This window comes from Elaeis guineensis, chromosome 4 (genome assembly GCF_000442705.2).
Source record: "Elaeis guineensis isolate ETL-2024a chromosome 4, EG11, whole genome shotgun sequence".
Lineage (NCBI taxonomy): Eukaryota > Viridiplantae > Streptophyta > Magnoliopsida > Arecales > Arecaceae > Elaeis > Elaeis guineensis.
The window spans coordinates 9719941-9791604 of NC_025996.2; the positions used below are offsets into that span (position 1 = coordinate 9719941).

The 71664-nt window shown below is 38.8% G+C and overlaps 5 protein-coding genes across 10 annotated transcripts; 2 read left to right on the forward strand and 3 right to left on the reverse strand.

The window, feature by feature from the left end:
* Positions 1-521: 521 nt before the first annotated feature.
* LOC105043998 (homeobox-leucine zipper protein HAT2) lies at positions 522-2867 on the forward strand. Its single transcript, XM_010921761.3, has 4 exons — positions 522-862; positions 977-1230; positions 2249-2328; positions 2445-2867. Exons 1-4 carry the CDS (start codon positions 697-699, stop codon positions 2653-2655), a joined length of 711 nt encoding a protein of 236 aa, XP_010920063.1. The 5' UTR covers positions 522-696; the 3' UTR covers positions 2656-2867.
* Positions 2868-11563: 8696 nt separating this feature from the next.
* Positions 11564-14198, forward strand: LOC105044103 (protein trichome birefringence-like 4). The gene is made up of 5 exons (XM_010921899.4): positions 11564-12132; positions 12589-12781; positions 12909-13102; positions 13576-13734; positions 13810-14198. The coding sequence occupies exons 1-5, from the start codon at positions 11564-11566 to the stop codon at positions 14120-14122; spliced, it is 1428 nt and encodes a 475-aa protein (XP_010920201.2). The 3' UTR covers positions 14123-14198.
* A 4097-nt stretch (positions 14199-18295) lies between these two features.
* On the reverse strand, positions 18296-25516 carry LOC105037237 (phosphoacetylglucosamine mutase). Of its 3 annotated transcripts, XM_073255478.1 has the most exons (10): positions 25359-25516; positions 25021-25283; positions 22663-22782; positions 22427-22569; positions 22072-22323; positions 21559-21974; positions 21297-21472; positions 19285-19381; positions 18846-19056; positions 18296-18680 (listed from the first exon to the last, which is right to left on the reverse strand). In XM_073255478.1, exons 1-9 carry the CDS (start codon positions 25435-25437, stop codon positions 18890-18892), a joined length of 1713 nt encoding a protein of 570 aa, XP_073111579.1. In that variant the 5' UTR covers positions 25438-25516; the 3' UTR covers positions 18296-18680; positions 18846-18889. The 3 variants fall into 3 exon arrangements, with proteins under 3 accessions (XP_073111579.1, XP_073111580.1, XP_073111578.1); XM_073255479.1 differs by lacking the exon at positions 18296-18680 and having other exon boundaries at positions 18719-19056; positions 21559-21911; XM_073255477.1 differs by lacking the exon at positions 18296-18680 and having other exon boundaries at positions 18719-19056.
* Positions 25517-27511: 1995 nt separating this feature from the next.
* On the reverse strand, positions 27512-30670 carry LOC105036795 (uncharacterized). Its single transcript, XM_010912528.4, has 4 exons — positions 30484-30670; positions 29697-30378; positions 27995-29619; positions 27512-27888 (listed from the first exon to the last, which is right to left on the reverse strand). Exons 1-4 carry the CDS (start codon positions 30595-30597, stop codon positions 27835-27837), a joined length of 2475 nt encoding a protein of 824 aa, XP_010910830.1. The 5' UTR covers positions 30598-30670; the 3' UTR covers positions 27512-27834.
* A 19961-nt stretch (positions 30671-50631) lies between these two features.
* Positions 50632-65699, reverse strand: LOC105043997 (protein TOPLESS-RELATED PROTEIN 2). Of its 4 annotated transcripts, XM_029264211.2 has the most exons (26): positions 65406-65698; positions 64693-65288; positions 64416-64595; positions 64212-64325; positions 63967-64125; positions 63326-63503; positions 63112-63238; positions 62907-63016; positions 62657-62795; positions 62450-62559; positions 62243-62312; positions 62040-62113; positions 61874-61969; positions 61691-61786; positions 61370-61497; positions 59847-60081; positions 59591-59758; positions 58770-58877; positions 58539-58688; positions 54281-54391; positions 54009-54191; positions 53741-53869; positions 52807-52902; positions 52376-52561; positions 51385-51557; positions 50632-51090 (listed from the first exon to the last, which is right to left on the reverse strand). In XM_029264211.2, the coding sequence occupies exons 2-26, from the start codon at positions 64770-64772 to the stop codon at positions 50877-50879; spliced, it is 3414 nt and encodes a 1137-aa protein (XP_029120044.2). In that variant the 5' UTR covers positions 64773-65288; positions 65406-65698; the 3' UTR covers positions 50632-50876. The 4 variants fall into 4 exon arrangements, with proteins under 4 accessions (XP_029120044.2, XP_019705657.2, XP_010920062.2 ...); XM_019850098.3 differs by having other exon boundaries at positions 62907-63013; positions 64693-65698; XM_010921760.4 differs by having other exon boundaries at positions 64693-65698.
* Between the last annotated feature and the right edge of the window lie 5965 nt (positions 65700-71664).

A 71664-nucleotide genomic window follows, 5' to 3' on the forward strand; every position in this document is an offset into this window, starting at 1 on the left:
ACACGTCATAAACGCATGCATATGATTTCAGTATTCTAATGCTATCTCATGAAGTAGCTAGATCCATGGTCTACGACCTACTGCATGGCCCTCAAATAAAGGTGCAAGTACAATCACGGACATATATGCTTGGTCTCCGAAATTGGCACTCACATGGTCAATAATTGCCTCCTCACACAATTTACATGAGTTGGAACACAAGAAGTTGCTGAATATAAAATTCCTACTGCTTCAAGTTTCTTATACATGTGGCATACTTCTGTGCGCAGTGAGGCTTAGCTTAGATATGGTAGGACCAACAAGCCAGCACGGGCAAACATGACTTACGCCTGAAGCTTGAAAGTGTTAACCCAATTTAGAAAAAGAAAAAAAAAAAAAAAAGAAAATTGAAAAGTGAGATCCTAAGAGCCTTAAGGGGCAGCTGGTGCCCAGGCAAATTATTGGAAGAGTGGTAGTATGAAAGCAATCAATGCCATCTCTTTCCTTTGCTTGTAGCAATGTAAAGGACCCTTTGTGATGAAGACAAGGTGGGAATTTTCTCATCACTTTCCTAGTCGTGCCCCTCCTTGAACTTGCAGTCTTGCACTCATGCCTATCGCCATCTGAGTCCCATCCCTCACCACCAGATACTCCCCACTTCTATATAAAATTCCGTTCCTACTCATTTCCTTGTGTCTTCATATGAGATTTTGAGTTATGGAGGTAGCTTCGTCGGCCTGTAATGGTGACTGTAGCAGTAGTAAACAAAGCAGGGCCAGCAGGCAAGAGCCTAACTTGATGGACAAAGATGGAGGGGCACTGATGATCCACCCCTCCCTCCAACTCGAATTGAAGATCTCATGGCTTGCCGAGACCGACTTAGGTAGGTATCTACTTTCATATATTAAGCTTGTAATATCGAAGAAAAGATCGAGTATACTGCTTTCTGATACTTGCTGAGAGATGATTCTTTGTTTGTTTTTGGATATAAATGAAGAAGGGAATATTGATGAAGCCAAATCTCGACGAGGCCTCAATGTGAAGGAGGCCACTAGAGATGCAGATGATACTTGTGATGATATGAAGCCCTCATCTTCAACTTCTCACAGCATGACTGCAGAGAGAGGTTTCGAGCAATGTCGTAATGGTGGTAAAGGTGAGGGAGGCAAAGGTGGAAAGAAGCTAAGGCTATCCAAAGAACAGTCTTCTTATCTGGAAGAGAGGTTTAAGGAGCACACCACCCTCAATCCGGTTGGTTTCATTGAGATATGCATTAGAAAATACTATATATTCTGCAACTTCATTTGGCTCTTCTTCTTCTTCTTCTTCTTCCTCCTCCTCCTCCCCCCCTTATTTTTCCCCTGTTTTGTTGGTTTAGTTTGGAGATTGGATTGGAAGTTTGAAAACATTTCTGATCTCTTTTTCCTTGATTTTCCTTTTATTGAGAATAAATGGGCTAACCCATGGGATTCGTTTCATGAGCAGAGAAATGAGTTTCTTGGATGTCCTTCCGAAATATATAACAAAAATCTTCTTTCTGGTATTCACTAGTTGGTGCTTCTTTCCTCTCCCTGGATCAGGCATGTTCACATCTCTCTTTCACCCCCAATCTCCACCTCCCCCAATCTTCAGATATCTGGAGAGAACTATGATAATTAATAAAATGCAGAAGGTATCGCATATGAGTTGGTTATGTCAGTTGAAAGATCATGCTATTGTTGCCATATTATGATAACATGGTACTTACATAACATGATATCCTCACAAATATCTATCCTTAGATTGCTTTTATCAAAGATTGGATTTGGCTGTGTCTTTAATTCAAGTCCTATAGATAGCAGATTTTGCTATATTAATCTCACCCTCTACCATTTTGTTCACCCCATACTTTGGAAGGTCAAGCAAGGTTGTTCCCCAGTTCCATGACTTCAAATAACTAACAGATATTGACAAGTTTTCTTGTCTCACTCAACAGGAAGGCTACTCTTAAGGCAATCATTTTACAGAGCAATACCTGAAGGGCCAGCCAGGATCCATGTTACATTTTAACTTCTGACCCGTTAGAAAAGTAGAGTCATACGCTTAATCATTATGCTTAATAAGCAAGGCTAATTGTGGTAGTAGCGGTTGTCATTCATCCAAATCATCCCTTCAGACTTTCTGACTAAAATCCAGAATGTTACATATGATACACCAGCATGATCATGTAAGTGCACTTTCAAATTGTCACCTAGTTATCTTGAAAGCTGACAGGATTTCATGATTGCAGAAACAAAAGCTTGCAATAGCTAGGAGGCTAAATCTCCGGCCTCGGCAAGTAGAAGTGTGGTTTCAAAACCGAAGAGCCCGGTATCGTATTGCGCTCTGCTGCTGTGTTGATCATAATCTAATCGTTGTCTTAAAATTTTAACTTCTTAATCATCTAGTCACTCAGTTTCTCTATTGTCATGCTGCCTCCGATTCAGAACAAAGCTCAAGCAGACTGAGGTGGACTATGAATACTTGAAACAATGGCGTGAGTATCTAACCGAAGAGAACCGAAGGCTCCATAAGGAGATTCAGGAGCTCAAATCTTTCGAATCTCCAATCCAAAATGTTTATCACTTCATGCAACCGACGATGCTAACTATCTGCCCTTCATGTCAGCATGCTATCGGTCTTCAGAAAAATTGGTAGCTTCGATGACAGACAAGTACCATAGACTGGCCTGTTAGGGTTTATAATTGGTTTGCAACAAGTTAGAATCACGGAATTTAGGAGTTTTAGATTTAGGGAAGTGTTAAGTGGCTTGGAGAAGGCTTGTTATAGCAGTTCCTCTGTTGTAATTATTATTATGAAGAGCAACTTTTGATTAGAGTACAGGAGGCTGAGCAAGGCCCCATGGCTGTTGTCATTGGCTTTAGGTGCAATTTGACGAGCCCTGCTTGGAATGATCAGGCTCGGTGGTGGTGGGCCGAGTCATTCCTCTAGCCAAGCTTGGACCGACCAGCTTTTAACATGGATAAATTTTAATACAATTTATATTATATTTGTAGCAATGTATAAAGATATTTCACAAATGCATATATGTGTATATGTGAGTAAAGTATTACATAAAATGTCAAGTGAGAGCAAAAAGTGCTTACACGACTAGTGCATGGATTCACAACCTAGTTTGATTTCCATGAAATTGGAAAATACCAGGTGTTGGGGTAAACCCATCGACCCTGACTTTGGTCTCCACGATCTCAACTCGACAATAGCCGATCGACCGAACGCACAATTTCGACGGAGCATCTACCGAACTGATGACTCCGACTCTTCATCAATCGATTGAACAAATATCATCGACTTATGATCGATGACCGATGATACAGCAGAATCACCAACTCATGACCGTGCCTACTACCAACATACAGTCGGCTAATCTGCTCAATATGCTTTAACCGTCACGAACGGTTACCGACCGCACATCACAGTGCCATAATTAAAAAATTAATGATCTACTACGTGATTATGGCCCGATGATTTAGCGTCATAAAACAAGGGACTACATCCGACGGTTACAAGAACCTTGTCTATAAAAGGAGGTAAAAAAAACAGAGCTGGTAAGCCACTTTTGGCCAAAACTCTGCTACTCTGAATATTGACATTTACTATTCACCAACTTTCCTCTCTAACTTAAGTATCGGAGGGTCCCCGTCGGACACAAATCCGTCAGTGCGGACGTTGTCTTGCAGGTGTTCGTTTCCGATCACAGACGACGGAGAGTTGGCCGCAACAGATTGACGCACCAGGTAGGAAAGAAGAGAGACAATATTCACTTTGACGAAAACTAGAGCCCAACATTCGACTGCAACCGGATCGGTGAGACACTTTTTCTGTCGGGAAGAGCTTCCTCCCCCTCTTTCAGAAGCAGAGCCTAATTCCTCACGTCCAGTGGTCACCACGGATGTCCAGATCGCTGCATTTGTGCAGCAGATGACTGTTCTTACAAAGGTGGTTAGAAGCCTCCAGCAGCAGCAGACTCAGCCACCACAGCCACCGACGGAGTAACCGGTGGCACAATCGGTGCCATCCAGGCACAGCCGCCGTCATCCATGGCGATCACAATCTCCTTCACCAGAGCAACCATCTCGGCTCTCTCATCAGGATGAGTAGTGGTACTCGCGGCACTCTCGACATGCCACCCACCATTCACGGCGTCTCTCTCCTTCTCAATTGGATCGAGCAAGGAAGGAAAAGTGACCGCAAACACCGTCTGCTTTCTCCTCTAACTCATCGGGGGTTCTACCCCTGGAGTTTTCCAACGGTGACTTGATGATTACGAATGTAAATTTCAAAAGATCAATCGCCAACTTACTCAGCTTCAAGTGGAAGGTCGGAAGTCCTCCAACGACTGCGACTTCCACACCGTCCAGCCGCTTTCTCGGCACATCTTGGACCAACCGATCCCATCTCGATTTTTCGGCAACTCTTCGGAAAGCTGCTCGAGCCTGGTACTCCGAGCTTCAGCCGGGAAGCATATATTTTTTTGGACAGTTAGAACATTCTTTCGTAGCTCACTTTAGCATCAGTCGAAGGCTGCCACGCACTTCTGATAATTTCTTCTCGATTAAACAAGAAGAGATTGAAACACTTTGGGATTTCGTAGCTCGCTTTAATGCAACCACGCTTGAGGTCAAAGATCTCAATAAAAATATGACTATCTCAACCATGAAAAGAGATCTGAGGAGATCTTGATTTATATATTCTTTGGACAAAACTCTCCCTCGGACTTATGCTAAACTTCTAGAGCATGCATACAAATACATGCACGCAGATAAAGGAGCTTCTGACTGGCGCCGAAAGCAAAAGTCAGAAGAAGAGAAAAGAAAAGAAGAAAGAAAGTTTATCAAAGAGACTTACCCCGATGATGGTCGGATAAAAGGTTAAAAATATTTCAACCACCGACCGTTTCCTCCGACACTCTCGATCGGCCGGAAGGAGAGTCGCCTGGCACAGTCGCTTGGCTAGTACAGAATTAGCCAAGGTCAATTCATCGACGGGCATTTAGAGGTCGAAGTGCACCGCGTGACCCTCCGATAATGCATCATCCGCCGACACCACTGGTGCTTTCCCCCGGTCTGTTATCGACGGCCCCACGTATGAAAGCGAGGGGAACCTTGAGCTTGACTGTGCCCCGACTGAAGGAGCAACTGGCACAGCCGTTGATTGTTCAGGCTCTCTTGCCTCAGCCCGAACCTCCTCAAGTTGCGGGACTACCGATGTTGTTTCGGTAGCCCCCCTTGTCGTCCTCTCCTCAGACGGTGCAGCAGGGAGCACTGTCGGAGCCGACAATGCCAGAACAGATTCAGGAACCCATATCCATGGGGTATCAGGTTTCACTGCCGACGTAGAAGCACCGACTGAAGCTGATGCTCGATGCCTCTTCGACGGTCGTGAAGGCCTGACTTCAGATACTACCCTCTTCTTGGCAATGTGCTGACAAATATCGGTACTCGACACCCGCACCTTTTGCTGCATGGCTGCAAGTACAATAGAGATCAGTACAATTCAGCAAGTAAAAGAAAAATCAGAAACAACTGACCAGCTATACTATACCTAGATGAGAAATCGAACTAAGACCGGTGTCATAAAGGGCCTATTCGGTTACAAACTCTTTCTGCTTCGGCACCGACATGTCCTTCAGCCGGTGAAAGTCCTCCTGATCGTCGACCTCTACCCGACTGTTGTCGTTGGGCCAGTACGAAGATTGTCCCAACGAGAAGGAAAACCCCAAGGAAACGAAGAAGAAGCAAAGAAAAACTAATTTTTCCATCCATGAATGGACGATGGAAGATCAGTGATAAAGGAAAGATCTTTTCAGAAGTTGAAGAACCACCACTCTTGGGCCTTCGGATGAGGTCGGAGGATAAAGAAGGCTCGAAAAAGAGAAAGACGGGGCATAATCGGCAACATCCGATATAGCAAAGCAAAGCTAATTATCAGCCGGACCGAGTTCGGTGACAACTGAGTCGGACAAAGTCCGTAATAATCCAAAATATTTCAGACAAACTTCAGAATTGAAAATCGAAGATCCGCTCGAAGATCTTCGACATAGAAGGCCACCTGATCCGAAGGTAGGTTATTCACCCGACCATTGGCTCTAGGGGCGAAAAGTTGAAACTGCTCCGAGATACAAAACTACTCCCGAAGCCGTTTGATATTCGATCCCGAAAGTGAAGAGGACTCCACATCTGGACTCGACTGGGACTCATCAGTTGGATTCTTCGATCGATCTTCCCGAGAAGGAGAAGCCCTAGCCATGAGAATTACTCTAAAGAAGATAGAAGACTTTAGAAGAAAGAAGAAATGACTCGAAAGAAAGATAAAATTGATCTGAAAGCTGGGAGCGATAACCTTGGGCGTTGAAGCAACAACCCGACAGAGTTCCAGCACCGCCAAAGACAGTGAAAAATAAAAATTTGGCTGAGAGCGACCATATATATATATAGGATCTCTCAACGGTCGTGATGACAGTGGTCAAATTGAAGATCCACCAGATGACGACATGTGGCAATATCTGGACTGATTATTGGTTGGATGGTTCGATGCACCTATTTCAGATTAAACCACGTCACCCCTATCCGTATGAACAATTCCGACCCAATAATATCCGGATATGTAAAACAGATCTACTTGTCAGAATCATATTATTTGATGCCAAATCGACTTTCCGAAACGACGTCTGACACTAACAACTGATATCGAATCGTTCGATCAGTATAACTAATGACTGTACCTGTCAATATGATAAAATAACCGATCATCCGTATCTTGAAGAAAATATCGTTAAAATCGGAGCTCGATGTGATAGAACTCTTTTCGTCTAATGTGATAAACCACGTGATAATTTACATGTTGGATTACTTAAGACTTGAGAGTGGGGGGCAACTGTTGGGATAAACCCACCGACCCCGACTTTGATCTTCATGATCTCGACTCGGCAATAGCCGACCGATCGAACGTATGACTCCGACTGATCGACTCCGACTCGATAATAGCCAACCGATCGAAATGCACAACTTCGACGGAGCATCTGCCAAACTGACGACTCCAACTCTTCATCAACCGATTGAACAAATGTCACCGACTTACAGTCGATGACTGATGATACAGCAGAATCACCAACTCACGATCGTGCCTACTACCGACATACAGTCGGCTAATCTGCTCAATATGCTTTAACCATCATGAACGATTACTGGCCGCACATCACGGCACCATAATTGAAAAATTAATGACCCACTATGTAATTATGGCCCGATGATTTAGCGCCATAAAATACGGGACCACATCCGACGGTTACAAGAATTTTGTCTATAAAAGAGGGTAAGAAAAATAAGACTGGTAAGCCATTTCTGATCAAAACTCTGCTATTCTGAATATTGATATCTACTGTTCACCAACTTCTCTCTCTAACTTAAGTATCGGAGGGTCTCCATTGGATACAAATCCAGTCAGTGCGGATGTTGTCTCACAGGTGTTGGTTCTCGATGATAGGCAATGGGGAGTTGACTGCAACACCAAGTATTTTCAAAATATATGGAAAGTTGAAAATAAACGGAAACCAATACTAGTGAAGATATAGCTTCTTATTATTATAATGAAAACCCTCTCGTTTCAACTGCACCCTAGATTTGAATTATTGTTTTGAAGAGACACACCCTCTGTATTCCTTTTTTTTTTTTTTCTCAAACATTTTCTGGCGAATATTACCTTTACAGATTTAATATTTTAGCATTTTGGATATTGAAGTAGGATCCCCCTTTTATGTGACTCTAATTATTACACTAGTGCTTTTGCCAACCTGGTGGCAAAAGAAAACGCTCCAAATATCAGGCTTAAAGGGGTTTGGTACTATGTACAACAACCCCACTATGTACCCTATCACCAGTTCCCTTGAGCCACATTGCATGCACTAAGGTTGAGATATGCAACATTACCCCTAAAAATGTGATAAAGAAACTTTGGCGGTGATTACTTCTCCTGATCTTCTATCCATTTTCCATAGGTTTTTCACATGCTCAAACTTTAATTTTTATGCACTTCTCATTTGCATTTCTGACAAGATTAAGATCTTTAAGGGGCTAATGTTAAAAAGAATGTACACACCGCTAAGTCTTTGCTAAGATTGAATTGTGAACCAGCGTGGTCTATCCCTTCTATAAGACTAGTGTGAAAAATAAAATCACTGGTTGTTGGGAACAATTATTATATTCTTGCATGGTAAATCTGAAAAATCGTGCAAGGCATGTCCACGAAACAATGCAGTTAGCAATGGCCATTTATTTGAACATAAAACAAGCTAACCTCACAACTATGTGGAATATGTTGGCCATTTATTCGAACATTAGAAAGCATCACTTATTTTATTTTTGCAAGGGATGTGAACAATGCAGCAGAGGTGGCAATGGCTCTGGTCAGGTAGACATAATGTTCAAAACTTTGGCCGGACTTAACCTATCTTAATACTAGGTCAAGACTCCCGAACGCATAACCATCCACATATAGGTTGAAGCCTACGAACCTACGCAAACCATTCGAACCCTAATCTAGTCTATTTTTCAAAGCTCAATCATTTATCAACCCAATCTGATGTCTAACCTAATTCTCATAATTCTAGATTAAGGGTGGCAATTGAATTGGGTCGGATCATATATGGGTCAATTCAAATGATGCTCGGATCAAAAATTCATCAACTCGAACCCGATTTGTTTATTAAATAGATAAAAATTTATATCTTAACTAGACCTATAAATAAGTAATTTGATCCAATTCATATAACCTATTTACTAAACAGATCAAAGAATAGATTAAACAAATTAAGTGGATTGGTTAAACAGGTTAGAAATAGGTTAAGCAAGTTATAAATAAATTAAATAAATTTTAAATAGATTAAATAGATCATCATGCCCAATTATTACATGGGTCAAAATGGATTTAATGGGTCCAAGGTTTAAATCTAAATATGACTAATTTAATAAATAGATGATTTGATCTATTTATGATCCACATATATTTATATCAAATCCAAACATGCTTAAAATAGATCATTCATAAATTGCCATCCTATTCTTGATCATTCAACTTCAAGGTGATAAAAAAGGTAACTAGTATTATAAATTATTAGAAATTTTTTGTCCAGGTTCATGATCCAATGAGATATAAATTATTCCAATCTGGATAAAACTCTACCTTAATAATTCGAGTTGCATCAAAGTGCTAATCTATATATGGCTCATATAAAGGTCAAAAGGTCCTAGAATCCAAACCCCAGCTAAATAACACCCGACCTAGACCTAGCCCAAACAAGGTCATGTAGGGCCAAGCTTTTGGGCTAGATCAATTCTTGCCACCACTATAAGAAAATCCCTTTACTCTCTATTTGGTACGAATGTGGAATGAAGAAAAAATATATAGAAGAGGAAGAATGGATGTGAGAGAGAATGGATGAAAGAGGATAGATGGATGAAGAAAAGAATAGACGGAAGATCAGAAAGATGGATGGAAATCCATCCATTCTCTTACATGTTTGATGAAACATGGATAGATGGATGGAAATGATTTCCTCCTCTGTTTGTTATAAAAAGAATGAAAGGAACAATGAATGATATTTATATAACATCTTTATTGAAATATCCTTTAAGAAGAAAATATTATTATCAACATTATATAATACTTATTTATATTAAAGAAGTAATATATAAACTTATAATTACATAAAAAATTATATAAGTATTTAATTTTATTCAATTTAATAAATAATTTTATAAATTAGTTATTAATAAATTAATTATATATTAATTATATAAATAGCTAGTTAATTTATAATTTAATTTAAATAGTTAATTAATGTTATACAAATAGTTAATTAAAAAATAGTAAATATAAATAGAAAATAAAAAATAATTTTAGTTATTTAATTAAAATTATGAAAATTATATATTAAAATTAAAATAATTAGTAATAAATTTTAATAGTATATGATTAATAATATATATATATAATTAATATGAATGAAAAAATGAAGAAGTATTATAGTTTTGTTAAAAAATTAATAAAAAATAATTTTATCAATATAGAAATCAATCTTTTCATGCTTTATCCATCCTTCTTTGCATCCTCCCAAATTAGTAGGCCAAGATGAATGGGCAATCCTTTCTTTTTATCTATCCTTTGTATAATTTTTTAAATCAAACAGTGGATGGAACTATTTATTTTTCTAATCACATCCATCCGTCCATCCTCTCATAACTTTAATTAAACATAAAATTAGAATGTCTCATATTTTCTTCTCAAATCTTTTTTTGCAGGACTTTTAAGTCAACTCAAACAAAGCCTCTTGTTTAGTCTAAAGAAAAAAATACAAGTGGTTACCCAAAAAAGAAAAAAAAGGCAAACAAAAAAAATGAAGGTTAAACAAAGTGACAGCTACTATTCTAGTCACACTAAACGTTGGTATGTAACATGATTACATGGATGATTACAAAAAACTATCCCCAGGTACATTGCAATTCAATGACATTTGTAATTATGATAATATCCTGAGCTTCTTTCTTGATGTATAAATTTTGCTGTTATTAAATAAAAAAAATTATTTTTAAGAAGCATACTATTCAAGAAAAATTTGATAATGATAAGTGCTGTGGTTCTAATAATATGAAAGGCATCAATAGTCTCACATCGATTATGAGTCAAGGAGGATTCGTGTTTATACAAAAGAGATCATCTTTCCTATATGAGAAACTTTTTGAAAGATAAAATCGTGAGACCTATGAGTCAGAAGACAATACCTCACGTGTCGGATCGAACTTTTGTCCACAATAATGATGCCACAAATAGGGGTCGGGGTCCGCCTCGACTGACTATAGAACTCCTCGGAGGACTCGTCCTTATAAGAAAGGGATTATCTTTTTTATGTGAAGTATTTTTTGAAGGACAAAATCATAAGGCCCACGGATCAGAGAATAATACCTCACGTGTCGACCAAGCCCTTGTCCATAATAATAAGAATGAAATCATGAGACCTATGGGTTAGAGGATAATACTTCACGTGTCGGATCGAGCTCTTATCCATAATAATAAAAATGATGGTCATGAGAGTATAATTTTTCTTGTAGAACTCATGGAGAACCATCCATCTAGTAATTTGAAACCATTTGACATTCTCACTAATTTTTTTTGGCAGGTAAAAGACATTTTCAGTAATTGATTATGATGTAATTAAAGGACATTCTTTTGTCAAGGTCTTAAGTCACCACACAAATCCAAGATAGTAGTAATATAATATTACTATATTACATTGTTTTTACCAAAAGTTTTCTGGTTTTCCCATTTGTTCTTTTTGTCATCAAATTCTCGTTTCTCATATCATCCAATGCAGTGACCAATCATGTGTTAATATACGTCGTTAATACAGCCTTTAAATCTGATGCAGGACAAATGAAGCACCAACGGCCAGGGCAAGCCAAGAATTCCCTTAACGGCCAGGGCAAGCCAAGAATTCCCTTGAGGCAAACTTCATAACACATCAAGAAGAAGATCTCTCTCTCTCTTTCTCATGGCATCTTCCAAGAATCTCTTGAAAGACGTCCCCAAGCCTCTTTTCCAGTCCTTCATGTTTGGGATCGCAACCTGCTTCACATCCTGCCTACTGTTAGCTCTCTTCTCCTTCATCATCTTCCTCGGCCGCAACCCTCAGTCTTTGATGTTAAGCCCCCGAGTCCTCACCGACGCAGCAGGTTCGCCACCTTTTATTCCTTCTAACACCTGTGAGAATGGCAAGAATGCCACCAAAGACCTTAATTCTTCTCCCACTTTCCTCCCTTCTGCCACTTCCCTCAACACCCATTGCACTACTGCTCCCAATAATCACTCCGGCGTCATTCAAGACCCTAACCTCCTCAAGAACAAGAACTGGAGCATAGGGAGTTGGGTGGAGGGTGGGCATGGGGACTTGGCCTCTTGTGATCTCTTTGATGGGAGATGGGTAGCAGATGACTTGAGCCCGAGTTACCCGCCGGCGACATGTCCATTCGTCGACAATGCCTTCGACTGCTTCGGCAATGGTCGTGCCGATTTGAACTACATGAAACTCCGGTGGCAGCCGAAGGGCTGCAGGATACCAAGGTCTGGAACCCCCTCCATTTTCTTGACTTCTTGCATTGAATCCTGGCATTGGTGTCATTTTGTTCCTTGTTTCTTTGTCATGTTAGTATTTCATTAATGTGGGTTTCTTCCTTCTGGTGAATCATATATATATATATATATGACTTGGGTTCTCTTTATGCTCCTGAAAGCAATGTCTTCAGAACTGTTCACAGTTCTTGCATGGAATTCTGGCAAAAGAAACGTACTACTGATTTTTCTTTAAGCAATTGGGCCTGTTTCGTTATTATGCCGATTAACATGGACGGTGAAAATGTTTTAACTTTGGTTTACTGCTGAATTTGTCATTTGGGCAGTTACTCTTATGTTTCAATTGCTTAGTAATTGCCCTGCTTGAAGTCAAGATAGAGATTTTGAATGAATTTTCTTTGCTATAGTTTGAATTTTTCTCACTAGCTTTGAGGTTTATAGTCTTAGGCTGGAAGGGAAGAGAATGCTGGAATTGTTGAGGGGGAAGAGGCTGGTGTTTGCCGGCGACTCGCTGAATCGGAATATGTGGGAGTCACTGCTCTGCATCCTGAGAAACTCTCTGCGAAGCAAGCAACGAGTATTCGAGATAGCCGGCAGAACAGAGTTTCGAACCAATAATTCCTTCGCTGTTAGGTTCATTGTAAGCATGTTTATGCACATGCTCATAATTCTATAGTGATTATAGAGATTATAAGTTGAAAGATTTATTGCATTGCACATTGTCATGTAGTACTGGATTTATCTGTTTCTGTTTTTTGGAAGTATAGGATTATAACTGTTCAGTCGAGTTCTTTCGATCACCATTTCTCGTGCAACCATGGGCAAGAGTGGATGCAAATGGACAAAGGAGGGAGACACTTCGACTCGATTTGATTGAGGAATCATCTTCTAAGTTTCAGAATGCTGATGTGATTGTATTCAACTCAGGGCACTGGTGGACGCATGAGAAGACCTCAAGAGGGTAATGCATCAATATTTCCAACAGCTTTTAGATTTATAAATTCGCTTGGAAAGATATAAGCAACTTCATCTGACTATGCTTATTTGGTTCCTTCAGATCTTTATGTCTGAGACCTTCATGCAGTAAGGAAAAAGATTATTAGTTCAGGTCATAGCACTCCTAGACTTCTTAAAAATTAATACAGTACTTAATGCTCTCTCTCTCTCTCTCTCTCTCTCTCTGTGATTGGTTGAACTCTCCAAATTGAAGCTGGCTAATCAAATAATTCTAAGAACAGTTTCTGTATGTGGCCATTACTTGCTGAATTCCAGGGTAACTGAAAAATAAATGCTGCACCCTATAATTACCATTTAGTGGTGTTAAAGAAACCAACGACCCAAAAAGAGAATGTAACTGACCTTAAGAGGTCTTTGCAACGTTTAGCCCACCTCGCACATAAATTTCATGTCTTGCTAACTTCCAAACTTTAGCAGGAAGAATTACTACGAGGAAGATGGTCATGTATACCCCCAACTGAGCGCAGCAGAGGCTTACCGGAAGGCGATGAGGACATGGGCCAGATGGGTCGACACACATATTGACTCGAAACAGACTCGGGTCTTCTTCCGGGGCTACTCCAGCTCTCATTTCAGGCAAGTGTGATTCAATCAACAATCCCAGTCTATCCAACAATTGGAGAACACAAGCTCAAATCAGGTTGTCTGCAGCGGCGGCCAGTGGAGCTCAGGTGGGACCTGCAATGGAGAGACCCTTCCAATTGCCAATGACAAGCACGGAGCAAAGTACCCGGCCCTGATGCAGATCCTCGAGTCGGTGATCGAAGAGATGAGAACACCTGTTCTCTATCTTAATATCACAAGAATGACAGATTACCGCAAGGATGCTCATCCTTCGGTGTACCGGCAACCGATGGCACAGAGGAAGACTGGAGCATTGCAGGACTGCAGCCACTGGTGCCTCCCTGGTGTCCCTGATGCATGGAATGAGCTCCTCTATGCAATGCTTTTGAGGGGCTCATAGCTGCTGCCTGCCAAAATGACTAGAGTGTACAGATGGTCTAATCTCCTTTTCTTTGCTTTATAAAGAGTCAAGGACTGCAGTGAAATTAGGAATCATAAACTTTTGCCTAACATGTAGAGTGCCCATAATATGTTTTTTTATGTTTTTTTTCTTTTTTTCCCTTTGGACTGCTATATGTTTAAGATATGAAGAAATTAGTTCTATTATATAGGGTTTGGGTATCTTTTGCAGAAAAAATGATTGATCTTCTTTTACATATCAACCATTAAATTGCACCTCGCATGGTTCTCAAATGCTCTAAACCCCTCGTTCACCTGACAGCATGGATGTCGAAGCGACCATTATGCGGTCCAACAACAGTTTCGTGTGAAGGAAAAAGAATTTTTTTTCGCCGAAAGATACAACCCCTATCCATTACATATGTGGATTGTTTGCGACACTCACAGCATTTGACTTCATGAAGTAGACGTGGCGTGTGGAATGAAAGTTAAAGAACCGATATGGTAATGGTGAGGTGGTTATGATGATGATGTTGTTGTTTGGTTTATCTTCACCACTCAGATAAAAAGAGAGACAGAGAAAAAAGAGAACCAAGAAGGCTAAGATTGAAGCTGTGATGCAGGAAGGAGAGTTACGGTTTAGAGAGAGAAGGGCCAGGATCAGATATATTTGGAGACAGCGAGGCGGAAAAAGGTAAGAGAGGAGTCGCAGAGGGACCTGGGATGTTGGGCATGGCCACGCTCTTTAGAGAACGTGAAAGCCTGCAATATTAGACGGGCAGCGAATGCCTTTAGATGGGCTTAGCGGGGAGAAACGCGAATTTTGCTGGTGTCATCAGATCAAACCAGAGAATACAAGGGACTGTCAAAATTTGAGGAGATTAAATTTCGGATATAAGGGATCTGCATAAGTATAAATTTTCAAGCAACCAACTCAAACGTTCACAGACGTTTCCTGATGAAACTTTTCAAGATCAAGCGATCAACTCAAACTCGTTCAAAGATTTTTCTTGATTAAACAAGCACCGGATCCCATTCATTATGTGCTCCTCTCCGGATAAATTATACCACGTGGTGACGCATCTCCATTCATCATGTGCTCCTCTTGGATTGCTGCCCTGTTTATCTTATCCCAATTTGTTTCTATAATACCAACGTGATGCATGTGGTGGTGTAGGATATAATTTCTCTCGTCCTGATGACCGACTTAAGAAGAAGAAGGTGATTGATATAGTGCATGGCCAACTATTTTCTCAATACCCCATAACTCAGTTTCAAAACAGCCTTTTTTTTTCTGTGCATATACTTATAGAAATGCACAAAAAAATCTATTTAAAAAAATTAGATACAATTATTAAAAAAAATCTAAAGAAGAAATTAACTTTATATAATTTGGATGCATGCCAAAGATAATAAATTTCATAAAATCATTATTTTTAGTGAAAAGTGGTATCAAATTTTTTTAGCTATATAAGGGTGGTAATTTAATTTGTTTCATCGGACAACCCTCCTCCCAATCTTGATGGGATCTTCAGCTTTTTCATTCTAAAGTCCGCAATGGATTCAAAGCGGTGTGAATAATAGCAATTCATGCACCGAACATGACTTGATTACATATAATGCTTGATGATTATGATATTTATTATGACAATGGAGAAGAAAATATGATGATCGATCGTAAGAAAGATCAATTATTTTAAAAACTACATTATACAGTCTTTCCTTTTATTGTTCAGTGGATTGTCTTTCTTGGTTTAAGAAATATCTGATCTCCTCAAGAATAATATTTTGATTTGTTATTTATATTATTATTAATGTTAAGTATCAAGATTTCTTTTGTATCCTTTTATTTGTTTGATTTGTATAAAATAAAATAACAACTTTACCCATCTTGATTTTCTCAACCCATCCCATTTAACTCTATCCATCCCACCCCATCCTAAAGCACGAGATGGATATGGGTATGTGCTTTCCTAGCCTAGCCAACCCATACCCATCCTGTATCTATCTCTATGGTTACATGTATATAATACTAGCCTTCCCAGCCATTAATTCCTAGCTGCGCCTTGACAGCATACATTAATTCCGACCAAGAGCTTTGGTAGAGGCTTTCTAGGTAAATCCTTTTATTAGATCGAGCTTGTTTTCTACTAATTTAATCTTAATGAGAGTCCAAAAGGCTCAACAAAATCTATCAACATCTTTTTATTAAATGTATAAACGAGTCAAGTTGCTCGTAAGATACTCGAGCTCGACTCGAATTTGACTTGATTCAACTCGATTATTATCAAACTCGATGTCGGTCGAGTCGAGCTCGAGTAGCTTTGCGAGACGAGCTCGAGTACCAGATATTTGACTCAAAAGCTCACGAACCGAGTTTATATATATCTTTAATAATATATTTATATATATATATATATATATATATTAGGTTAAAGCTCGATTTTGAGCTCAAACTCGAATTCTAATATAACTCGATTAATATTCGAATCAAATCGAATCGATCTCGATTTTATCTATTTTTTATCGAGTCAAATTCGAGCTTAAGATATTAAGGCTCAATCAATCTCGAGCTGATTTTGAACTCAAATATTTTGAATCGACTCAAGTCGAACTTCAACTATTCGACTCGACTCCGCTCGATTGCACCCCTATCACATCCAAAGAAAATCCTCATATATCTAGATAGGAGTAATTCTTTGTACACTGCATACGGTCTAAAAAAAATGCACCGTCCTATTTAATTGAGCCACGTAGCTACTGTTTTCTAATGCACATTTAATGCATGTAGTTTCATTTTTTTCGTTTGAAATTTTGAATGACAAAATATTCCTCTTTTTTGAAAAATTATAACATCTTATGATCATAAATTATGACTTCCTGTTCATAAAATGACTACAGGATATCATAATGAAGGAGCATTTTCATAAATTTTTATAATGACGAAAATATTCTTTACTCTTAATACTTCTAAAAAAAAATTATGACTTCCTGTGTGCAGTAATCATAATTTAAGCGAAGGATATCATAATATAACTAAAAATATCATAATTTTTCAGAACAGTAAATATTTTTGTCATTTAAAATTTTAAATAAAAAAAATTATAGATATTAAATATGATATTAAATATATTTTAAAAAGTGAGGACTACGTCTCCAAATAGTTGGGTGATGCACTCTGTATTAATTTTATTGCACCGCACCAACTTTCTCATCCGACAGAGGAGGAGGTTAGCTTTGGAATAAAGCAGAGCTCCTGAGGCATAAAAGTAGGATCACTTTTAGTAAGGAAAACCTCCATCATATCCTCCGAGATCCAGAAAAGGCGGGTGCAGATAATATGTAAGTGCAATCACGTAGAGAGAGGAGGGGGAGTACTGTCAACCAAATATGCCGGAATAGAAGCACTACCTACCATCTCAATCCATTGGGACAAAGATTGCAATCTGGAGGGCCAGCAAAGCACTGAACGCCCATCAAACATCCAGCAAATCCATTTTTCAGGAATTTAATTGTTCTCCCCCTATAACTACCAAGATCATCTTGCAGATGTTGGAAAAAAATTTATATGCTTTCCTAACTTGTCAACACTCGTTATATTTTTGTTCTTGGTGAAAACATAGAGCTAAAACAACGTATTTAAGAAGCACTATAAGTGCAAGGCTCCAACGTAACGTACATATACCTCATCAAGTGTGGTGAGAAAAATTTGAATATATTGCTTATTATTAACTTCTCTCATCATCTGAGTGCATGAGGTCAGTTTGATAAATCTCACATTACATGTTACATGATCCTTAATGTTTTTAATACTGACGAATAACATGTAACATGCATTCAAACCCAAGAAACTAGTCAAGTAAACTTTGTGATTATCATGGCTATGTATTTGCTGTATTGCATATTCTGCATAATGTTAAATTCTGTTTTATTTTTTCATCAGAAGAGCTTAACCAACTCTTTAAGGACCACATTAAAAAGCACTAGGGTTATTTTTTCTCCTTTTTTCAAACGAAAAAAATTCAAATAATTGTTTTATTTCTTCTTGATTTTTCTTTTGTTTTATATGCCAAAATTTGCACAGTAATTTCAACAGGTTAAAATTAAATGGCTTGTATCAGAAAAAGGCAGAATGTTTCATCAATATATATTGCCAGTATTTAAACCTAGATCATCTAGAAAATAATATAATTTGGTCATTGACTATTCAAACAAAAATATGCAGAAACAACTAGATATCAAGCGGTTACATTACTTTCCTGTCAGCAAAAACAACAAAACTAAATCTAGCATTGATCACGATATGAAAAACATCTTCTATAAATCCTTAAAAGTTCCTCTGCATGATGAATGTAGAAGTTAATGTAAAACTTGGATTCATCTTACTCTCCCCTAAAAAAGGACAAAGGAATGGAGTTTCATAAAGCTGGCCTTAATATGTTGAAACAAACAAAGACTTTGATGGTTATGATCATGGTTATCTTATCTGTATGTATGTATGTATGTATGTGGTGTGTGTGTGTAACCATTCAGGGGCTTGCTGATGTTTCTGCATGCATCTGCAGGGACAAGGAAAATGGTACCCAGTTAATCAATATCGAAAACCATTGGACAACCATATGGTAGAATACATGTACTTAAATTCAAGAAATTCTCGAGGTAACCATATCAAGAGGATTGAGTCAACAAGAAGATTGTTTACAACAAAAAATGCAAATGCTTACCATGACCTATCAACTAAATATCCAAAATTTGGAAATTTGTCTGTTCAAGCCAATTGGGGAGGACTGGAAAAACCAAGAAAGTGGTCAACATGTTGCACCACAAAGTGGGCAAGACTGTCCGCAGCTTCCTGTGTGGATGCCTCAGCATAAACACGTATTATATCCTCTGTACCAGATGGTCGGATAAAACATCGCCCTCGATTGTGCTTGGCTGCAACAAGTTCCACCAAAGAAAGTGCCATAAATCCGTAAGTGTGATTTATTTGTTAAACAAAGCTTAGGATACTAATCATCAAAATCTCCTAATTTTTAGTCAAATGAGTGATAGAGTATCCTAATTAGATAGGAATTTTCATATCAGATCTAAAGATAGACAAAATAATCAATCGATATATAGGCAACCAAACCAGAGGTACTTTCCAGACGTGCACATGCTTACCAGTCTCAGCGTCTATCACTTCTTGCAGTCCCAATGGCTTCACAACCCGTGTTTCTGCATTTGCTGTGACAACAGCACTTCTATCTGCAACTTTTACCTGAGTTAAAAAGAATCAAAAAATCAGGGAACCCAGAAATGTCAAAAAAAAAAAAAAAAAATCTCCTACTGAAACCTACTAAACATAATAAAAATATCTGATTACATCTTATACAGAGAAAGTGTGGCAAATTTGATGTGGATGCACCCTTAGGAAAAAAGAATGTAGGTGACAAAGAGCTTAGAAGATTGAGCTAACTTCAAATTTTTAATAAGATATATGGGCTTCTTATTAAAGGGCATGGACCAAAGGTAAAATTGCAGGTTTAGTTTATTTGTAACACCATAGAAGGATCAATTTCTTAGGCATGATGCTTGATTTATTTTGATGTGAATGTGGCACAAGACAATTTACAGATGGAAATCTATTTCTGCATGTTTAAATCTGTAAGGAATAGTTTAACAAGAAGAGCAACTTTTGTTTGGTATATATTAGGCACTATATACAATGACGTTTCACTCCAATACCTAGATCTCCAGATCATGTAGTGGTATAGATTACAGATTCTTCAGATCAGCATAAAGAAATCAAAAGTATGGATATTTCTGTAAGGGATTAGTAGATAATAATATGTGAGGGACAGCTAAGGTTGCTCCACTGTGACCTCCGGAGGTCATGGGTTCGAAACAAGGAAACACCCCCTCCGCATGCAGGGGTAAGGCAGGAGCCTTGTGCAATAAGCTACCCTTCACTAGTTGATAACAATATGTCTGCAAAAAGCAGTAACTTCAAAATCAAAATCAAAACTGTAGATTCAAAACAGAGTCACAATCCTTCAAATTTAGCTTCAAAGTCTAAAATACTCTATACCAATCATAAGCTCAATTTAAATCCTCGTTAAAATTTAACTCCTTAATATAATCAGAGACATCCTACCCTTATCCCGTACCTAAAGACTGCTAATAACTAAATCACTTCAATTTACCAACTTAATCTAACAGCAAATTCCATGTCCATACAAGATCAAAATTGATCTTCTACCATCTTCTCACTTATATATATATGAACATATATTCAATCAACAATACAATATGAACCCCATCACACCAACCCCCCCCCCAACCCCCTCAAAAAAAAAAAAAGTCCCAACCAAAACAACAAAACCAAAAGCAGAAGGAAACTAGGAAGAAAGCCATCCAATCAAATCTAGATGGATCCTAAATATGGATATGAAATACATAGATAACTTAGCCAGTATTAAAATTACAGATGGTGTTGCAAACATTGGTTGAAAGTAACTGATGGAGTTCATTCTAGCCACTCTAGATAAAAAAGAAAAGAATTTTAGTTGCTCAACAACGAAATGTCATGCAAGGGAAGTATATCAATAATCTCAACCATCATGCAGCCAACAAGCAGAGTAGCTGACAACTTCATCCAACAAACAGAAAAAGTGTCCGGTATATCAAAACAATGATGGGTCTAACAACCAATAGAAATGGAAGGCATAGCAACAAATTGATCTATTATCTGGTAAAGTGGGGAAATTTTTGAAGCACTGTTCATTACCAATATTTTAGTTTCAATAAAAGGGATTCATTGTTAAGCTTCATTCAGTTTATCAAAATTCACACATATGTGTACAGATCACTAATAAAATTAGTAACTTGTAAAGGTAAGAAAAACAATTACTAATCGGACAAGTTTTGTCTTATTGAATTTGGACTGTCATCCACAATCACAGAAAACCTAGCATGACTGATATCTTTCTGTCCAGAGACAAGCAATACATGATAAATTCGTAGACATTGGCTTGCAAAATTGTAATGCAAGGCAGTTGGATATTATTAATCAATTTTGAGGTTTTCAATATTAAGTAGAATGGAGTTCAGTCTATGTATCTACAACTGAGTGTATTCAGGCAAGTCATGTAAAAAAAGCATCATCCAAACAAGCACCAACATAAGCAACTTACTTTCAGCTGTCTGCTGGGCAGGTCACTGTAAAGTTCACTCCACCTTTGGATTGACCATCCCATATATTGCAGCACAGCCTCCACCAAAAGCAACCCACTAAGAGCATCTCCTACCGCTTGATTGATCAACTGACTGACTGCCAACAATCTAAGAGCAGCCTTATGACACTCTGTACCTGAGAACAAAAGTAATTGAATTTTAATATTATCCTAAAATATTAGGCATGTAGGCTAAATATGTTCCATAAATTCGTAAGTAAACCTGCAGATGCAGAGGCAAGTTCATTGTTCATAGCCTCCAATCTAGATATAAAATTTTCTGAGAACAGAATAGTTCCGTGCCCATTTGCCTCAAAATATATTCCAATGTCATACTCTAAAGCTTTCTTATGCAGATATTTTACACCAGTAGGAGCAAGTACTACTTCCAGACCCAGCTGCTTGAGGTAATCTGTTGATGCTCCATTCGCATATGCTGTCTGAACAATGCCAAGTCTTGCTGGGAATTCTTTGCATAGTTCATTTTCCTTCTGATTAAGAATACTTAATTGTTCCTTGATGAATACAGCAAAGAGAGATAATATCTTATCTCCATCGACAAGATCAATGCTACCGCTAGTTTGTGATAAGACAGAGAAATAAACAAGCCTGTCAGCATCACCATCCAAACTAGCACACCTGAAACACTAGATGAACCTATGCAGTTAGCATTAGATGAAATACAAGCCCAATGTATCAAGCTTCAAATTTATGAAGTGAAGAAAATGGGAGGCACCTTATTCCTACATCACCAAGGCCAAATCCACATGGAACAACTTTCTCCTTCTGCACATAATCAGCACCACATCTCTCGTTAAGTATCCCTTCTCCTTTCTTACCGGAATTTCTCACATAAATCTTCAACCCTGACATCATTTTCTTCAATTCTTCAAGCTTCTCTCCACCAACACCATTGGCTCCATCCACAACAAGTTTTGCATCCATCCGATCCTTTATTTTTTCATGAGGGACCAAGTCCATTAGACACCTGCCATCCAATATTTTGAATCTTAAACACATAGAGCATCATTTTTTTCCTTTATGTCTGATTTTTAAAAGAAAAAGAAAAAAAAAATTCTTTTCAAACTCACTTAAAAGATCTTGAGAGTTGCATAAAGTAATCAGGTTCAGATGCCTTCATTCCCTTATTCCTACTCCTAACCATCCAATGGAGTTGTGGGGTTGTTAAGATTCCCATGTCGATTGCAACAGCACCAATTATAGCATTAATTCCCTTCAACAGAAGAAAGAGGAATCGCATTTATTTTTTACATTTGACAGTAAATATAAATCAGAACATTTATATCACTTCTAAAGGCATCACTACCTGCTTTGCAGCTTCAAGAAGAGCTTCACCGCTAGGCCTCGTGTCTCTCCCCAATAATATCTCAGCAGACTGCCCCCCTCCTAATGTTATATTCTCCTCCTTTGAAAACTGAATCACCAACTGAAAATCAAATGGAAAAAAGAAAAAAAAAAAAAAAAAAGGCTGAGGTCAGTAGCATTAGCTTGTAACTTAAGCAGGGACTATGAGATAGCCGAAATATCTGAGTAATCATAAATTCAAGTGAGGTGCACTACTACTATTAAAAAAAATAAACTCTCATCAATCTTTCCAGATTAATCAATGAAGACATGGACAAGTCTGTTTATTAGTCATTTTCCTTAGCTAAGCAGGTTCAGGACTTAACACTAACCATCCAGGTATTTTGATGGGTCTGTGTCATCTCAAGTATTTAGACAAAATCTTATAATCTTGCTCCAAAAGGAAAGGCGACGATATAAAACACTTGCATTAGATGGACACAATAGTAAGTGAGTGGCTTTTTATTTGTGCAAGAGAAGATTTAAGAAGAATAATAGAATTTCAGAATCTCACTAAAATAGATCTACAGACTACATATTTCACCATCTCCAAGGCTAATAATGAAGTTTATTGGTCCAAATTTTTTATTTAAAAATCTCAGATCATCAAAGTAGTAACATCGAAATCCAGTGCGGGGGCAATTTGGAAATTTCCTAAGAAAAATGAAAGAGCACAGAAGTAAATCACCAAATATGGAACAAAAAGAGCTTTTCACGAATCGTCAAAGCCAGGGGCGGCTGAAGGGCAAGGCCATCAAAGCCCTTGCCTTAGGCCTCCGCCCTCAGGAGGCCCCCCGCTCCCGAGTCCCGAGTCCCGCCTCCGCCTCCACGCTCCACCCCTGCAAGATCTCCCCAATCTGGTAAGGCAAGACTCCACCGCGGCTCCACGCCTCCACCCCGCCCCGCCTCCACAGCTCCATGCATCCACCCCACCTCCATGGGCCACGGCTCCAGCCGCTTCATGTCTCCACCCCGCCCTGCCTCCACAGCTCCACGCATCCACCCCGCGGTCCCCGCCTCAACTGGCCACGGCTCCAGCCGCTCCACGGCTGACGGCTCCGGACTCCTCCACCTCCACCACTCCACGCTCCACCCCTGCTACCTCCCCCTCACCCTCCCTGGCTCCCTCCATGGCTCCGCCCCCAGGCAGCCCCAGTGCCCCGCTCGGCCCGCGCGATCGGCCGCCGGCCGGTCACTGGTGGCGAGGAAGACGTCTCCACGAGCGGCGCAATGGTGGACGGGAGTCACGGGATGGTAGATCTTTTTATTTTTTTTTGTTTTTCGGAGAGCCCTCGCCCCCCCCCGCTCGGCGCGTCGGGCCGTCGGAGATGATTTTTTTTCGTTTCCCGAAAGCCGGAAGGCCCCTCCCTGCCCCCAAGTCCCCCCTCCGCTCGTCCTGCCACTCCTGCGAGAAGATGAACTACGCCGGACCGCCGGCCACCGACGCCGCGCGTCAAACTCTTCCAAGGACGAAGGACCGAAGGCCTCTGCCCCTAGTCCTGGATCTGGAAGACCGATTTCTTTTTTTTTTCATTTTTCGGAAGGTCCCTGCCCCAGGTGGCCAGGTCCCTCCTTTTCGCTCGGTCCGCAAGTGAGACGATGAATGGCGCCGCTCATCGGAGGCCTTGAGCGGTCGCCGACAGCCGATCGGCCGATCATAGTCACCGATGGCAAGGAGCAGTGGAAGACGAAAGGTCTGTAGTGTCGGTCGGTTTTTTTTTTTCAGAGATCATGGACACGTGGCAGATCATAAAAGGTTATGTTCGCGATAGCGTAGGAGAAAACGAAAAAAATAATTTTTAGCTTTAGGCCTCCAAATGTGTTGAGCCATCCCTGGTCAAAGCTAGCAACCACCACAAGGTGGGCATCACATAAGTTTCAGATACTGACAAACTAACTGATATCTAAAACAAATATCCAAAAAAAAAACACTAAAAAGACGGAACGTAAACGAGGGCAAGGCAAAGAAATCCACTAAGTCAGACACTGCATACATTCCAAATAGTAACCAACTATCTGAAATCTAGACCAAATTCTCCACTAAGAACGGCAAGATCAAGATAGAATAGAAATAAGGGGAGAGAACTACCAAGACAAGAAACAAAGAAGATCCTTTTTCTTATTTTTCCCCCTTTTAACATCAAAGTTAATCCCACAGCATTACTAGTCAACATAGATTACAAAAGCTATTGATTGAATCAGGCATTGGATGAATCCAAATACGAACAAACTAAATGAAATCTAAATCAATTTTCCACAGGCAAGGCCAAGATCAAATCCGAATGGGACTAAGAGAATGGGAAGGAAAGAAAAGCCCAACTTGGAGGAGATGCTCGGGGTTGGGGGCGTTGGCTAGGGCGTCGGCGAAGGGCTCCCATTGCTGAGTCATCATGCCGCCATCAGGGTCGGCGATCTTGACGCCGTTGTCGCCCACGGGGTTGTGGGAGGCGGTGATCATCAGGCCGACGGCGGATCCGGTCTTGAGCGACCTCAGCACCGCCACTATCGCCGCCCGGAAAACCGTCGATGCCAGGATCGAGCCATCCGACCGGAATCCGGCAGTCCCGTACGAGAACTTCGCCCCTGCAAGCGAAAGGTGGGATCTTTTTTATGCGGGCTAACAAAGAGATTCGGATTAGGGTTTGAGATGGTGCGAACCAGAGGGGAGAGGAAAACGTGAGGCGGATTCGAGGAGGAGGGATCGCTGCTTCTCTTCATCCGCCATCGGCTGCTTCATGGGGGAAGACGAGGTGCGAGGGGACCCGAATCTGAAGCACTAGCTACAGCGATATGCTCTTTCGCAGCCCAACGCTGCCGCTCGGATAATGAGCGCTGAGCGCGTGAGATGCACGTGTGGCCCATGAGGATGGTAATGCAATTAGAAGATTTTTTTTTTTTTTACTTCATAAAAAAGTTTTTTTTTAAAAAAATTTACTTTTTTTGATAAAATAATACTTCATCGAATAAGAAGTTAGGTTGCAGTGATAATAAAAATCTCAAGTTATTTTTAAGTAGCATACAAAAATAATCTTAAAATCAAAAATAGCAGTCGAGATATATTACAATATAAAAATAGAATTAGAATATATAAAATATATAAAATAATCAAAAAAAATAAAAAAAAATAAAAACTGTTGTGACAGTGAGACAACTAGCAATAGTACATTTGATTGTAACATATGTAAGAAAAAATATTGAATACAGATAATATCTAAATTAATTTTAATATATTAGTAAATGAACACCAAGCGATAAATGAGAGCCGTCAAAAATGCAAAAAGTTGAAGAAGAATATATTATTTTGTGCAATGTTAATGAATTTTTATCATAAATCGAGGCTCAATGAGCACTTGTAAAAGACTGAGAAGAATTGGCGTTGCAAGTTGAGATGGTTCGTTCACTCCAACATTTGGCTGTTATTTTTTTGTTTTTTCTTTTTTATCTTTTGAACAAAACAAAGCAAAACTTTTAAACTAAGCTAAGGACATTTGGTAGACACACCTACGAGTGAGACAGAAAATGGATGAACATCTAATTACACATACACTAATACATGTTGGCTTTTTGTGGTAATAAAGGTGAGCAGTATCATAAAAAACCCTACCAAAAAACTGCTCGTCCATTTAATTTTTTAGGTACAGATCACTTGTAAGATGATATCTAATCGAGCACGGGTCTACCAAGCATTTCTGAAAATCAATATTAAGTCTAAAATTGAGGGCCGGGTTTGGCTCGTTTTAAATTTAATTGTCTTGACTCATCTTTACTCGGAGTTGAGTTGAGCATGAGCCTTTGTCAAATACCTTGATTACCACTTGAGTTAAGCCATATTGAGATCAAACATCAAGTAAGTTTATTTAAAATATCAGCACCTTAATTCAAAAAAGAAAACTCGCGAACGCATATCCACGAATACATAATTTCATCAAAAACAACTAACTAAATTGTGAGCCAACCTACGACTCAAGGACTTACATATAATTTGATATATATTCATGGCTAAACATGATCTACGTATATAATTGTTTTCATATGGGTGCTTGATCTAACATCCATAGTTTCCATGGAAACAATATTGTTGGCACCTTTGTATGATATTGACTTTTTTCTGAAAATAAAGTATGACATGCAAGCATTTGTTTTCACATGGATGAGATCTATTTGGAGCATCGTGGACATCCTCGATTATAAATTTATTTTCCACTAATAGTTTCATCTAAGCGACCAAATCAATGATTTATTTTTTGATTTTGGAAACTACGTAAAAATTTTTGACATCAATGCTAATATCTAAAGCTATTCTCATTTGCACTGTGAAAGCTAGATTTGTAGATCTCAAAGAGTATGGATAGACGAAACAATCAGATTACTGTGCCCTGAGCATCCGTAAAATGTTATCCTAATGTTGAAGTGCAGTTGTGCATCTGATCATATAGTTAACAACTTAGAAAAAAAGCTGGACGCAAAAAGTGAAGGACTAAAGGTGATTACTACTTCTGGTTGTTTCAAATCACAACCTAAAACAAGGGCGAAATGGCTAGCTATCGATTTTACAAATCACAACCTAAAACCCAATATTAATCATAAGATTCATGGAAGAAAAGGGAAGGAAAAAAAAAAACTAAGTTCATGTTAGTGTGCTATCTTTCTGTATCATCATATATCAAATTTATAGCTGATTTCAGCTTATGGAACAGATAAAAATTGAGAAAAGGAGATCAAATTGTCAATTAGTCTATAGCACATACTCCATTTAATACTTCTACTTAAGAGAGGTTACCCAAATGCTAATTTGAGAAAGCATTGAATTCCATCAGGAAAATATAGATCACAGAAGAATATTAAGAGCTCTGTATAACAAACAGCCATCCACATCTAAATTGATCCTTTTACACTAGCAACAGCCAGGTAAGGAAAAAGAAAGGAGAAAAATGGGGAATACAAGGGGGGCTGTAGAAACCTTGGTTTCCCAGCCCAAAACCCAACTCAGAGACTTCAATATCACCACCCAAAAATGTATTAATAGAAAGCAAAACTAGAAGAAAAAAGATGTTCTTTAAAAAAAAAAAAAAAAAAAAAAATCTTAAGCTCATGTATATTTCTGTTTCTCTCCGAGTTGAAGCCGTCAGCATCATCAGCACCCATCATCACCATTCAGCTCGCTAAAAGCTGCCCTTTTCCCCTCCACCTAACCAGCAAAATAGCAGGCATAATTAATACTATAGTCTTAACATAATTCTCTAACAAAACACTTATCTTAGAGTTTAAGCAGTTATATAATAGAAAAGGTCCACCTTTTTATTGTTGAGATTGCTGGCTCTCTCCCTCAATATTGCCTTCAGCTTTCTCACGCTCAAACTATTATAGTCGGGCTGGCTTGGCTTCCCCGCCTTTGATTTCACCTTCGCTTCTCCGCCTCCAATATACACCAGAGCCAGCCCACTCGGTACACTTCCGTTTCTATTCTCCTTATTACCGTCACCGCCACCACTCCCTGTGTCAACCGCCGCACTCTCGTCCTCGCCTCCCTTGACCTCCAGAACAATCCCATTGCTGTCGGTCTCGTAGCCACCGTGATCCAGCGGAGTAGCCACCGGAGCTCCGGAGTCCGCGAAGCCTCTGGCCGGATCCCCGAGGTCATCCATTGTCTTAGCCGAAGATTCCGTGCGGGATTCCTGTGGGCATCCGATCAGATCATCAACCTGAACCGAGGTCTTCGCTGGAGATCCGACGGTGGAGGCTACAAGGTCTCCAATCTGGTCTCCATCCAGAGCCAAGATCTTGGCCGGAGATCGGATGTCATCCGAGCTCTGCACGATTGGGAATGGCGAGGGAGACTGCTGGAGACGAGAAGAAGAAGCGGCCTGGTGGATGCTCTCAGGCTCCGGTGCCGTCTGCTTACTAATCAGTATACTGGCTCCAGATTCCTCGGTATGCTCCGGGAAATCGACGCTATCGCCGGAATCATTGGTTTCGGCGGCCGGAATCTGACTAGAGTGCAAATCTATCGATATTTCAGTCTCCGATGCCTTCATACCATTACCGGATTCCTCTGTATCCTCTGGGATCTCAAAGCTGTCGCTGGAATCATTGGCTTCTACGGCCGGAATACCATACGGGAATTTGGCTGGGCCGTCTTCAATCTCTAAATTACCTTGTAGATCTGTAGAGGTTTTGGTCTCCAGTGCGTGATCCACTGGCAGCTCGTTGTCGAAAACCTTGGTTTCCTCCAAACTCCTGCCGATTGGTAAGAGATCGAGGATCACCTCTTCTTCTTTAATATGAATGAGATCCACCGGGATCTGTTCCCCGGTCGCCTCGATCCCACCAAGGAGATCCACTGCCAGATTCTCTTGAACGAGTGGCGAGTCTCCGGCAGCCTTGGTTTCTGGCATGTGGTGGCCGGAGTCCTCACCGTTCGCCGGAATTTCGTTGGAGAGGGAAGGATTTGGGAGAGCGAAATCCAGATTGTTGCTGCCTCTGCTTTCATCTTCGAACCCTCCATCCGTCCCTGTTAGATTTTCCTCCAGTGTTCCATCCAACGTCTCCTTCTGTTCTTGAATTGCCCATTGATTATTTTCCGAGGATATCAACCCTCTGATCGGTGATTCATCCAATCTAGATAAGACATGATCTTCTTGTTGACCAAACTCCTCCTCCGAGATCTGTTCTCCTTCCGCTCCAGTGCCCAAATTCTTTCCCATAGGAGTAGAATTCTTGGTTTCTTGCATCGTTCCATTATCATTTCCATCGGTGCCCGAGTCTTGAACTCCATCATCGGGCTCTGAATCTCTGGAATAGAGATCAAAAATGGTTCCATTCTTCTTCACGTCCTCCTCCATCAGCACTCGATCAGATTTCTCATCAGGAATTTCTACAGGATGCTTGTTCTGATCTGTCGAATTCTTGGTAGCGATATCTGCATGAAATCCATCAACAATCAAGAAAAAGGACGGAAGAAGGAAGAAAAATGCGTAAGGAACCAAAAAGTCTCACCTTTTTTCTCTTCTCCTCCTCCTCCCTGGGCCAGAGCTGCCATCTTGACAGCAGCTTTTGTCCTCGTAGCCCTTCTCCCCACATCTGGCACAGCATCCAGGGTGGTCTCTTCCATCTGTTTCCTTACAGACTGCCTCGTTCTGCGGGTGCTCCTGAAGCCCACAGCTTCGTCTTGCTTCTCTTCCCCTGCGATGGGGGCTTCAGCTCCCTTTTGAGTCGACGCTCTCCGGCCATATCTGGTGGCTGGGGTAATGGCTACGTCCAGAGCGCCCTCGTGCCCATCTGTTTCCTCTTTCTTGCTTGCCCTCCTTCTTGTGTTTCGGGCAGTCAAGGCCGCCGGAGTCTTGGGGATCTCTTTCGGCCCTTCTTCTTGAGGCTCCTTTTCTTCCTTCTTGCTGCTTCTTTGATTTCTTCGTGTGCTTGGTGCTGCCTGAGGCTTCCAACCCGTGCGAACAGCTGGGGTCTTGGGCATCTCCTCTGGCCCTTCCTTCTTTTCCTCCTCTCCTTCAGAAACTAGTTGCATTATCTCCGAAGCTTTAATGGCCACACGACGAGCCCGAGGCAGGGGACTCCCCTCTTGCCCTTTGGGTTCATCTGGAACAGGTACTCTCCGAGCTGAGGTTCTCCAGGAGGTAGGTGACTGAAACTGTGCTGCTTCTTTGATTTCTTCGATACCTTCAACCTAGTTTAGAGTCGAATGATGGGAACAGGAAAATAATCAAAAAAAGAGGAAAAAATGGTGGGAAAACAGTAAGGTAAAATGAGACTAGGAGGAGCTACTGCTTACTGTTTGGAGAGCTTGGAGGGCATCTGCCATGGCGACATTGGTCACGTTGGCTGGAATCCGATTCTTCTTGCAGAGCGCCTGTAGATCTCTCCTCGATAGGCTGTGGAAATCCATTTCTTGGATTGGACAGGGGAAGCTTACCTTCAAGGTGATTGAAGGGAATGACGAGGGGAACGGTAGACGAACGATAGGGCTGGCTGAGGAGCGGGGGAAGAGAGACTCGAATATATAGGTGAGGAGCGGTGATTTTTAAAAAAATGACCGTTGCGAGAGCTTCGCCGAAACTTTTGAAAATATGACCGTTGGGTGGCGAAGCTTGGGGCGATCGCGCGGGGGGAGCGGATGGGCCCCGTCCACTGGAAACAGTGAAACCCTTCTTTGCGCGAACGCTCTGTGCGGTTCCATCTAATAGGCCGTCGGATTAGATATGGGCGGCTATCTCGTGCTCGTCTTTCACCTCGCCGCCGGTCCATTTTTTTTTGGGGTCAGAAAGAATTGGTAATTGCCTATTTTCGGGTCATTGGGAAAATGGAATGTGTTTATTTAGGGCATCAGGCTGACGCACCGCATCGGAAACAGCAGGTATGTGGACTGGACACGTGTCAGTAGACTGAGTAAATACAACCTTTTATGCTCAATAGGTGTGTAGCCTTAAAAACGACTATTTCGATCAATTTATAAAAGCCAAATATAATGTTTACCATAAAAAAGGCCTAATATGATAACTCCTTTTTTTATTTTGGGAGTGTCAGGCATGGATGCCAGTGTGCTGACAGCTAACATGCGCGAATCCGTCAAGGCAAGGAGAAATTGGATTTTTTTAAATATTATTTTTTAATACTTATTTTCAAACCAACCATATCTTTTAATTTATTTTTTAAAATATGATAGTTTGACTGAGTGGCATCCGATAGGACAAAATCATATATTAAACATATAATTTTAGATTTAAAATATAATTTAAAAAATAAAATTATATGTTGAAAATATGATTTCATCGTGAAATAAAATTACGATTTTTCTTCTTCCCTCTTCATTGTAGAATTATTTTTTTGAAATAATATATTTTTAATAAAAAAATTTTAAAATATAATGGATGAAAAAGTATTTACGAAACTACCGTTGGTGGGCCGCATCAGATAAATTTGTGGGTTCAACCCACGAATTCTTTGTTCCAGTTGGAATAATTGTGTGAATTTTGAAATTTGAATTCATGAGTTGGAGCCACGAATTAACCAAATGAATTTCTGGATTGAACCTACAAATTTATTGCCAACGATTTTTTTTTTTGAACTGTTCAATCAATTCATGGGTTGAACTTATAGGGTTCAACCCATAAATTCATTCAAAATTCATGAATTCGTGAGTTAAACCCACAAATTCATTCAAATAAATTTTTTAAAATTTTATAAGTGAAAAAAAGTTAAATTAATAGTTATAAAATATTTTTTTAAGTACATAAAATTTTATAATATAATAATTTTTTGAATTGTTATAAGTGAATAAAATAAAATTAATAATTAAAAAAATTATTAGAATGTAAAATTTTATAATATTATATTTTTTTGAATTGGTATAAGTAAAAAATTAAATTAACAATTATAAAATTTTCGTAAGTATGTAAAATTTTATAATATTATAATTTTTTGAATTGTCATAAGCAAAAAATAAAATTATTAATTATAAATATTATTAAAGTATGTAAAATTTTATAATATAATAATTTTTTGAATTGTTATAAGTGAATAAAATAAAATTGATAATTAAAAAATTTTGTAAGTATGTAAAATTTTATAATATTATAAATTTTTGAATTGTTATAAGTAAAAAAATAAAATTAATAATTATTAAAATTTTTTAGGTATGTAAAATTTTATAATATCATAATTTTTAGAATTGTTATAAGTAAAAAAATAAAATTAGTAATTATAAAATTTTTGTAAGTATGTAAAATTTTATAATATTATAATTTTTTGAATTGTCATTAAGGGGAAGTGGTCTCTAGGTCGATCGGCCTAATGTCTCGGGTCATTATTTCTCACTTATAATAATTTTTTATTTATTTTTTTATATTTCACTTATAATAATTCAAAAAATTATGATATTATAAAATTTTACATACTTAAAAATTTTTTATAATTATTAATTTTATTTATTTCACTTATAACAATTTTAAAAATTATGATATTATAAAATTTTACATGCGTAAAAAAATTAATAATTAATAATTTTATTTTTTTCACTTATAACAATTCAAAAATTTGTAATATTATAAAATTTTACATACTTACAAAATTTTTTAATTATCAATTTTATTTTATTCACTTATAATAATTTAAAAAATTATTATATTATAAAATTTTACATACTTTAATAATATTTATAATTAATAATTTTATTTTTTTCACTTATGATAATTTAAAAAATTATAATATTATAAAATTTACATACTCACAAAAATTTTATAATTATTAATTTAATTTTTTACTTAACCAATTCAAAAACTTATGATATTATAAAATTTTACATTCTAATAATTTTTTTAATTATTAATTTTATTTTATTCACTTATAACAATTCAAAAAAATTATTATATTATAAAATTTTACATACTTAAAAAATATTTTATAACTATTAATTTTATTTTTTTTCACTTATAAAATTTAAAAAATTAATTTGAATGAATTCGTAGGTTCAACCCACGAATTCATGAATTTTGAATGAATTTATGGGTTGAACCCATGAATTCAGGTGTACTTTCCAATGGCTGAGAAATTTGAATAAATTAGTAGGTTGAACCCATGAATTCATGAATTCGTGGGTTCAACCCACGAATTGATTGGAAAGCTTGAATTCATGAGTTGAACCCACGAATTTTGTTGAAATTTAAAAAAAAAAAATTTAACAATGAATTCGTGGGTTCAACCCATGAATTCAAATTTCAAAATTCATGTAATTGTTCCAGTTGGATCAGAGAATTCATGGGTTCAACCGACAAATTTTTCACATGGGCCATGAATTCGTGGGTTGAACCCACGAATTTATCTGACGCAGCCCACCAATGGTAGTTTTGTAAATACTTTTTCAACCGTCGTATTTTCAAAATTTTTTATTAAAATATATTATTTCAAAAAAAATCCCTTCTTTGTATCGAGGATTTTTTTTCCACTCCTTTGTATTGAGAAGCGCGGACGGAGGACGAAGAGGGCGCGGTTGTGGGGAAGGGTGGTGGTGGTCATGCCAGTCGGGGCCCAAAGGAAGGGGGGAGGGGAGGGGGGGTTTGGTGGTGGAGTAGCATGCGGGTTCGCAAGAGCCCGGAGGGGAGGGAAGGGGGGTGGTGGTCGTGCAGAGCCGGGAGTGGACAATGGGTACGGTACGGATGGCGGTGGGATGGGGCCACAGCAGATGCGGCGCGGAAGGTCGCAGCTTAGGCCTCGTGAGGGGAGAGGGAGGAGGCCATGGCGGTGAGGCGGAATGGACATGGGGCCCGAGGGGATGGTGTGGAGGAGCGACGGTCGGACGGAGGTGCCGCGGGTGGAGCACCAGAGGGGGGTGGGTGCGAGTCGATCGCTGATCGAGAAAGGCAGAGGTTCGATCAGGGGGTGTAGTGGGAGGAAGGGAAGAAAGAAATGCAAAAGAAAAGAAAAGGAATAATAATAAAATATTAATATTTGATGAATAATAAAATATTATTATTTGATAAATAATAAAATATTATTATTTAATTAATAATAAAATATTATTATTTGATTAATAATAAAATATTATTATTTGATCAATACTATTATTTTAAAATATATTTATCACTAAAAATCAATAAATATATTTTATTAAAAACCAATAAGTATATTGATCACTAAAATAAAAATTGTATATAATAATCAAATATATATTATTTTTAAAATAATTATATAATAAATAAAAATACTATTTTAAAATGATATATTTACTAAACCAAAAAGAATCTCATGCATCATGCGGGTAAAATGCTGGTAATTATCATAATAATACAACATGGTTTCAAAGAGGGCGTGGAGCAATGACAGCAGGTGGAACTGCAAATGATATTGGAGAGGGCTGGCCCAGAGAACAATAATTTTATTTGAATATAATGACCTCTCTATTTTAGCCTGCAGCACAGCAAGGTCGACCCATATATTATCCTCTAGCATAGAGGTCGTCTTATGGATCGTCTCCATTTACGTGCTAGCCTAAAAAAGCATGTTGATGCCCTTTTTTCAAAGGAGATGACCCAGGGGTTGTCCTCCTGAGATTTAGGGGTCAGCCCGTGATGTCCGAAAGATGGTTTTTTTATATTTTTTATCTTCAAATAAAATTAATCAAATAATAATAATTTATTATTAATCAAATAATAATAATTTATTATTAATCAAATAATAATAATTTATTATTAATTAAATAATAATATTTTATTATTAATCAAATAATAATATTTTATTATTCATCAAATAATAATATTTTATTATTCATCAAATAATAATATTAATCAAATAATAATATTTTATTATTAATCTTTTTTTTTTCTCGATTCTCCTTTCCTTTCCTCCCACCCCACCCTCCCCCTGAGCCGATCCTCCACCTTCTTTTTCCAGCAGCCAACCCACACCCACCTCCGTCTAGCATGCCTCCCACGGCACCTCCACCAAGCCGTCGCTCCTCCGCGTCATCCCCTTGGCCCCCACCCTCGTTCTAGTCTGCTGTCATGGCTGCCTCCCTCTCTCCTTGCATGGCCCAGCCTGCAGCCGTCCGTGTCGCACCCTCTACGACCCCGCCCCACCGCAATCCATTACGCATCTGCCGTCCACCGTCGACTCCATGCGACCCTCCCCCCGGGCCCCAGTGAATCCACACCCCACACGACCACCACCTCCCTTCCCCCGACCTCGGCCCTTCTGTCCTCCACCCACGCCCCCTCTGTCCACATCCGTCGGTACAGGGAGCGAAAAACAAAAAACCCTCGATACAAAGGAGAGAGAGAGAAAAAAGAGATTTCATCATGAAATCATATTTTCAACATATAATTTTATTTTTTAATTGATATTTAAAAATATCAATCGTGAAATGCCACTTTAGCTTGAAATCTCATGATGAACATGCGATTTCAAATCCAACATCGCATGTTCAATATGCGATTTCGCCACATCAGATCCAACTCAACCAAACTACTGTATTTTGAGAAATAAATTAGAAAGAGAGATAGATTTGGCAATAAGTATTAAAATAATATTTAAAAAAATCCAAAGAGATTTGATTATCTATTTTGTTAATATTTTAATATTTTTTTGGTTAAACAGAAGGCATAAGCCCATATAAAAAAATTTTGATATATATATATATATATATATAAAGTTTTAAGATAAGAGGTCCAATATGCATCTGCCGCAACTACCAGCGCCAACTGACGTGGAATGGCAAAACAAGATGCACAACAAATATCTCTCGATCTATCCTTTATCGCAAGCCAATTAGCCATCCGATTCTTTTCACCAAATATGCACGAAACCTTGAATGCTGCTAACGCCCCTCTTTTCAATAAGATAGCATTTGATGATCCAAATAAAATCATCATCGTGATCTAAAATTACTAGTAATCCAAATTCTATGGTGATCTGATTGTCAATAACCTAAGAACACGGCATTTGATAGGTCATGGTCTAGTGATTAAAAATTCTTGAGTATCCACGAATAACTTGTTTGATATTTAAGAAAATCCAAGATCACTATTATATAATACCAAAACTACCGATAGTATATTCTATAAAAATATATATATTAATTATATATAATATATTATAAATAAAATATTACTATATTTATTAATATATTAATAATTAATAGATTCTATAAAAATATATTTATTAGTTCTATAAATTATTAATGCTATAAAAGTATATTAATTATTATTATAAAATTAATATTTTTATTTATACTTATAATATATTATTTATTAATATAAATATTTATTTTGATTAAAAAATAAGATAAATTAAAATAATATATTAAATATTTTATTATATAAATATAAAGTATAATAAAATATTTTTACTATAATTTAAAATTATCATTGAATCATAATATGACAATAATATGATTAATAATATATTATCATATAATATATATCATAAATATCATATATAATATCATATATATGATATTAATATAGTATATTAACTGTATATTGATATACATTTTTTATTAGACTAAATAGTATATTTGTCCTTATATTTCAGTCCAAGATTACTGTCTGAGGGTAATCTTAGATTTTCGACCTCAAAGATGGATATTCCATCACTGGATTGGAGGATGATTTGAAGAATAGATATGATTTAAAATTACTGCCATATAGAATCATCATGATACAACTAAATATAGTGATCTCATCATCTCCATCCACATCATTCTCGATCTTGGGTGGATCATCTCATATCAATATCTTCTAAAGGATGAGACATAGACCTCTTAATCCTATTATTAACCCAGATATTATAGTGATTAAATCCCCTGAGTGGCTTTGAGTTTGAAGACCACCACCTTTAGACTCTCCTAGGATACAGTAAGCTCGGCATGTGGGATTGTTAAGCCAAGCCTTCTTCTAGCTGCATAGATCAACTGGCCATTAAAATCTCTAATAATTTAGCGGTGTAAACGAGTCGAACTGCTCGCGAGCTATTCGAGCTTGACTCGAGTCTGAGCTTGATTCGACTCAATTATTATCAAACTCGAGTAGTCGAGTCGAATTCGAGTAGTTTTTCGAGTCGAGCTCGAGTGCAAGATATTCGACTCAAAAGCTCATGAGTTTGTTCAAATTTATATATATTTTTAATATATTATTTATATATATAATATATATATATTATTAGTAGGCTAAAGTTTGATTTCAAGCTCAAACTCGAGCTCGAGTATAGTTCAGTTGATATTCGAGTTGAGTCGATCTCGAGTTTTGCTTATTTTTTATTGAGTCGAGCTTCAGCTTGAAATATTAAGACTTGATCAATCTTGAACCAAGTTTCGAGTTCAAGTATTTTGAGTCGAGTTAAGCTTAAATTTCAAGCTATTTGACTCGGCATAAGTCAATTGCACCCCTATTATTACGGCCAACTCCCTGTCGTCTGTTGTCGGTGATAAGCACCGACAAAACAGCATCCTCACAGATCAGAGTTGTGTCCGACAGAGATGCTCTGATGCTTCAGTTAGAGAGAGAATTGATAAACAGTAGATTTGAATGTTGAGAATAGCAGAGCTCTGACTTAAAAGTGTCTTACCGGTACTGTTCACTTATCCTCTTTTATAGATGATTCTGATATAACTGTCGAGCACGTGGTCCTGCTTTTTATGATGCTAAATTATGAGCTATAATTATGGAGTTAGTGGGTCATTAATTCTCACTAATTACCGTGACACTTATTGATAACCGCTCCTAACAGTTATAGTATGTTGAGCAGATTGACCGACTATATATCGGTAGTATTGATATGTCGGTAGAATGTCTGAGTGACCATCGGTCAGTAGTTCTGATATGCCGATGGTTTTAGGTTGAAGATTGTTCAAGTTATCTATTGTTGGTTGATAGTAGCCGACTGTCGGTTGGTCAACTGATCGTGAGTCGGTGAAATATCCAGTCGATCGATGTAGAGTCGGGATTGTATATTTGGTCGGTCAGTCATTACGGAGTCGAAGTCAGGAGTCAGTTGATTGAATCGAGGGTCGATTGACTTACCTCAACAGTTGCCCTCCACTCTCAAGTTCAAGGTGATCTGACGTGTGCCACAATGTGGTTTTGTCACATTTGATGAAGAGAGTCATTTTGTATCATATCGAACCTCAATTTGACCGCTAATTTCTTCAGGATGTAAGCATCGGCTGTTTTATCATTTCAATGAGTACAGAACCATCATTAGACTGTCATATTAACAGGACGATTTGGTATTGGGTGTCAGTGTCAGACATCATTTCAAAAAATCGATTCAACACTGGACGATATAATTCTGACAAGTAGATCTTTGCCACGTGTCCGAATATCATTGAGTCAGAGCTATTCATATGGATAGTGGTGACGTCGCTCGATCTGAAGTAGGTACATCGAACCATTTGATCAATGGTCGGCTCAGATGTCACCACATGTCAACATCTGATGAGATCTTGATTTGGATGCTTCGATCCTGATCGTTGAGGGATCCTATATATATATGTGATCATTTTCAGCCAACTTTTTACTTTTCATTTGTCTTTTTTGCTGTGGAAGCTCTGCCAGAGGATCATCCCAGCATTTGAAGACTTTTCTTTCCTCCTCGTCTTCCTCTTTGAGTTTCAGTTACGTTCTCTATCTTCTTTGAATCATTTTTCATCTCCTTTAGTCTTCTTCTCTTCGATAGCTAGGGGTTCCTTCTCTCAAGATGGTCGGTCAGAGAATCCGACTGACGACTCTCCATCGGACTCAAAGTGGAGGCTTCTTCATTTTTGAAACCGAACGTCGATCGACTCTGGAAGCAATATCGCATCTCGAAGCAATTTCAGCTCTTCGCCCCTGATGCTGACGGTCAGGTGAACGCCCCTCTTTCGGGCCAGATGGCTTTTTATGTCGAAAATTTTTGGGCGAATTTTCAATTTTCAATTCTGGAGTTCGTTCGAAATATTTTGGACTATTATGGTGTTTGTCCTGCCCAGCTGGCACCAAATTCAGTCCGACTAATAATCAGTTTTGCTCTGTTGTGTCGATTACTGCCGACCAAACCTCGTCCTTCCTTTTTTTGTACTTTCTTTATCCTTCGACCTCATCCAATGGCCAAGGGTTGGTGGTTCTTCAACCCCTGAAAAGGTCTTTCTTTCATTACCGATCTTTCATTATCCATCCATGGATGAAAGAACCAGTTCTTTTTTGCTTCTTCTCCTCTTTCTTGAGGCTTTCCTTCTCGCTGAGGCGATCCAAGAACCAGCTCCAACGGTAACAGTCGGATGGAGGTCGGCGATTGGGAGGACTTCCATCGGCTAAAAGATATGACGGTCCCGCTACAGAGGGAACCTATGATCGAACAGGCACTCTATGACGCCGGCCTCAGTTCGGTCACCAACTTAGGTATAGTATAGTCGGTTACTTCCAACTTTATTTTTCTTTTATTTGTTTCTGGATTATATTAACTTTTGTTCTGATTGCAGCCATGCAGTCGAGGATGCGAGTGTCGAGCACTGATATTCATCAACATGCTGTGAGAAAGAGGACAGCATCCGAGGCTGGTCCTTCCCGACCATCCAAGAAGAGTCGAGCTGTTGCTTCAACACCGGCTGAGGAACCCGATGTGCCATCTGCATCAATTCCTAAGCCGGTCTTGGTGCTGTCAGCCCCGACAGTGCTTCCCGCTGCACCATCTGAAAAAGAAGCGACGAGAGAAGGAGCTGCCGCTGCAACATCGGTAGCTCCACCAACCGAGGAGGTTCGGGCTGAGATGGAGACTGCGACCGAACCTGAGCAATCTGCAGCTGTATCGATTGCTCCTTCAGCAGGAGTTTCTCTGGTGCAGTCGAGTTCAAGCTTTTCCTCACTTTCGAATGTGGGGTTGTCGACAGAAGATCGGAGAAAGGCTCCGATGACTTCGACGGGCGATGCAGCATCAGAGGGGCACACGATCTACTTCGACTTGAGAGTGACCAAAGATGAGTCAGCTCTAGCTAATCCGACATTGGCTAAGTGGCTCATCCAAGCCGCACTTCTCTCGATCGATCGAGAAAGTCGAAGAAATCAGACGGTGGCTGAGATGTTCTCGTCCTTCTGCTCGATGATACTCAGGGTAAGCTGCTTTCACTCTTTTTTTTTATCTGATCCGACTCATCTTCTGTCTGCAATTGATCTACGACATGTCTGACCTAGAAGCCAGCTATGTGAAGTTCGATGACTTTCGTCGGATATGGATGAATAAGGTGGTGGCTGCCGATGCTGAGAAGATGACTGCCCTCGAGTAGCTTAAGTCGGCAGCTGAGCGGGAAGCCAAGCTTCAACGAAAAGTTTTTGATTAACTGATGACTTGAAATCTTCTGGAGTCGAACTTGAGTCGGCTCGCCAAAATATTTCAGCTCTTGAGTTGTGGGTCAAGAGCAAGATACACTCCATCTACCGACTTTGACGAGAATGAGATGGATGTATTGCTGAACTCGAAGCTGAACATGGATGATATCGAGCCAGCCTGAAAAGGTTGTCACTAGCTGAAGAAGAGTCATCTTCCACATGAGCCAACATTGAGTTAGAGAAGGCGGAAGCAGAGTCGGCAAGGGAGGCATTGAGTCAGGCAATCAAGAACTTCAAAATTTAAAAGAATTCAAAGAAGAGATCCTCGAAGGCAGGTTCACCTCCTACTGCGTCAGGTATGAAAACGATCGAGATGCAGTCGAAAAATTATATCCGAACCTTGACTTGAGTAGCACCGTCCCTCCAGGATCGGAAGACGGAGCTGCTGAAGAAGATGCAGTACCGATCGAAAGAAGAACATCGACAACACCAGAGGTTGTCTAAGTCTCCGAAGCTACTCCAGAGCAAAGAGATGAAGGCGGTGACTGATGATCGATGTATTTTTTTTTTTTTTTGTAATCAAATACTTATAATCGGACTTTGATCTAATTTTGTAATCTCTTTTTTATAATAAATAAAAAAATTCTAAATCAAGATTTTGTTTTGTTTATCTGATTTTGCTTGTCTGCAATGCATAGTTATTTAACTATCAACATCAATCGATGAATTGAGCGTTCGACGGACTTGTAGAATCATCCGTTAGTCATGTAGTTCTTTTGATGTATTTTAAAAATTAAGATAAATGATAATAAGTCGAATATCCTGGATTCGATGTTTAGTCGGATTTGTACGTCAAGTCGTTTGATAATTGGTGGTAAGCCGAATATCCTTCGACTGACCGTAGCCGAGTCAGTATAATTCTAATCTGATCTTGATCGTATTGGCATAATATTCTGCTTAGTTAGGACTTAGTCAGTATAATAGTCTTTTGACTATGATCAGCTTTTACAGTGAAAAGCTAAAGTATATTTAATACCAAGATATATCGGTACTATGACTTTTACAGTGAAAGCCGGTATGATAATATCGATTTTTACGTGAAAAACTGAGGTAAATTCTGTGTTGAAGTATAGTCAATAGTTTGACTTTTACAGTAAAGCCGATATACGGTTGATGGTTGATAAAAATCGATCATTCACTTATCAGTTCAAAATCGTTCCATAGTCGATCAAGACTTGTGATTCTGAAATTCTATATTTCATTTCGAACAATGTATATATGGATAATTTTATTGATGATACATCTTTAAATTATCGACATTCCATTTCGGAGAATAGTCGATCCTTCAAGTGTCTCTAACCGATATGCGTCCGGTCTGAATATTTCGGCTATTCTGTAAGGTCCTTCCCAATTTGGAGATAGTTTTTTTTATCCAAAGATTTTGAGATTTCTGTTTTCCTTAGGATCAAGTCTCCTAATCGAAAGACCTTCGGCTTGACTCTTGCATTATAGTATCAGGCTACCCTTTGCCGATATACAGCCATCCGAACTTGAGCTTGCCGTCAGACTTTTAGAAGTAGATCTAAATCAGCTCTCCGACATTCGAATTGTTTGGCTCATTGTATTGCTCGACCTTTATTGATGGTAATCTGATCTCAAAGGGATCATTGCTTCTGTCCCGTAAGCCAAATTGAATGACGATTCTCCCATCAATATGCGAGGGGTTGTTCGATATGTCCGTAAGATCAGATATAGTTCTTCCACCCAGAGGTCTTAGCTTCATTCGATCAGATTTTGAGTCCATATAGAATCATTCGGTTGGTTACCTCCACCCCTCGATTTGATTTGGATGGCCGACTGATGTGAGTTTGTACATAATATAAAATTTCGTACAAAATTCTTTGAAGTTCTGATTGTCGAATTATCGATTGTTGTCAGTGATGATGGTGTGTGACAAACCAAATCTGCATATGATTGATTTCTGAATAAAGTCTTCCATCTTACTCTCAGTAATTTATGCCAGAGATTCAGCTTCTACCATTTGATGAAGTAATCGATAGCGACTACTATGAACTTTCTCTGATCAGATGTCAGAGGGAAAGGATCAAATATGTCAATTCTCCATGTGCAAGGGCCATGATGCAACAATCGATGTTAGCTAGCTAGCCGGTTGTGTTGTATATTTATATCTCTGATATGGTTCACACCTTCGGACAAGCTCAGCCGCATCTTTCTTCATGGTGGGCCAATAGTATCTTTATCGTAGGACTTTATAGGCTAGAGATTTACCCCCAAGTATTTTCATAAATTCTTCGTGAACTTCTCAGAGTGCATAGTCGCATCTGTTGTCCCAAACACTTTAGTAAGAAAGAGAGAACGACTTTTGTAGAGATGACATTCATCAGAATATATTGAGAGCCGTCCATCTGAGTTGTTTGGCTTCTGAGGATCCGTAGAGAGTCCATTGGTCAAGTACTGAACGATCAGATCCATCCAGCTTGGTTCAACAGTGAGTGTAATACTTCTCGATTTTGTCGATACTCGACTGTTCGAGAATTCAACGAATGTCTACCCAGCGAGTTGAAAGAAGTAGTAACAAGTCAGGAGAGTGTGTCGCTCGAACTTTTTGATTCTCGAAATGTGAAAGATCTCAAAGTATTTCAGGGTTAATATAAGATTCTTCACCTTCTGAAAATACTTCATCATGATAGGGTCTCGAGCTTCAAATTTACTTTTGACCTATCTAGCAATTAATTGGAGTCGGTGAAGACCTTCAGACTGTCGATATCCAATTTTTTGCAATCTTCAAGCCGACTAAGAGGCTTCATATTCGGCTTGATTATTTGATGCATTGAAGTTGAATCGAAGGATGTATTCAGTAACTACCCTTCAAAATTTGTAAGAATGAGACCAGCTCCACTATCTTGTGCATTAGATGCTTCATCGATATGCAGCACCCAAGTCAACCTTAGTCGGGTTCGAAAGTTGTGGTCTACTTTATTGTATCATCAGCTTCATCCTCTGATTTATTATGGTATTGTACATTCGGAACGAAATAGCCAGAACTTGCACCTTCATGGACGGTCATGGATGGTATTGTATGTCAAATTCGTCAAGCTTTATGTCCACTTTGTCATTCGATCCGATGTATCAGATCGATGCAAGATTGCCTTTAGCGGCTGATCTGTCAAGATCATAATTGGGTGTGCCTGAAAGTACGGATGAAGCGCTATGATGATATGATCAGAGCATAGATCATCTTCTCTACTCTTGAGTACCTCACCTCGCATTGTGTAGCATCTTGCTAGTATAGTAGATCGATCGTTAGATTCAATTTTATCTTCTGAATGAGCACCGAACTAACCACCTTGTTGAAGTCGCCAAATAGAGATACAATATTTCTCTGACCTTCGATTTTGCAAGCAAAGGCAGAGAGGCTAGGTATTTTTTCAAGCCTCGAAGGACTACCGGCATTCATCTGACCATTAGAAGTCTTTGTTTGCCGCAAGGTCTTGAAGAATGGCAAGCATCTTTCAGCTGACCTAAAAATGAATCGACTGAGTGCGGTGATTTTTTCATTGAGTTGCTGTATCTCTTTCTTCAAGTTGGATGCTTCATGTCGATGATGGCTTTTATCTTTTTAAAATTAGCCTCAATTTCTCGTTGCGACATAAAAAATTTGAAAAATTTTTCAGAAGTCACTCCGAATGCACACTTAGTCAGGTTTAACTTCATCTGATGTCGTCAAATGTGCTAAAGGCTTCTTCCAGATCCGAGCATGCTTTGAAGTTTGAGAACTCTTCACCAGCATGTCGTCCACATATACTTTCATATTTCGTCCGATCTGTGTCTTGAAGATTTTATTGACAAGCCATTGGTAGGTGGCTCAGGTATTTTTCAAACTGAAAGGCATCACTTTGTAATAGTATATGCCTTTGTCGGTTACGACAGCTGTGTGCTCCTCGTCTTCAGGTGCCATCCGAATTTGATTATATCTGATGAAGGCATCCATGAAGCTTAAAAGTCGATGGCCCAAAGTCGTAACAACCAATTGATCAATCTTCGATAGTAGAAAGCTGTCTATTGGACAAACTTCATTCAAATCTATATATCGATGCAGATTCTTCATTTTTCATTACTTTTCTCACCATCACTATGTTGGCGAGCCAATCGGATAAGTAACTTCTCTGATGAAGTCTGTCGCGAGGAACTTATCGACCTCTTCGTCAATGATCTTCTGTCTTTCGGGGCAAAAAATCATTTCTTCTGTCTCACCGGCTTGACATTCGGATTGATATTGAGTCAGTTATTATTTTTGGAGAATGCCATTATGTCGATGGCCAATCAAGCAAAAATATCGATATTTGCTCTTAGTAGATTTATTAGTTGCTGTCGCTCCGGATTAGACAATTGTAATCCAATTTAGACCGCTTCTTGAGGTCTTCTTCTTTTAATGGGATGGAAATCAATTGTTCAGCTGGTTCATCCCTCTTCTGATTCTCTCTTTGGTCCAATTTGTCGACGGACAGAGAGTCTTCAGGTTTATTATTTTGTGTGGAGATCAAGAAGCAGCGTCGAGCTAACTGTTGGTCTCCATGCATTTCTTTGACTCTATTTCTTGTTGGAAATCAAACTAGTAGATGGTATATCGAGACCACCACTCTCAATGCATTAAGATTAGATCATCCGAGTATGGCATTATAGATCGAAGGAACCTGAACAACTATGAAGGTCACAAGAACAGTACTCTGGTTCAGTTCCTACGATTAAGGGGAGAAAAATTTTTCTTCCATAGTAACAGCATCCCCAGTAAAACCGACCAATGACGTCGAGACTCTTTTAAGTTGATCGGTCGGTAGTCGCATTCGAAAAAAAATTGAGTAAAAAAGAACATCATCGAACTTTCATTATCTACAAGGATTCTTTTTACATAATAATTTACTATTATTATCGAAACAACAACAGCATCATCATGGAAAGTTTGAATTCTCCAAACATCCTCTTTCGAAAAAGTTATTACATCATTGAGTCATCACCTCTTTGCCAACTCTTCTTCAGAAGTTGCCCTCCAGTTCGATCGTCCGGAGATCATGTTGATCATTCCTACAGTTGGCTGATTATTAATAGCCTCCTCATTTACGACTGAGGTCATCGATCGACAGGAGGTTGAGTCGGCTGATCTCTTCGATATTTCTCGAGGTAGCCTCACCGGATCAGGGCCTCTATCTCATCCCTGAGCTGGATGCATTGTTTGGTATCATGACCGTGATCACGAAGAATCGACAGTACTTCCTCCGATCACGATTCCTCGAGGGTGCCTTCATCATGGGGGGTGCCGTAGGTACTCTGCTCCTTCGATCTCCATAAGAATATACGCACGAAGAGTAGAGAGAGGAGTGTAGAAGTCATACCTGTCGTAGTTCGGCTTCGAACTCCATTGTCGGGATGAAGCTCGCTTATTGGAAGGTGGCCAATTTGATTCGATCGGAGCTCCATCTTTCTTTTGTTTCTTCTTCTAACTCTTGCCTTCCATCTGACGTCGGTCAGAAGCAGTCTCATCCGTGCGGATGTACTTATACGCACGTTCGAGAAGTTCAGCATAGGTCCAGCAGAGAGTTTTGTTCAAAGAGTAGCAGAATCTGGATCCCCTCAGACATCTCTTTATGGCTGATATGGTCATGTCTTCGTTGAGGTCCCTGACCTCAAGTATGGCCGTATTGAAATGGGCCACAAAGTCTCTTAATATCTCAATCTCTCTTGTTTGATTGAGAAGAGACTGTCGGATGTTCGTAGCAGCCTTCGGCTAATGCTGAAATGGGCCAAGAAAAAATATTTGAGCTGCTCAAAAGAGTCAATACTTTTCGACTGAATTTGGAATATCAGGCCCGAGTAGCTTTTCGAAGAGTTACCAAGAAGTCGATGCATAAGAGGGTATCGGTTGCCTCTTGGATCATCATGAGAGCTTTATAGCTCTTCAGGTGATCGATTGGATCGGTGGAGTCATCGTATGGCTTCACTTGCGGTATCTTGAATTGAGATGGGATTGGGTCGTTCAAGATGTGCTGAGAGAGAGGCTGGATGATGTGAAAGTCGTAGTCACTAGAGGACTTCCGACCTTCCACCTGAAGTTGGGCAAATTGGCGGTTAATTTTTTGGAGCTTGCGTTCATAGTCATACAACCACCGTTGCTGAAAAACTCCGGGAGTAGAACCTCCTAACGAGCTTGAAGGAGAAGCAAAAGGCGTTGCGGCCGTTTTTCCTTCCTAACACTGTGGAGATAGGAAGGAGAGGGGGAACGTTGTGAGTGACGAGTGGCACGATGAGAATGCCGAGAATGTGATCCTCCGTCTTAATGAGAGTGTTGAGACGGTCGCTACGGGAGAAAGAAGGTGATCGTCGTGGAGGACGCGGCTGTGCCTGGAAGGCACCAATTGTGCCACCGGTTGTTCCGTCGGTGGCTGCTGCTGCTATTGGAGGTTTTTGACCGCCTCTGTCAAAATATTCATCTGCTGCACAAGTGCAACAACCTAGACGTCCGTGGTGACCATGGGACGTGAGAAACTAGACTTTGCTATCGGAGGTGGGGGAGGAGAATCTTCCCTGCGGGAAGAGTACCTCGTCGAGCCAGTTGAATGTTGGGCTCTGATTTTCGACATGATCGACTGCAGATCTCCCTCTTCCTGATGCGTCAATTTGTTGCAGCCAACTCCCTGTCATCTATTTTCGATGATAAGCACCTGCAAAACAGCATCCTCACAGACCAGAGTTGTATCGCGGAGACCCTCCGATGCTTAAGTCAGAGAAAGAATTGGTGAATAGTAGATTTGAATGTCAAGAGTAGCAGAGCTCTGACTCAAAAGTGTCTTACCAATACTGTTCACTTATCCACCTTTTATAGATAATTTTAATATAACTGTCGAGCATGTGTCCCATTTTTTATGGCGCTAAATTATCGAACCATGATTATGGAGTTAGTGGATCGTTAATTCTCACTAGTTATCGTGACACATAGTCGATAACCACTCATAACGGTTATAGTATGTTGAGCAGATTGACCGACTATATATCAGTAGTATTGATATGTCGGTAGAATGTCCGAGTGACCATCGACTAGTAGTTCTGATATGCCGACGATCTTAGGTCGGACATTGTTCAAGTCGTCTGTTGTTGGTTGATAGTAGCCGACTGTCGGTCGATCAATGATCGTGAGTCGGTGAAATATGTCTAGTCGGTCGATGTAGAGTCGGGGTTGTATGTTCAGTCGGTCGATCATTGTGGAGTCGAAGTCGGAAGTCGGTTGACTTAAGTCGGAGATCGGTTGACTTACCCCAACACCTATAATAAAAATGTCTAGCCCCAGCTCCTTAATTGCAGCAAATCATCAAAGTTTATCTTTAGCACATCAAGAGGGGGAAATCAAGTCACTCTAACACTTTCTACACATGAAGGGCATCCAGAGTCACGATTACCCCAGTTTGTTGACCGTGTGCTGGAAGAGCACAAATGATGGGAATTACAGCATTCAATATGGAGATTAACAGTCCATCTCACAACATCATCGGGGAGAAACACCTCCTTATTAAACAATCTTACATTCTGAGTTTTCCAAATGTATGGAGTAACATTCAAAATCAAAATTTTTTCTCTCTTCCCTATTTAGATGTGAATAGAAACTTAATTAAACCCGCCAAAGAAGAGAGAATTATGATTGAAAAAAATTTAAAATTATTATTATAATGATATCGTGAATACCTCGGATCCACATGTTATCATGGGATTTCTCAGACTGCCGAGCTATTACAGTGGCTGCCGACCTAAGAGCAGAGTAGAGATATGCAGAGTCAAGCTACTAACTTATTACCTACCGCATGATCTTTCTGACACGTGGGCATGTGAGTACGTGAGCTGTCTCCGTTATCTCGGCCGACTTATTTTTTAACATGTGCAATAACTGTCCACCCCGAGTGGATAGGTTCAGAGGTAATCGCCTCCCTTGATTTCACGGGAACGATCAAAGGCTAAAATATCTTACTCGTAATGACATATTCAACGGTCTGTGATCTCGAATCGCACAATCTCATAACTGTTCGACTAGCTATTCGACGACATTCTATATAAACAACCAAAGATCCGAGATCAAGATAAGCAATTCTTTTAGAAAACTCATTGCTGCTCCTTTTGTTCTCTGAATCTGTCTGGAGCGTCAAAGGATCCTCGTCGAAGTAGAAATCTCCGATTTAAACTTATTTTGCAGGTCACTCCAATGTCAGTATCTCTGTGTGGGGCTCAATCACTTTCTTTCTGATCTCGATTGAATTGAACAGTAACAATTGTCAACCAACAAGATGTGCAGTATCGAGTAGTAGTCTTTTAGTCAGAAGTTAAAATAAAACTCTCGAAACCTTCCATAAAAAAAAAAAAAAAAAAAAAAACTCCTCATCTATCATGACCAACTTCGTTGGAGAATTGTGAGGTCTAATTACACTGAAGAGCAGAAGTGCACCGTAGAATGATTCTTTATTTTATCAAAAAAAAAATTAAGAGCCGATTGCTTTATAAAAAAACAAATAAAAAAAGAAAAATAGCATCTTGAAATGTTTTTCTCATTCTTCGAAGAGTTCTGCTGGGATCTGCCATTCACATGAGAAGTTTTCCTGCTACATAGTGCGGGGGGAATAGTGTTGATTGGGGGATTCAAAATAGTGCGGGGGGAATAATGTTGATTGGGGGATTCGGTGCAACACCGAAGGGCTGGGCAAGTATCAATTTGCCAACTAAGCATTTGTGAATTGTGAGCACTTATGCAGCATTAACGGAAGCTCCTTCCCGAAACCTAGACAATACCATCAATCGATGGAAGGTTTTAATATGTATGCCTCGATAGTGCATGTAATTTCGTACGTTAGCCACATTGGTCCTCCTACCCAGATTTATTCGAACCTCTCTGTCTTTTTTTTTTTTTTTTTTTTTTGAAGATTGAAATTGAGATAATCTAGGTCCTTAATACCAACCCTATAAGACCCTATTTAATGAGCTAACACTGAGATGAAGAACATAAACTCCCATACTAAATTTCCCCCCCCCCTTTATCAAAGCTTACCGAGGGATGCGGCATGAAGACTCTCTAGGCGATCAACAATCGTACCATCCTTGCCCAAACATGTTTAACTGCGAGTTTTGATAAAGATCCAATAATCTCGTGCTGGCACGATCGCATCCCCTGCAAATTAGTTTTCAAGGTCTCGTATCAAGCCTACAGTATCTTTGGCCAACAGTAACATAATTCAAAGAGGGTTGGTGTCTGTTTACGAACTAAAGCCAAAAAAAACTCCCTTATTCTCCTTTTTTTTGAGTTGGCAGCGTTAACGCTAGTTAGAGCAATTGGAAGATTTTATTTCTGTTGTCCAACTCCTTGCGTGATTTTCTTGTACCAAGAGCTACTCAGAATAAGTACGTGCAGCACTCTCCCAAGATCATATACGGACCAGCAATAGCATAGCTCCTGTAGTAGCCGCTTAGACGAACATATGGAGCGGCTAATGGCGAACAACTCCAATGTTGTTCCCAAAAAGGTAAATCAAATCCAAAAACTGCTTGTCGCACCAAGGTCAAATCAATCATAAACTGCTACGATCTCTTACAGTATCTTCTCCCCTTTTTTTTCCACTCCAGTTAATGCAAGAGGAGTTGAGCATGAGCAGAGAACTAGATATGATGCAGCAGGACAAAGTGCTACCCTATACTTCAAGCTCCAGTCATCACACGGTGAACTAACACCGGGAAGCTTTCACCGTTGGCTATTCTATGAATGCACTACACCATGGAGCTGGCCTCAAAAAGCTTATCCACATAATTAAATTCAGCTCCAATTTAGGTAACAAACTCAATCAGCATATCCTGTAGAAGCTCTTACAACTGATTTTGGTGCTAGATATATTGTGATGGCAGTGTATATAAATCCTTACAACTTAGAGCTTACTGTATGGAATGAAACATCCTCAACTTTCCCAGACATGGTATGATGATTATAGACAAAATTATCCTATCAGATTCATCACCAGATAAGAGATAGCAGCACGACCATAGGCACAATTCAAATACTACCAAGAATATGCATGCTACAAAACACAAAAAATCAACAGGTTTTGTGCATTTGCTACTCTATGTTCAGAAAGAATTAGATTAGTCCATAACACACATTCCATATCTTAAATATTGTGAACTAGAAAATATTTTTCTTCTCCAAGAGGGAAAAAAATCTAGACAGCAAAAATCATAACAAGCTTTACAACTGGAAGGCATGGCACTTCCCTAGGCAGCAAGGTGTCAGATAAAAATGTTGATCACCTGCACAGCTGGAGAGCTACAGGTTTAGTCACCTTGAAGGTCCTTCTGGTACCTGATTACACAGAGCTGGATTGGAAGGGATGGATGGGAGGGTTCCGTTGTCCTTGGGGGGCAGCGTACCCCATTTTGATTCTATATCTGACGGTTCCACCACATGGACTGCCCCATCGCTCATTCCCAATGCTATTTGATTGGGATCTGATGGATGGGCAGCAATTGCCAAAGGATAGACTGTTCCAGTGCTGCATGGTGATTAGGTCAACAAGTTCAACATCCAACCCAAATTAGAGAACAAAGCCGCTTTGCAGAAAGATAAGTATACCTTTGCGTTACATAAGAAGAATGCAGATTATCTCAAACTTAATAGTAAAAAAGATTATGCCCATGGACGTAATTTGAAAATTTTAAGATAAGGTTACTTCTGCTGCTATAGTTGGCAGGTCTCTATAAATAATTATTCATCCACTTAAGATAGCTAGTTTGCTGTCTTCATGCAACAAAAGAGATGTTACTGATTCATGTGAATGCTGGAATACCTGGGCACTGTAGGGGATATATAGGCAGAACGTGCAATACGACATCGAAGCCTCAGGGAGTCTGCATCAAAAACTCCTACTGCCCCATCACAGAATCCAGCATATACCAACAGACCATCACAGGAGTATATCGCACATGAAATGGGTGCAGGAAGGGCATCTCTAGGAGACCACTGCATTACAAGAGATAAGGTCAGTTGAAAATCAGTAGCACCTGAAAATGAGTCAAACCTCCAAAAGCTAATATCAAAAGATTCAAACAAAAATGAGTTTAACAAGACAATGCATCTCAAAGTCAGGCCTATGCCCTTCTTCCACTGATCAAACTATATTGTCTCACTGCAGGAGGTCCAACTTTTACAACAAACCATGATCCATTTCACCAACATCACAAAAACCCTTCAGTTGTGATCAATGATATTGTACATGATATGAAATGGATATACTACAAAATCAAATGCATCATTCAGCATTACATGAGTTATGGAACCTGTGAACTAATATCACATATGATCATTAATCATAGCCTCATACAGTCATAAATCATAGCCAAAATATCCTTGAGGATAACTCCAAGAGCCATCTCCCAAAATATTTGCAAGTGCAAGCCCGGAAAAAAAAAAAAATCTGGTTTACTAAGGACCGAAGCAATCATTGTTTTCCTGCCAAAAACTTCCCCTCACCAGGTTGGAGGGTTTATACTGGAATGCCAAGCAGATGGTTTAAAAAAAAAAAAAAAAAAGTCCTATACAAGACAAGTGACACAATCATATTATAATTATACCTGTAACTTAACCACAAAAATCTCAGGTCTTTTGTTGTTGATATCTATAAAGCTTCCTTGCTACTTTTAGTCCATAAAAGCATTTCTGTAAGGATAAATCTTAGTGATTAAATTTCTACAATTGAAGGAGCATGGGTTTTTTTTTTTTCTTGTTTTCTTTTTCAACATGAAAAACTACAACTATGATAACAAGATGTAAGAACTAACCGAGTGAAGGCATTCAAGTTTGCTGTCATAGACTGAAAGTTGGCTTTCATGCACAACTAAGACATGTGCCTGATCATTGTGGAACTGAACCTTGGTTTCCCCAACTAATGGAGCTGCATGACTAGCTGGTGCTTGAATGAATCTTGATTTCTTCTTCTCCCATCCATCAATATTCCATACACAAAGCTGCAATTTAATTTACAACAATGAGTTAAAAGCGAACAATAATTAGAAAATGCAACAAAAAATTATAAGCGAAAATGAAAGTTGGTGCTATGATTTCATATGTTGCAACCTCATTCTCTCTCTCATAGGTTAGAGGGTTGGAGCAACTGTTTATTCTCTGAGAAAAGCAAATTTACCTTATTTCTGAACTAAAGTTTATCCATACTTACATCCAAAAAGGGCCATTAGATTAATTAACCATATACCTGTGCATCAGCTCCTGAAGATACCAGCACATTTAATGACTGCGAAAATGCGAGGCCTGTAATTTTTTTCTGGTGACCCTTGAGTTTGGTTTTTACCTGCAAGCATAACGGAAATGAATACTGAAGTGGCAGCTTCTAACTCCGGAAAAATGGCAAAATGAAAACTTAACAGTAAATGTTTTTCATGCAAACCAACCCTCAACAACATCATCCCTAGTATGGACTATTGGCATCATGACACACATATGATCTACTGCTGAAAGTTCTAAGAAATTTAAATATAGGAGATATTAATAGTTAAGAAACTTTAAGCCCATGCACAGGGACTAGTACTCTTTAACTTTTTTAGTCGACTTGGTAAGAGTAAAAGGAAAAGAGAGGTTTTCTTACTCTCTTATCTCAGTTGACAAATGATCCATGACACCAAGGCCAATATCCTTTCAAAGGTCAGTAGTAATGTGCTTATAATGTAACTTTAGGTTTCTCTTTGCATATCTAAACTGGCATGCACATTAGAAAGGCAGTTATTATGAAGATGAGACGGCAACAACTAAAAGAATTATTAGTAAATGCAACAAGCTTGTAATTCTTTGCTTTCATACAATGTGGAGACTCTGGTTAGACACCACCAAAGCATTCTGACTCCACTTATTTTATTCAATATTTCAGGAGAAGTGCAATACGGCATCTTGGTTTCTTCCTCTTCACAGTCACGTGCATAGCATGTGAAAAAAAAAATCCAGTATTAAAATTAATATAGCAGTAACAGCACTTCAATATTTTGTAAAAGTAGAGACAGCAGTTCCTGCCACTACTTGCAAACATTAGTTTTTCAGAGGTTTTATTGTAGCGTAAACACCAGAAAAATCTAGTATCCACACCCCATTTGCAATTTTCTCCAGAAAGCAAAAACTTAGAAGAACTGTGCCATCACCTCATCAATTCTGACGTTATATATTTGGATGCTAGAATCTTCCATTCCTATGGCTATAATATTATTATCCTGAGGATGAAATGCCAGAAAAGTGGCTGCAGGAGGAGGTGACATAAAGGTCGTCATAACCTGTGAAACATTTGTACAGTATTAACTCCATATCATTAATAAAACCAGTTAAATGATGTTTTAAGAACATGACATATAACATGAAGAAATGTCTTCCAGCACATACACATGGAAGATGGTCTATTAAGAAGTTTTGTACCTTAAATGTCATCATGTTGAACAAAGAAACCTTTCCGCCAGATGCAGACATAACATATGAATCATTCTTTGACAAAGCAATACAAGCAGTTGATTCTTCAGCTGGGTTGCTATCATTTATTTCATTGGTCATAAGAATTCCATTTGCTGGTTGCCACAGCTGAGGTGCAACAGATGCAGTGGACTGGCAACATAACACAAGGGATTAAATTCAAATAAAGCAAATATCCAAAGAATTGATCCTATCTGGCATATGTATAGCAATATGCTAACCTTGCCACTTGGATTTCTTTCATTACGCTGCCATTTCCACAACTTATGAATGGCATTGGAAGAAAGAGCCAATACAGCCATGCCATTGTTTGTATACAGCAGACGCACAACCTGCAATAAGTACAACAACTAGAATGATGACCAGCCTGAACCAGTGAAAGTAAGAACAATGCCCAATTGTGCAGACAGGATTTGAAGGGGCTGACTGGGTTTCAAAATAAGGGTTTCAGCTCGAATTAGGTAGAAAAACTCGGTATTCTAAAACAGTGTTGATAACAAGTAGGTCCTTTTGGCAAAATAATATCAGTGGATGGTTTGCTATGATTTAGATGTGCACCACAAGATGGACCAGGGATTCAAGGTGTGAAACAGAAGCTCTGTCTCATTAATATAATTGATCAAAGCAATACATTGGCTTGCAAAAAAGGGATACTAATATTAAAAAACTGAATGGAACATCAAAGGAGGGGCTGATAATTTAAAGGCGTCATAACAAAAGATGTCATGAAAACTGGAAGAAGAATTGCGATACATACAAGGGTGAAATGGCTTGTAAAGTACAAATTGCAAAACTAAGAACAAGCTCTGAAGAAACAAAAATAGCAAGCAATAATATAATTGAAAAGAAAAGACAGGCACATAGGAACAACCTAAGCAGTCCCCACATATATTGGTGGAGTCATCATCAAGATTGCTATTCTAGATATTGAACAGCAGGGCAGTCAATCCCCCAATTCTTTTACCTTCCTATCTTTCATTACTATTCTTCTTCTATACATACAAGGGTAAAATAGCTTGTGAAGTACATATTGCAAAACTAAGAACAAGCTCTGAAGAAAAAAAAAAGCAAGCAATAATATAATGGAAAACAAGAGACAGGAACATAGGAACATCCTAAGTAGTCACCACATATATTGGTGGAGTCATCATCAAGATTGCTATTCTAGATATTGAACAGCAGGGCAGTCAATCCCCCAATTCTTTTACCTTCCTATCCTTCATTAATATTCTTCTCTCTTTCCTATCCTCTTTCCTCACCTTGCAATGCTTTGCAAAGTCAAGAAGAAAAATGAAAAATCTTTCCCAACAGATATCTAAAAGGACCTCTTTGATCTCTCATCTGTAAGGAATTAGGGCCCACAACTTACTAAACAATAAACAAATAGTGGCTATTCAAGTGGGATAATAAATAATGGAAAAATTAAACAAATGGTCTGATAGCTAGTTCTTTCATAAAACATCAATCTGTGCTACAAAAGCAAATGATGGATCCCAGGTTTCAAAAGATGCTAGTGAATCTAAATTAAATTAATAAATTCAACTTGAAAAGAATTAGGACAGAGTTCTTATAATACCTCAACAAGTCTCATGACAGGATCCACAATGCAACTACTCTCCAAAATTAGTTAATAGCAGCAAAAAGAATCTAAAAAATATATCCATCCTAAAATCTTGTATTTTAATCAAGCTCTTTTAAAGCTTTCATCCTGTAGTTGTACCCATCTTAAAACATCAGAGGGTATGCAAGAAGACGCCCTGAGTTTAGAGCTTTCAAGATGTAACATTATGTTGTTGATTTTTTCTGCTTTCATGATTCAGTGATAGGTACCAACCTATAACCTCAGCATACTCTCTATCATTCATATACGTGTCTTAAATGTTTTTCTTATGCCTTGGTCATAAAATTCAGCAAGGCAGAGGCTCTAACGTTGCATGAAGCATCAGCATGTTCTTTAAACAAAACAAGCATATAGATACTAGAGTGAAGAAGGATTCCAAATTCTCTGTCTCCAATGCTTTTCCCAATCAATGGCTAGGATTTTCTTCACTACTTCATACAAACATCCATAGCCAAAAAAGAGCTGAAATTTTTCAAGCATCAACTTTAGTGAAGCTACATCATGCCAAGACCATTTTTTTCTTTCCTTTATTTTTTCTAATAAAGCAACATTATGTCCTTTTATTTGCTCTCTCAATCAGATTACTGCATAAAAAACATTCTCTTAGCTCAACTTTCCTAAGTGATAATCTTTCCAGTTTTGAGTAATGGATGTATCACTTTCATTCTTGAATTACATCATTTCAAGTAAAATCCTTGTACTCACTGACCTGAAGGAGGCTTAGCAACATTTTTCATGATATCTCTAAATCAAATAATCTTGTATCGGTGCAACTGTCATGCATATTAAGCTTTAGATCATCAATCATCTCCTACAAAATCATACCAATGTTGAGCAATTAAACAAAAAGCTTATCTCGTGTTTTATTAAAACCATCAAATCTCCCAGATTTCAAGGAGCCATGAAAATTCTCTATGTCATCTAGTTTTTCATACTCTGGCTGAACCGTTCCGATTTTCCGTCAGTCCGGCTCGGTATAAGGTGTACAGACTGGTTCAGGCCGGTATGAAATTCCATGCTCTTCCTTCCTTTTATTTTTTATTATGTTCATCAAATGTTTCACTTTGTTTTTTTTTTTTCATATTATTTAAGTGTTTGTTCATTTCTTATTTTTGCAACAAGTTCAGTATTTCAGCCAAAGGTTGCACATAAATTAATTGACCTCATTACTTAGATGTTGGCAACAGCAGTCCTTTTGTCCAACCTTTTTTCCACCATCATTTAATTGCTACACACACTCTCAAGAGCCAAAAGTTCTATTTATAGTTGCTTCAGTTTGTTTCTCAAACTTTGAGCCATCCCAGAAGGTTTCACTTAATAAAACTTCACAGTGGTGCTCTCTGACTAATTCTCATATTTAGGGCTTGTACGGAAGTATGAAAGCAAGTTTATTGTCTATATCAATTTGAGAACGGTGACTTTATCTTCTTTTCTATGTATTGAATCTTTATTCTACATTTGAGTCCTTAAGAACTGATCCAATAGCAATCTTCTCTGAGCATCCAATGCTCCATACAATGTACTGTAAAGCCCATTAGCAAAACATCTCTTGCACCAAATTTTGAACTCTTCCTGGTGATTGACACTGGCTACCCCACAATTCTAAAAAATTAATAAACAGAATATCATGCAAGTGTTCGTAACCCAATGGTCTTGTCTTGGCAAACAGCACTTGTTAGATCTATGTTAGATTGTGAAACAGAACAACATACACGTGAATCTAAATTAAATGTCACTTATACTTCTACCAGTACCATTTATGTGATGTTGACTAACAAATTCAGTTACTTATTACACCTCCTGCTCATAGATGTGCTTCAATAAAGTGCAAAAGAATCCTTGCAAATTAGGGACTGTTTGGGTAATCCAGCAGGATTTGAGCTAAATTTCCTGTTGGATCATGGACGAGGAAACACATTTGAGCATGGCCTAAATCAACCGAACTCCCCTCTAGCCTGAATCCTATGGGAAGGAAAAAAGACCTCCATGGGTCCTTTTTTTCTTCCTGCAGACCAACAGGCCCACAGACTGGGATTTCAGCAGGCCTTTAAAAGATGCAGGCTAAGTGGACCAACAGACCCAATTTCTGCAGGACATTCCAGCACAAATATCTAAACAGGCGATTAAGGTTTCAAAGACATGCTACTTTTCTGTCATTTCTAAATCAGTGCCACTCCCAGAAATGACAAGTTTACCAAACAAACAATCAAAATTCTGGACAGTGACATTGATCCTCATCCAAAGTAGTTACATGTCCATACAATTAACTCACTTCTGGAGCAAATCCGTACAGGTTGTTCATTCCCTTGTTCATAAATAACATAAGATAACAAGGAAAGTCATTACCCTATTTGCTTGGGGATGGTGAATATACACAACTGACCAACCTAAGCAAAATAAAAATAGGTATCTGGTTTCCCAAACTAGCTTCAGATTCCTAAACATCAGCATTGCACACCACTAAATGTGCTACTTTTGCTGCAACACCCTTCAAAACTCTAAATTGTACTTTACATCATTCAAGTTGTACAATAATAAATAATGTCTAATAATCCGTATTCCATCAAATAGAAGAAAGAACTCAACCTGGATATCTGAAAGAGAATTCAAACATGAAGAAAGAGTAGTCACATGATAATGAAGCTACAATGATGTCATGCCTAGTCACCATTTACAAATAAACTTAGCGAATCAAGACCAACAGAAATTAGCACCTGTGAAAAACAAAGATGAGGTTTTAAAAAAACAGAGCATATTTAAAGTAAATAGTAATCATAAGTATAAATTCTGCTTCCTTTGATATATTGAGTAGCATGAGAAACCAAATGAAAAAATTTTTGTGTATAATTATCATATACCTTGCTTGTCGTTGACATGGTGTCTGGCAACCGCAAAGTTTTGAGCTCAGCAGAATCGACAATGTCTGCCAGTTTCCAGCTCATGATTTTATCAGCATCATCCAGAATCTTTGGTTTAACATCTGCTATCCTAGTAGCATCCACTGTAGTCTGCAATTTTGATTAAGATCGTAACATTAGAAATACACATGCGACAGGAATTGCATATCATGGCAGCACATTGTTACTTACCAAGGCACTCATTGACACTGCAGGAGAAATTCTATCCGGGCGCTCAAGGGTAGCAGCTAGAGAACCAGAAACATTGGAAACAGCGCCCATTGTGTTAACAATTTGAGGCTGTACAAGGAAGAAATATCATCTTATATGAGAACAACGATCATGCATGAATACATTTCAAAAACATATTCAATGTTGCATTTGGTGTAATGATGGAACCCAGCTAATCCATGAGTCAAGTGAAGAACTACTTCCTTTATTGTAATTTCATGGACTAATTTTTCAGATATAATATTAAAATAAAAACTAAGTGACCATTGAGAATTAACTTCTCAAAAAACTTATTCCCAGTTTGCATATATTAAATCTTCTAACATTTATATTAGCCCTTTAAATTTGCTTTTAATTAATCAGGAAATGGATTCAGTCTTCATGTAGGGATATCAAAAGGACAACAATTTGAATCTTCTCTTTCACACATCCGCCTAACATGATGATTAAGATCAATCCAATAAGCCATCTTCTGGTACTTAATACAAGAAAATGATGCATAGAGGATCCTAATATGAAGAGTCAAAAAAGCCAACTCTTCAGCCATCGATAGGGCTCAACCTGGAATTAATTTTCTCCATCAGCATCAATTAAAGATTTTATGTACACAACCAAAGCAAACTATACTCCACGTGCACCATTTTTTTGTACATTACATATCTTGCCACTTATGCATGTATTTTGCAGGTTTGAGACAAATGTGACCAATTAAGATATTGCAAATATTAGCATGGCAAGATATTAGTTCTCTATGAAACTTATCAGGATATGTAAATTTTTACCTTAATGTTAATCTGCTGAGAAGTGATCCGAGAACCCTCATATGTCCTGCCCTCTAGCATTCTTAACAAACGCTGTCCATCACTGTTTGCTAAGATCTTGAACCCATTATCATTTGTAGTGACCGCAAGCAAAGAACCCTCTTTGTTGAATCTCAATCGAGGACTTGCCTGCAATAAAGGGTCAAGAGAATTTGTTAATATGTACTTATTTAGTAGATATGGGAAAAGGAAGTTTATTAATGGATATTGTACTAACAGGCAATCCACCATCAGCATCTGTAGTCATTAGGATGTTGACATTATCCATATCCCAAAACTTAATCATAAATTCATCCCCAGCAGCTAAGAAACGGTTCCTAGTTGTGTCAAACTGGACCACACCTAATGAGCGTTTCCTAAAGCCAGAGTATGTTCTCTTAATTGCTCCTTCGGTCTCGTTCCATTCCACCAAATGGGAATCACCTTCTTTACCAGTTCCACAAGAAAATAGCCTGCAAATTTGGAACAAAAATGTGAATAGTGAAATGATTAGGTCAAACAAAATCATAAAGTGATGATGTACAATAAATTTCATCAACAGCCTGAAAAGTCAGCCAAAATAAAAGTCAACTATTAGACATTGTTTGAAACAACCGCCATCATAACATTGTAATGGCCTATGAAACATTGTAATCATAACCCCCACAATAATATCAGCATAACAAACTCCAAAACAAAGCATTCAACATTAAAAGGTCAGTACTCATCAATAACTAAAAGAAAATAAATCCTCCCTCCTCATTCCTACATGCACTTGGGATATCTCAAGCATATCAAAGCATCCCAAATTATTTGAATTTTGAAAAATAGGATTCTTAAAATAAGTATCTGAGACATCCTTGAAGTATCCAACAAGTATGCATGTTGGCTACAGCACACATTTTGAAATATCCATGCTTCCTAGGTAATGGCGCACACACAATACGCAATACAAACACACACATACATACATACATACATACGTAAGAAGACCAGGAAGTAGAAGAGAGTTGGCCTTGGATTATTTTGAATTGATTGAAACACATACAAGTAGACTTAGCGGGGAAAAAAAAGAAATATAGAGTTAGACTGCTATTTTGATGTATATACATCAGATGTACATCTATTACATGTACATATTGTAAATTGATCTATATCTATATAAAACCATATTTATATACAATTTTATAAGATAAAATTTATATGATCATACTATTTATAAGATAATAAATTTATATGATAAAAATATAGTATACCATACCATCTAGTGCAGTAGAGAGAATTACACCATATATGTGTGTGTGCCCGTGCGCATGTGCGTGTGTGCATATCTGTGTTATGATTGCCAATAAGCATTGCATTTTGGCCAATGCTCATAATCATCATTCTTTTACAGAAACCATGCACAGAATTTATTGTACTAACATCTTAGATATGTTTTTTATCCACTTAGTTAAATAGAAAAGGATATTATTTAATTTTAAAAATCATAATGCACCAGATGCCATATGCTGTTACAACATCCAACAAAGCCATAATAATCCTGCTTGTGTCAAAAGTTTTAGGCCAAAAAAAAAAAAAAGTCTCAGGTTAGGTGTCTGAAATGGTTTCAGCAGGGCAACCATGTTAAAACTATGCTGTTAGATGAATACTTGCATGCATGAGTTCTGGTCATTGTGCACTAGCAAACATAATAATGAAACTAGAAGTACTAGCAGACTGTCAAGTCTTAAACTTTGACACAACTGAGACATGTCTCACCTTGATCCATCTGCACTATATGCCATTGTCGTACACCAGCGTCCAGGAGCATCATAATCAACTCTAGATCCCAAACAATCATACAACCAGGCTTTGATTTTTCCATCGATAGCAGTGGAGAATATAAACTGCAAGCATTACCAAGTAAGAGAGATCACAAATATGGTGTTAAATGGATAAAAGATGACTTCCTAAAAATTTCACATATAGGTTATCAACACCATCAGAGATAATGTGGATTGAAGCAAATGAAGATGAGCTCACTCAGCAAGTACACAAAAATGAGGGCCAACAAGAAGATGTCAACTTCATGAGGACTACCTGGATAGACTCTTTATAGTGAGGGCAGACAGAATACACAGGAGCTTCATGACCTTCAAATGTGAATTGTCTTTGTCCTGTTGCAGCATCCCACACCTGTCAGTCATGCAATGAACATTGTGAACATCACTATGTCCTTCTCATTATCTTTTGAAAAACCACCATAGGTCTTCACTGATTAACCTTAATTGTCTTGTCATCGCCACATGTGATTATTGACAAACTTTTATTCGGATGAGAAAAGGCAATATCATTGACACCACCCATATGAGCATCAATCTGTGCACCCAGAAAAACATCACAAGTTAGAAGCAAATATACAACTGTTAGGACAATATTGCTAACTGACCTCCAATTGTTGCCGCAACTCTCCATTGGGATTAAAAGCATAGGCCTGCACAATATGCTTTGAAAATGCAACTCCTACAAGAAATCACATAGCAGTGCTCACATAACTTGTCAAGTTGAAAAGAATCGCTATTCTATGACAGAAAGGCATCCATATTGAAATGAAAATAGCATTAGCAGAGAATAATTTCCATTTAGCTATACCAAGAATACATCCATCAGGACTCCATAAGCATCGATTCACAGAAATAGCTGCATCTTTCACCAGTGCTGTCTGAATATAATATTATTATATTAGAACGGGCTGTGTAAGTACTATCATAATTTACGCAAAAGAACCTCCTCAACAAATAGAACATTACAAGTCTAGCAAAGACAATGGCAAACAATGCTCAGTCAGAGAAACAATACCTGTAAGGCCATTGAACAAGATTGTACATCCCAAACCTTGAATGTCCTATGTGCTATCCTTTCTCGAGATCCAACTTCCCATATTGCAATATCACCAACATTTGTTCCAACTGCAAATGATAATGCAGCAACATATCAGTAAACAGTATAATTCAAAAACAAATGATTGCTAACATGACAATGTAGTTATTGCATCAAAGCACCTACCAAGAAGAATTGTTTGTTGTTGCGGATGGAAGTCCAAGCTCATAACACTTGAACCCTGATTGAGGGCCCGTACCACAGTTTTGGGAAGATCATCTGGAGTATAAATGTTGGGCGGATGACTTGCACCGGAGAATGGCACCTAAAAAAATCATTCCAATTATATTTTCACAGATAAATGGAAGCATCATACTCAGAGAACCAAATTAAATCCTGGAGCACATTTGTGGATTTTGATATTGCTATGCTCAACCTCATCAGATGGGCCAGTACGCATTTTCTTCATCAAGCTTTCAGAGTCAGCAGTTTGATAGTCCATACCAGGCGCACTTGTAGGGGTCCTTGGGTGCTTCAAAAATGCTGCTGCAAAACATATTGCCACATTTTTAGATGACTCAAATGCTAAATATGAAACATTCTCTGCTTGGTAATAATTCTTCAGAGTTTGAAAGAATCACCTGTAGATGGAGGCTGCACTAGACCTGGGGCTCCTTGAGCCACAGCAGTATGTGGCATTGATGCGTTAGCACTCGACATCCATCCTGCAATGGCACTTGCAGATGGAGATACAACTGGTTGGAATGGCTGCATAATAAGCAGATCTGCCATTAGTCAACGACTTGGACTTTGTGGAACCAAGTCACCAGATAAAGGATAAAACAATTTGCTTACATTATGAGCACCAATAGGAGGAAATGCGCCTGGTTTTGGAATAGGTCCTACAAGGGGGCTGTTGGTGGGTGGAGGAGCACGTGCTCCATTAGTAGGAGCACATGAGTGATCAGTAAAAAGTGTTTTGATATCTGGATTGGATCGTGGGTTCTTGCAAAGCTGATGCTGCCAGTTCAAACTACAAGCAAAAGCATAGATAAGTAGAATATAAACCGAAACATAGAAGCAGGCAATGACTTAATGAAATGCAAAAGGAAATCCTACTTACACCATCATCTAGTATGGCTACAATACTGTAAACTTAGAGAGTTATGTGAAATGTAACTTCATCATTTGTCTGTGCATTTACAGAGATCATGATCTGTCACTAGTCTTATCAAAGTCCTTACACAACAAAATCAAATGTGGAAGGAAACTTAAAGCACATAAACTGTCTCATATGTCATGTACTATAAAACCTGAAGAATTGAACACAATCATTATAAGCACAAGAAGGTGTCTCTGAAGTTCAGAAAGGACAATATTTTGATTTGGAATTAGAGCTTTAGATACAGTAGGGCTCAGTATCTTAAAATTTCTCACATTCCTCTTCACCAAAAATAGGCTTCCTTGAAAAAAGTCACATGAAAGAGAGGAGATACCTCTGGTTGATCAATGTCCGCAGTCTGGAAGCCTTAAAAGGTGGAAATGTGAGCTTGTCACGGAACAATGGATTAGCTTCAATAAGCTTCTTAAGCTCCATAAGCATAATATTGCGAGCAGACTTTGTGTCCCCATACTTGGAGAGCTGCTCATTCTGCCTGCACAAGCACAATTAAACTGTAGTATCAGTGCCAAGAAATGCAAGTCATTTCGGAAAATAGAGACAAAGCCCAACAACAATTACCTGAAATTCTCCAGGGTAAGCAATTGGGTGATCTCCTTGAATAATTCTTCATTGAAAGATGCAAAGACTTTGAGATCCTTCACAAGTATCTCAACAGCCTTTGCTCTGTCATGCCTAAAATCAACACAATGACCAACCCAACATGGCATCGATTTTACCAAGAATTCAGATGATAAGGTACAAAAAAAAAACCTTAGGTCATACCTGTCAAGAGCTTCAAGATATTTCTGCTTCCTTATCTCGAAAAAGATCTTCATGGAATACCGGTTGTCATCAACCTTTGTGAACCCAGACAGATACCGTTCAACTTCATCCCACTCCCCCGCAAGAACTTGATCCTCAAAGTGCTTCATATTAAAGAAAAAGCCAGATTCTTGTTCCAACCTAAAATTCCAAGAAAACGTGTGACGTAAGTATGCAGAGCGGAGATAAAATTTATTTTCTTTTTCCTAAAATAGCTTTAAAAAATAAGGCAACTTACTTATGAACCGTCTCCCTGAACTTCTCCTCATCCAAGAACTGCAGTATTAGGAAAACCAGTTCCCTACTCAAGGAAGACATATTTCCGGGAATCCCTAAACGCTCCAGCGCAAAGATTTGATTTTGAAACAGGAAAACGACAACAGGACAAGCGAAAGCCTAAACTTTCCTATATCTACCAAAAAAAGGCTCTCCTTTGTCACCTCCAAAGAGATTGTTCCCTTTCTCCCACAACCCTTCCAGACCAGCCTCAGGGCAACCTTTCCTCCCACCTCCAGACTCAGGGCAACCTTTCCTCCCACCTCTCCCCACCTCTGCCTTCAAGATCTAACCTGAGAGGCAATTCCGGGTTCTCAGAGAATAGTTTAGACCTCAGCTGTCGGAGCTGTTGAACAAAAAGCTGAAATAGAAAAGCAAAACCTCCAGGATGGATAAAACTCAACTTTTCCTTCTTAAAGCCCCCACTCAAACCACAGAAACACACAAGTTTCGAAGATCTGAGCTGCAACCAAGAAAAACTCGAACTCAGCAAACAAAAGACGACCACCGCCTCCGCTTCCGTCTTCTCCTCAGTAAAATTTCATCTTCCACCAATCCCTGACAAGCCAACCCACCGCATCAAAAACCCCAGAAAAGCTCTTCTTTCCACCCACCAAACCCAGACGTACCAAACATCCACCCAAGAAACTGCAAGGAAATATCAAGAAAACCTACCAGCCAGCTTCAAATCCAGAGAAAGACCACGTTTCTTCGTCCATCACAGATCTACAGCGAGAAGAAAATCCTTTTCGTAGAACTCGAGAGGAGACCTCGATCTGGGCCACGCCTGCTCAAGAAACGATAAGAAAGTAGAGAGATCTTGGGGAGAAACTGGATTCGAAGCTGAGAAAAGAAGACCCTTCTCGCGATTTCTAGGGTTTCGAAAAGCCCTCCGGCTCCCTCTCTCTCTCTCTCTCTCTCTCTTCCCCCCTCCTTTTTCCTCTTATGGCGCCGCGTTTGGTTCTTGGAACTCTCTCTCTCTTTCTTGGTGCCTTTTATAGCCCCATGCTTGGATCCCCTCTCTCTATCTCTTTCTCTCTCCTCCTCGCTTTCATAGTAAAACAAGAACCTGGCTATTAGTTCGTTTCCCACTTTGCCCCTCCGTCCTAACTTGTCCCTCTTGTTAGTTTCACCTCGGCATCTCCACCTGTCCTCTGACCTCCCAGTTTTACGGTAATATCCCTACTTTTTAAAAATATTTTAAAAATACATCTCCATTCAAAGCTACTAATAACTCAACTTACAAAAAAAAATCATCAAAATTTTACCATTGAAAAAAAAAAAAAAACACCATAAACAAACTATTTTTATAACAAAATAAAATTATTTAAATATAATTAAATTACTATAATTGTTTGAAATATTTATTACTAAAACCAAAATAATTTATAATCAATAAAATATTATTTATTAAATAAAAATATTTTAATTAATAAAAAAATCAGACTTTGCATGCATTAAACCAAATCTTCGTAAAGATATGTTGCCGAGCATCACATCTTTTATATTATATTTTTATAAATATATTTTTATTTTATTCTTATAAATATATATTTTATAGCATGATAAAAATATAACAATTTTTATTTGTATCTAATATCAGGACACGGGACCAGTCATTGATTCGAAAAATAATATGTAGAAATAAAAATTTCAATTTTAAATTTTTAATTTTATTTTATAAATAAGTAAATAATTATTATTTTTAATTTATCCTAGGCATATAATAATCCTCCGGTCGTTGAAACGGTCATTTTACCGACTGCAATATAAGTCCACGGAATAATATAGGGGTATCTGAGGAAACCGAGTAAAGCACCGGTCACGTCGCAGCATTTAGAAAGCAAAGTGGGTGTCAGTTTCAACGGCGGAAGCCGGTCATTTCACATGTACAAGGGTATTTCGGTCATTAAACCGAGTCTAGACTCTAGTCGCCACGTCATCCCTCCCCCTAGCTATTTACCGCCCTCGCCTTGCAAATTTTTCCCCCTATTTTTTAACGTTATTAAACATTCCAAAATATCTTAATTTCCGTAAAGAATAATATAACAAAATCCTTTTTAACCGCATATCTCATCTTATCGACCAATCAACGCGTCGCTATCCAGTGCCCGGAGCAACAGCTGTCCCAAGTCAGGGAGGTGATAAGACGACGTACTTATCACCCTTCGATAGGAGCGCGTAGTGGGCGGGGCCCATGACCCGGTTTCTGCTTCGAATTGGAGAGGAATAAAGCGTACGGGGGTTATCAGGTCTTATCAGAGAGGTGGGCCAGCCTGGAACTGGCACCGGGGTTATGGTGGCCGCTGGATTGATGACACGTGTCGAGGAAGGTACTGTGGTCACGTGGAATGGGGCACCTTTTTGTTGCTCTGACGTCGGCCACGCTCTTTTTCAGGTGACCCCTTGGTTGTGGGTTTCCGTTTTGGGTGAGGAAGGGCCGTGTCCTTCCCTTTACCGAGGTTAAAAGCCTTCACGGTCGGGCAATGCACAAAGGAAGCTTGGGCAGATGTGATCCCCATTGTTCTTTTTTCTTCAATATAAAAAAATAAAATAAAATAAAATAAAGGTTCTGCACCCCAAAAAAGATAGAGAGAAAAAAAAAAAAGAGGGGGGGGGGGGGGGGGGGGTTATCTTCTGATAAAGTTGACATCTTTGTTAGTCTGTCTCTATTGTTGCCTTTATGATGTCCGCTGGAGAGGTAATGTTATGGTGCAAGGCTATTCCACGGAGAAAAAGAGAAAAAAAATGTTGTTATACTAATGGCATGATGTCCTTCGTATTGTCGTTAGAAAATATTTCAATCATTCCTCTGTTAAATTTCTGTCACTTGAATGGAGACATAATTCAGTATATTTATTGAATCTTTTAATATATGCAAATTTTTATTGATTGCTCCTTCAAATGAATTAATTACATGCAACAAGCTCGCAGAGATAAATTGGAGTACAATGAATATGAGTTGGCTATTGTTTGGTGCGCTAGATGCATCTAGTCATAATTAGTCGAAGATTTTATTTAATTGCAGGCTCCAACCAATTCCTATGTAATTGTAGTTATACATATACTACTCATGGTTCCTACAATTATATGATGTTGTTTGGTTGCACCTGTATTTAATTCATTTAATCCTTTGGATAGGTGGAATCGTCTCATAGAGTATTACTCAAATGTCAGTGGAGCAGTCCCTACCTTGCTGATTCTTTTAATGTACAATTTATAGTAAATGAATTGTAGTTATACATATACTGCTTACAGTTATTACAATTATATGATGCTGTTTGGTTGCACCGGTATTTAAATTCATTTAATCCTTTGGGTAGGTAGAATCGTCTCATAAAGTTTAGAGTATAACTCATATGTCAATGTAGCAGTCCACACCTTGCAGACTCTTTTAATGTGCAAGTTATGGTAAATGAATTGTAGTCATGCATATACTGCTTACGGTTGCTACAATTATATGTTGTTTGGTTGCACCTATATTTAAATTCATTTAATCCCTTGGATAGGTGGAATCGTCTCATAAAGTTTAGAGTGTAACTCAAATGTCAGTGTAACAGTCCCTGCCTTGCTGACTCTTTTAATGTACAGGTTACAATAAATGACAAAGAAAGTAGTAGTTACTGCAAGTTGCAAGCAGTTAACTTATACCAAGTACCGTGAAAGAAAAGGGCGTGACAATGAACAAAGACGTGGGTAGGCGTTCGAGCATAACATGTTAAGTTTCAAGTTGGTTTTATACGGTTAAGTTGAAGGTCATTATATTTAATTACTAATGTTTGTTCCATGTGGTGCATAGAAAAGAAAGCTTGTAGACACATTAAAGACGCTTGAGTAAGTAAATTCATTTTTCTAACAGCACATTGTGTTTATTTGGTTGATAGAAAAATAAAAAAAATATCTCATATTTGTTTGGAGTTTCTGTAGCAGACAGATGAAAAAATTATGTTTTCATAAAAATTAAATTTTCCTATTTTGTAAGGAAAAAAATCATGTGAGATGCAGAAAATTTTTTTTTCATCTATTAAAACTTGAGATAATATTTTTTTTCAAAAATATTTTTGAGCTTTTAGATCAAATAGAGTAATATTTTTTTAATAAAAAATGTAGCAGATATTTTACATAATTTTTTTATAAAAATAGATACTCAATCAAATATAAATTATTATAAAATATATCAAATTAAAAATATAAAAATTATTTTTTTATGTAAAAGCATCAACTTCACAATAACACCATTCCAGCGAGGAAAAATATTTCTCATGAATCAAATGGATCCATAATCTGATAACAGCATTGGAACTACAGTCTGCAGAAGCCAAAATCAAGATTAAGTATTCCTATCATCTATCTGGTGCGTTTTGTGATACCATCTGTCTTCACAGTACTGTTTTACGGTCAACTGCAATAGGTCCATATATAGCTTCACAGTAAAATCATTTCTTGCAATCCATCACACAGTCATCTCAAATGGACCATTCCATTAATTATATCCTCTCGTCCCTCCGAACTGCTGATGGTGCACGTAACAGTATCCCTGCCACATTTCCGTGCAAATAATTTTGCACCAGATCTGGACGAGCCAGTCGTTGTGCGCGTACTATACAACATCGAGTGAAACCATCTGCTATCTAGCTTCAACCGGCGTTTGCTGTCTGCTATTGGCCCAAGACCTGATGATCATGATATAGATTTAGCTTATTGGATTTGTTGTCTGATTCGTGACTTAGTGAGTGATTGGATGAGCGAGGAACACGTCGCCCACTTAATCACTGGTTCCTTGTCGCCCACTTAATCACTAGATACGGCTCGTCCATGTCATGGTCCACATCGAGACGTTAACATCCGTCTCTGCGCGTGGTCCTCGTTGTTGACCACGGAGGGTCACGGTTATGTTCCCAACCGAGCCCACCACGTGGCGTACTAGTCTTCTCAGAGTACTGGCCGGCATGGACGTGAAACAATGGACCGGAGTTAGACAGACAATCTAGCTAAGGCGTTGGCACCTACAAGAAAAACTTGCACAAATTTCATTATAGATATTTTGCTGCCTCGTTGATTCTTTTTAACTACTTGGATTAGCAATGCAAATTAACTTCTTTTTCTCGAAAAACAATGTAAATGTGAATTATGGATATGTCGTTCCTGTGATTGATTACCACCTCCCGGTCCATTGCTGGACGCGGTCGAGCAATGGTTCAACCAATTGATTTGGTGGATTTAGGACCACCCTCTGATGGTGGGGGTTGTATGCACTCAATTAAGTGTTCCATAATGCAATGGATGCCAGTGCTCTCCCTTAGTAGCAATTATGTCTTCTATGTTCAAATGCCCAGAGCTGCTTGATGGGAGAATTAATTTATCCTATACCGTATGTACTATGTGATTGTGCTTCACGCTTGTCATCTCATTTCCTTCATATGAGCCCTACTTATTATGCATTTATCTCGATGATTGGACCACAAAAAAAAAAAAAAAAAAAAAAAAGCTGATTGATATGGTGCATAGCCATACTGATACATGCAGTGTAGGATATGATCTGCTGCTAAGTGGCCTCTTTTTAAGATATAGGATGCAATTTATGAAATGATGAGTTAGACCTACATTGAGCTGTGTCAATGTATAGGAACTGTTGCAAAAAGCAAGGCACTGTGTGTACCCTGAAGAGACAAAGCGATATCTAACATCACATAGGTGGGATTAAGTGTGACGGAAGAGAAAGTGATCACATGCCTAACAAGCTGGATGGCCAGGCATGCATGATGCTTCTTTTAAAGACGACAGCATGATCCGCTTCACCTTGACACGCACACGCACAACACGTGGAGCGCGCGAAAGAGAGAAGTGAGAAGGGGGGCGCTCTAAATTCTTTAGTAAGATGCATTAGTTGTTCACACGCGAAATATATGAATTAGTCTAGTGTCAAAGTTCTGGAATGCTGGCTGCCAAGTTTAAAGTAATGATATTGTTACAATGTTTTAACATTTATCATACAGTTTAAAAGGCCTCCCTTTGTTTCATAGAGTTTTATTATTTTGAACGTCCGGTTCTCGTGACTTTTTTTTTTATTTAATTTGGTTCGAGGCATGATACAAGAAGAGGCTTTACTTTTCAAGAAAGGAGCTCGTAGCATATGATTACACTCTAATCTTATCTCAGTTATAAAGATTGAAATGCATTCACATATAAACAACTTTTTAGTGATTCCTAATTATTAGATTATTTTCTATTATAACTGCTAGTTATCATGTCTGTTACGGCCAATCTCCTCGTCGCCTGGTCATCGGGAACGAGCGCCTGCAAAAGAAAGTCCTCACTGACCGAAAGAGGCTCCGGCGGGGACCCTCCGACGGTCAAGTCAGAGAGGAGACTAGGCAACAGTAAAAGGAAACAAGGAGCTCAACGAGGGAGAGAGTGAGAGAGAGAGGGAGAGCTTGAGAGTTTTCGAAGGGACCTCCTTAGCACTGTTGCCTTCCCCGATTTATAGTAGGAGGTGGTATGGTCCCGCCGTCGGTGATGTAGACAGCTGGAGAGTTGTTAAATCGTCGGAGGTTGTCACATCATTGACGAGCTGCAGGTCCTAGGAATTAATTTGCATCCTTGGCAGGACAGCGCCCCAGGTTTCCTGGCAGGACAATGCCCCCTGGCGTTCGTACGGCGTTTGCTTGATAGGACTGCAGCCCATGCCGCTTATTCGGCGTCTAGAAGGGCCTGTAGAGGTAGGACGTCAGTTGTCCAAACCGATGGTGAGTCGGTGGTGTCCCACCCGATAGGGGGTCGGTGACGGGGGATCGGCTCTCAGGTTATCGGAGGCGACGTTGGCCCGTTAGGCTGACCCGCCCCGGTCGGATACGATCAGTAGTCACTGTCGGTGTTGCCCACCGTCGGTCAGGCGAAGTCGGTCGGCCCATTCTCATGGATGGGTCAGGATCGG

Coding starts and splice junctions, on each gene's coding strand:
- LOC105043998 (XM_010921761.3), top strand. CDS start 697: ATGGAGGTAGCTTCGTCGGCCTGTAATGGTGACTGTAGCAGTAGTAAA. Junction 1,231..2,248: donor AGCACACCACCCTCAATCCG/GTTGGTTTCATT, acceptor TCATGATTGCAG/AAACAAAAGCTTGCAATAGC. Junction 2,329..2,444: donor TTTCAAAACCGAAGAGCCCG/GTATCGTATTGC, acceptor CCTCCGATTCAG/AACAAAGCTCAAGCAGACTG.
- LOC105044103 (XM_010921899.4), top strand. CDS start 11,564: ATGGCATCTTCCAAGAATCTCTTGAAAGACGTCCCCAAGCCTCTTTTC. Junction 12,133..12,588: donor AAGGGCTGCAGGATACCAAG/GTCTGGAACCCC, acceptor TTATAGTCTTAG/GCTGGAAGGGAAGAGAATGC. Junction 13,735..13,809: donor TACTCCAGCTCTCATTTCAG/GCAAGTGTGATT, acceptor GGTTGTCTGCAG/CGGCGGCCAGTGGAGCTCAG.
- LOC105037237 (XM_073255478.1), bottom strand. CDS start 25,437: ATGAAGCAGCCGATGGCGGATGAAGAGAAGCAGCGATCCCTCCTCCTC. Junction 22,570..22,662: donor TTCTTGAAGCTGCAAAGCAG/GTAGTGATGCCT, acceptor CTTCTGTTGAAG/GGAATTAATGCTATAATTGG. Junction 19,382..21,296: donor TGCCCAGCAGACAGCTGAAA/GTAAGTTGCTTA, acceptor TTTTTAACTCAG/GTAAAAGTTGCAGATAGAAG.
- LOC105036795 (XM_010912528.4), bottom strand. CDS start 30,597: ATGGATTTCCACAGCCTATCGAGGAGAGATCTACAGGCGCTCTGCAAG. Junction 30,379..30,483: donor CCCTCCAAGCTCTCCAAACA/GTAAGCAGTAGC, acceptor ACTCTAAACTAG/GTTGAAGGTATCGAAGAAAT. Junction 29,620..29,696: donor AGGAGGAGAAGAGAAAAAAG/GTGAGACTTTTT, acceptor GATTTCATGCAG/ATATCGCTACCAAGAATTCG.
- LOC105043997 (XM_029264211.2), bottom strand. CDS start 64,772: ATGTCTTCCTTGAGTAGGGAACTGGTTTTCCTAATACTGCAGTTCTTG. Junction 61,787..61,873: donor GCGATGACAAGACAATTAAG/GTTAATCAGTGA, acceptor CATGACTGACAG/GTGTGGGATGCTGCAACAGG. Junction 53,870..54,008: donor TCAACATGATGACATTTAAG/GTACAAAACTTC, acceptor AATGTTTCACAG/GTTATGACGACCTTTATGTC.